The 69,675-nt window shown below is 36.0% G+C and overlaps 1 protein-coding gene across 1 annotated transcript; it reads right to left on the bottom strand.

The window, feature by feature from the left end:
* Positions 1-21,531: 21,531 nt before the first annotated feature.
* Positions 21,532-31,907, bottom strand: LOC132186262 (pleiotropic drug resistance protein 1-like). Its single transcript, XM_059600148.1, has 24 exons — positions 31,603-31,907; positions 30,667-30,787; positions 30,471-30,559; positions 30,186-30,270; positions 29,922-30,081; positions 29,543-29,619; positions 29,137-29,190; positions 28,939-29,029; positions 28,537-28,838; positions 26,305-26,586; positions 25,869-26,185; positions 25,602-25,765; positions 25,319-25,422; positions 25,073-25,229; positions 24,853-24,978; positions 24,633-24,733; positions 24,021-24,353; positions 23,470-23,760; positions 23,231-23,320; positions 23,019-23,149; positions 22,679-22,906; positions 22,428-22,599; positions 21,895-22,149; positions 21,532-21,789 (listed from the first exon to the last, which is right to left on the bottom strand). The coding sequence occupies exons 1-24, from the start codon at positions 31,905-31,907 to the stop codon at positions 21,532-21,534; spliced, it is 4,293 nt and encodes a 1,430-aa protein (XP_059456131.1).
* Between the last annotated feature and the right edge of the window lie 37,768 nt (positions 31,908-69,675).

The following is a 69,675-nucleotide window of genomic DNA, read 5'->3' as shown; positions in this document are numbered from 1 at the left end:
GTTTAGCATTTTGAACACAGCATGTCAGTAGGAATCTGAGTCTTTTGACCCATTGTTGGATTAGAGAGATTTCACATGTTCGAGTCTATCACCACGAGCACACTAGCACCAAATCGGTGAGGTATAAGATTTGACTTGATTAGGGTGTATTTTGAGATAGGTAGGATGAAGTGTGATGAAACCTTGGCTTGAAAAAAAATATATATATAATAAATAAATAAATCAAATCAGTTTGAGCTTCTCATTGAGTAACCGGACCTCATGCCTCACAAAGCATTGAGTGTTCGTGTAAAAAGATGAGAAACCTAACCTGGTTGATTGTATGGCTAGTTTGGCTTCGTAGCCTAGTTGACTTGAGTAATTAAGCCCTTAAGGATGTTTCTACATCTAGTGCCCTAAAACCATTTGGTTTGGGAGTCTCTGGCCCAACACTCGTTACATGGGTCAATTAGAAAGCTTAAGGAAGCTAAGCATTGCACAGCCTATACAAAAAAAAAAATAAAAATTAAGCCTTGGTTGTTTCATCTGAGCAAATTCCTATCACATCTAAAGTACACCCAAGTTTGAGAATAAATTGAAGCCTCCGGATTTTATGTTAGTCTCACATTGCACTTATTGGAACATGTGTTGTCTCAAATTTCCATCTTTGAGTTGAATGATTTGTGGTTGTTTTGATGATGTGATTGTAGTGTTCATTGTGATAAACTTGCTCATGATGTTAAAAACCATGTGTTTGTGTGGAACCCCTTGGTTGTCAAATAACATAATGCATAAATGTTTGTGGGTATCATTACTGTTAAACCCTCACGAGACTTCACTCGTCCTCTAGGGATGCCTAGAAGTTTAAAAGGCTTGTTGCAAATGCTAAATGCAATCGTTTCTCTCACGACAGCGGACTTATGTTTCTTGTTTTCGTTTTGTTTTGCTAAGGGACTAGCAAAATGTAAGTTTGGGGGTATTTGATGAGTGCCAAATATTGTATATTTGGGCCCCTTTACTTATGTTTGTTAAGCTCTTAGCTGTGTTAATTTCTGATGTTTTTTGTTAGTTTTGGTGTTTTGGTGTGTTATAGGTCATTAAGAGAAAACTGCGGTTTGAGGGTGGAAATAAGCAAAATAATTGGAGATTTCTAGAAGTGTGATCGAGCGCACAGAGAGACGATCGAGTGCAACTACGCTCGAGCGCAAGAACCGCACGCTCGAGCGCACGACCATGTCAGCCCTAGCATGCATCGTTTAATTGCTGCGCTACAGGAACCTTGAAAAAAACCCGAGTGCGATCGAGCGCACTGACGCTGATCTGGCAGCGCTGAACCCTAGTTTTTATTATTTATATACAATGTTTTTTTCTTGTAAACACATATTGGGAGGCACCGTTTTAAGCTAAAATACGACGTTTTGTCGTGCGGAAGCTTGTGCTTCGTTTTTCATTGTAAGTTTTATTTTTCTCATGATGTCAATTCAATTTTTTGTTGTTTTTGTTATCATGAGAGGCTAAAACCTTCAACTAAGGATGAAGATGAAGCCTCGTCATTGATAAACATACATGTCTTGTCGTTTTATATATACAATGTGATTATATCATGAAAGTGTGGTTCAAAAGCCAATTCAACAGTTTAATTAAGTTTAATTGATTAAATGTTGGTAATATAGTGTTGTTCAAAAGCCAATTCAATAGTTTAATTAAGTTTAATTGATTAAATGTTGGTAGTATACTCATGTTCAATTTAATATTCGTTGTGTTTCGTCCGGGGGTACATCGAATGATTGGATTGAGACTAATATCCATTGTGATCTAAGGATACAGTGGATGATTTGATCTCAATTAAATATTCGTTGTGATTCTTTGAACGGATGGATTCATCGAATGATTTAATTTGCATGTTTACAACTTTTGAACAGTATATTTGGATTGAATATTGTATGCATAAAATGCAAGATATGTTGTTTGATTTGACGAGGGGGATTCGGAAACCTTAGTAATTTACCATTACTTATTTTTAATTTGTTTAGTTTTAGTTTATGATTTTGCACGACACAGTTACAAAAATTGGAACTAGGTTAAGATAAAATTAGGTTAAACTAGAAAATTGATTCTTGCAAACACGTCTCCCTGTGGATTCGACCTCGCACTTGCACACACTTTACTACACACAACTCGTGCGCTTGCGAGTACAATTAAATTTGTACATCAACTACAGTTGTTGAATCAGATTCTGTAAAAAGGAAGAGGTCAAGTGACCCTGTTTCTGCTCCTTCCTCTTCCACTTCTATTCCTCCTCTCCCTCCCTCCTTTCCTTCGGAGGCATTTGGTTGTCTTTCGAAAATGATTGTGGAGACAAAGGATATGGTCAAGGAACAACATCAGGATGTTGCTGTGATAAGTGCTAAAATATTCATATTTTCAACCCTTATCTTGCATGTTTTAATCCTTTAGTTTTGGTTAATTAGGCCATTTTACTTCCTTTTTGTGTTTTTCATGATTTTACAGGCTTCTGGAGGAAAATGAAGAAAAACTAGGAGATTTGGGTTCAAAAAGGAGAAGATGGAAATTTGAAACTCCCTGGTACTGCGATCAATCGCAGAGTACCTGCGATCGAGCGCACCTGTGTGCAGGAGACATCCCAAGTGGCGGCTACAATGTCCCTATTTCCATATTAGGGTTTTTCCAACTCCAAATTGTAATAGGATTGAAACCCTACGAAATCCCTAGGGTTTACTACTTTTCCAGGGACTTCTAAAGCCTATAAATCGACTCGTAAGCCTTTAGAATAGGGAGGCATTGAGGAAGAGAAGGGTAGGAGCTCTCAAGTTCAAGTCTCGGGTTTATTCTTTTCCTTGTTTTTATTTTATTAAGATGTTTAACATCAATTATATGTGTAGCTAATTTACTTAGTAGGGCTAGATTGAAGCCCTAGTTATGTTAAATTAATATTTCAATATTGGTGCCATGTGATGATCATGTTGTGCTATTTAACTTGATTAATACCTGTTTACATGAATTCCTCATATGTGTATGCCTGATCAACATGTGCATGTAGTATGGACTTGTTAGTTAGATCAATTTGGATGACCGAGTCCTGGGTTTAACATAAGTAACAAGAGATATCCACACCAGATTCTTGGGTTAATCAATATAGGGAACCGGGAGTGTGTATCCATGCCCTAGGCCTTGTGTGTTTGTCGATTTCCATAGAACATATGCTTTTCTAAAGAACAACTTAGTATAGACCATGCATGCTAAATCCTTTAGGAAAGAAAAGAGTTAGAGCATGGACCAAGTGCCTAATTTGTTGCTTAGGGAAATCAATAGCTTAAGGAGTTAGGGTTTAACCCTTAGGTTGGCAAACATTAAATATGCATAACTTGATCAAAGCATTGGCATATTGATATACTAGTTTAACATAATTAGTGGTGGATATTAAAGCCCTACCCTTTATTATCATCTCATCAACAATCAATTTTAGTTTGCTTTTGCTTAAGGAATTTATTTTTAAACATAAATTCAGCAATCCTCGTGGGAATGATCCTGTACTTGCACCCTATACTACCATGTTGACCTTGTGCACTTGCAGGTAAAACGTACAATTATTTACCTATTAATTTAGGTATATTTTTGCACAACAAGTTTTTGTCACCGTTGCCAAGGATTGTGGTGAATTTTGTTTAAATTTATCTTCCTTTAGTTTTGATAGTTTAATTTTCAATTTTTAATATAGTATTAGAAAAAAAAAAAAAAATCAAAAAGAATTTTTGTTTCCCTTCGCTTTTCTGTTTCTGTTGCAGGTTGCGGATTGGCATTCTGTGATTCCGATCAGTTGTCAGCCAAGTTCGATCGAGCGCATTGCGATCGAACGCACCAACCTGCGATCGAGCGCAGTTCTAGAGAGCATCCAGACCAGGCAGTGCTGAAGCTGCCAAGTTCATGCAAGGTCGTCGATCTCAAGCCTCAACCGTTTTTCCCCTCGATCCTGAAATTGAGCGGACAATTCGACAACGACCTAGAGACAAAGAAGGAGAAGAAGAAGTTGAAATGGAAGACATGCAAGAAAATCCAATTGGGCCAAGACCCCTAGAAGCAAATCCACCACGAGTGAGGAGACCAATGAAGCAAGCGTACGTGCCAACAAACCTCCATCAACCCTCATGCATAGCATATCAACCGGAGGTGGATGGCAGTTATTATATTTCTCCCCAAATTCTCAATGCATTAACTCATTTCAGAGGCACAGCTACTGAGGATCCCAACTTGCATCTTAAGGAATTCTTTGACTTATGCAAGTTGCAGAATGTTCAAGGCCTAACTCCAGAGAGACTCAGGTTAGTTCTCTTTCCTTTTTCCTTGAAAAGATGTGCTAAACTGTGGTACAATTCCTTGCCTGCAGAATCCATTCATACTTGGGAAGAATTGACCACCAAATTTCTGAAGAGGTTCTTCCCAGCCCAGAAGACAAAGCAACTTAAAAGGGAACTTCAAATGTTCCAACAACGAGACGGAGATTTGTTCTTTGAAGCTTGGGATCACTTCAATTCCTTACTCCTAAAATGTCCACATCACAACATCCCTCAAGATGAGCAAGTGCAAATCTTCTATGAAGGATTAGATGATACTAATAAAGGGATGGTTGACTCAGCTTGCGGAGGAACACTTACGGAAAAAAGTAGTGAGGAAGCTGTGGAACTTTTTGAAACATTAAGTGAGCATTCACAACAATTCTGTTCAAGAGGAAGGAGAGGAGTTAAGAGCAAGGGCATGTATGAAGTGAATCTCAGTGGAGGATCAACTAATCAGTTGGCTACAATAGAAAAGAAATTGGATATGCTTGTCAAGGCCATGACTGTTCAGAAAACTTCATCTTTGCAACAAGACACACAATTCCAGGTATGTGCTATTTGTTCCCATCTAGATCACACCATTGAGAAGTGTCCTTTTGCAGAACAAGAAGAGGTAAACTTTGTGGGACAGAACAACTACCCCCACAAGAACAACCCATACTCCAATACTTACAATCCAGGATTGCGTAACAATCCCAATTTTTCTTGGAGTAATAATCAAGGACAGCAGAAAGGGCCCCAACATGCAAGTCAACCAGCTCAAGAACCAAAGATGAACCAACTGGAGAATATAATACATAACCTGGTGACTTCACAACAACAATTCATGGCTGATCAAAAACATGTCAATACAAAGACTGAGCAAGCCATACAAAAGCTGGAAGTGCAAATGGGTCAGATGGCAAAGGAGCTGAGTGAGAGGAAGCAAGGGGAATTCCCAGCTCAAACAGTACCTAACCCAAGCAATCACCAGCAGCTGAAGGTAGTCACAGTTCAAAGAGGTCCCACTCCTACAAGAGCACTAGAGCCTAAATCTGAAGAGCTCAAGTGCAGCTCTTCACACTAGGAGTCCTACAGTCACCAGTAGATGCGTTGAGCAGGCAAGACCCTCAAACGCATCTACCCACATTAGTGGTACTGATGCCACTAAAAGGACGGTAACATTTTCTCTCTTGTTTTTTTTTTTCTCTACTTTCTTTCCTTCACATATGTCTCGATTTTCTCTGATGTTTTGACCTTTCACTTTTCTTTTGTTTCTTTTTAACAAAAAAAAAATTGACATTCTGGTACTACGATCGATCGTAGAGTACCTGCGATCGAGCGCAGTAACTGAGAGGGGCTAAATACTTTCTGTTAGTATGATCGAACGCACCTCAAGTGCGATCGAGCGCACTATGCCCAGACATGCGCGCCTTTGGCCGAATGCGATCAATCGCACAAGATGTGCGATCGAGCGCACTTGGATAGTAAGGCCTGCGAACTATTTAGGCCACTTTTTCCCCATGGCTCACAACCTCTCTCCCGGCGTCGTACAGTCCCGTTTCACATCTCTACCTCCGGCACTCATTCTTCTCCCATTCTTTCACCCAACTTTCACCAAAATCACTCCATCACCACCATCTAAGACCTTTTCCGGCTACCATATCACCATCTTTCACCAAAACAACGCTTCACACATCCCATTCTCACTCCAACCCTCAAACTCCGAACACTCATCCAACCCCAATTTCTCTTTAATTTTTCTTGCAATTGTGGGTGGTTCTCCACCCACATTGTTTCTGTGTTGGGATTTTGTGTATTTGCAGGGAGTTTAAGGCATATTTGGCCGGAGTTGTCTTTGAAGTCATCGGAAGTGCACAGCACCTGTTTGACGAAAGTTCCTACCCAACTTCCAAATGCCTAGAACACATGCTTCATCTTCTAGAGGGTTAGGAGCTCATGCTGTTTCTCCCCTACCAGCCTTTGAAGAGCGGGAGTTACTATTTGAAACCACCTTCGCCATCAGAGACGATTTCCAAAACAACGAAGCAACTCAATGGGCGGTTGCCGAGTTTAGGCGAAGGGGTCTTAAGAAGCTGTTCAAACCGGTCACCTCTACCGTCTACCGAAAGCTGGTCGTAGAATTCTACGCCAAGCTCTCTCATGACTGTGACAACTCGGCTGCTATCTCTTCTAAAGTTTGAGGGCAAATAGTTCGTGTGACGAGAGCCGACATAGCTGCCGCCTTGCAATGTAATGATGAGCATCCTCTCGAAACTGCAAATGTTGCCGAGCAACAGGCCCGATATTATGTGACAGAAATCATCGAAGACATGTGTCAAGGGCTCTATGCGGATGCACACCACAATGCTGGCAGCTGGTCCAAGTTGCCGCAAAGGCTATGGCTCGTGCATTCGGTACTTCACCGAAATGCTTTCCCCTTGGGACACAAAACTCAAAGGCGTGATCAATTCCTCCAAACTCTCTACGCCTTCCACAAGGATGCATGGTACTCCATCCCCGACATCATATGGAACCAAATCTACAAATTTTGGAATGGAGTGCATGTTGGGGGAGCAGAGTTCACTCATTCATGGGGGTTGCCCTTCCCTTACTTAATCACACATATCCTTCGAAAAAAGGGTATCAAGGGCACTGAAGCTGACAAGCCAGTCACGACAACTCCAATATTTGGCATTCGCCAATGGAATAAGAGCTGCTCCCATATGCCCCAGGCACTCCCAGAAGCTGGGGAAGAGATGGATGAGGCCGAACCAATGGCTGAAGATGAACTAGCATCTGAGCCGGAAACGGATGATGAGGGCGAAGCTGCAATTCATATTCGAGCCATCCAGTACCGAGCCCTTTGTGAAAAAAATGGAAGGACTTCAAAGAGAGCTCGCCGATCAACGAAGGGAGGCCCGGGAAGATAAGGTCCACATGAATCAACGCTTGACTGCCATGGAAGCAGCCATGCGGTCCATCCTGAGCCGATTACCCCCTCCACCATCTGGAGCATCCACTTCTGGACCACATTGAGAGAGGACCAAAGTCTGGCTGAAGACGTTAAACTTAGCGCTCATAGGAGGCACCCCATAGCATATCCTTTTCTTTTTATTGTTAAATTATATTTTGTTTCATGGTGTTTAGCATTTTTGGCGTTTTTAGTTTTATGTTTTCCATTCTGTTACTGGGATCGATCGCACCACACATGCGATCGAGTGCAGGTCTCCATCTGTGAGGCTACCGCACTCTGTTAGTGCGATTGAACGCACAACACATGCGATCGAGCGAACTTGGCAGCATCTCCTAGTTATTTTTATTATTCTCTTCATGTTCTATTTTTATTTTAGTTTGTTTCATTTTACTTGTTTATGTGTTTTAGTATTTTGCAGGGACAAGTGTGCTTAAATTCAAGTTTGGAGGCGTGCTATGAGCCATGCTTTTCAAGCTACTGTCGACCATCTTCCGGGTACACTCTTTCCTTTACTTACACACATTGGGGACAACGTGTCATTTAAGTTTGGGGGTATGGGAGACACCTTACACACACTTTGTCCCAACTTCATGTTATTTGTTTTGTGTGTTTGTTAAAATATATATATATATATATGCATGTTCATGTTTGTCTTAAAATTTTGGTTAATCTTAAAAATTGTGATTTGATTTTATTAGTGAGCTTAAAATTTTGAACACATGATCTAATAATTGAGTTTCTCAGTTTGGTTACTTGCTTAGGACAGTTGAGAATTCACATGTTTGATCTAATCTTACACAAGCACATTAGCACATAATTTGTGGGGTATGACATGAAAGTTTAATGTGTGTGTTTCTATGTCTTAAGTGAAACTGAATGATTTATTAGATGAATACCTTGGCATATATATATGTGAAAAAAAAGAAAAATATGATCATTGATAAGCTTTTCACTGAGTAACTGGACCTCTTGTCTCAAAGCATTGAGTGTTCACGTCAAAAGGTGAAGAATTTTGATTTGGTTAATGTCATGGTTAGTTTGGTTTCATAGCCTTTTTGACTCGAGTTAGTAAGTCCTAGGGGTGTCTCTACATCTAATGCCCTAAAACCATCTGGTTTGGGAGTCATTGACTTAACACTCGTTACATGGGTTAATTAGAAAGCTTAAGGGAATCAAGCATTGCACAAGCTGACAAAGAAAGAAGAAGAAAAAGAAAAATATGCCATTGTTGTCCATTCTAATAGGGATTTCAGTGAACGTTGAGATATTGAGACATTGCACATTAGAAACAATTGGAAGCTTCATATTTATATGCTAGTTCACTTTACCCTATTTTCAAACTTGTGATGTCTTAGCATGTCTTTTGTGAGTAATTAAATTTTTAAAATTTCAATTCATTGTGAAGATGGAGTTTATCTTTTTAAGCTTGCTAATGAATGAGAATCATGGTTTTGAGTGATTCCTTAAGTTTGGGATGACATGAACTCTTGCATGATGTTTGTGGGTAACATTGCTGGAAAACCCTCACGAGACTTCACTCGTCCACTAGGGAACTCCCAGTGGTTTAAAAGGCTTGTTGCATATGCTAAATGCAATCGTACATCCCATGAAAGATGGATTTATCTTTTGTTTTTTGTTTTCCATTCCTATTTTTAGTTTTGTATTGCTAAGGAACTAGCAATATGTAAGTTTGGGGGTGTGATAAGTGCTAAAATATTAATATTTTCAACCCTTATCTTGCATGTTTTAATCCTTTGGTTTTGGTTAATTAGACTATTTTACTTCCTTTTTGTGTTTTTCATGATTTTACAGGCTTTTGGAAGAAAATGAAGAAAAACTAGGAGATTTGGGTTCGAAAAGGAGAAGATGGAAATTTGAAACTCCCTGGTACTGCAATCAATCGCAGAGTACCTGCGATCGAGCGCACCCGTGCACAGGAGACATCCCAAGTGGCGATTACAAATGTCCCACGAATTCTCAAGCCTTAGTATTTTATCTCTTAGTTTATTTTGATTGAAATATTGAATATGGTCCAGGAATGCCTCTTGTGTGAAATGTTTCAAAATCATGGCAATGTGTGGTCTTGATACTTTATTTCTTGTGAAGTGTTCCATGATTTAGCACTTTGGTTGGGTTGGTTTGCACTGTGTTTATTTGGTTGTTTGTTTGTGTAAAATTTTAAATTTTGTGTTTAGGGTTTTTCTCATTGAATGGCCAAAGGGGGAGATTGTTAGGTTTTAGTTTGGCCTAATTCAATGATATTTCTTATAATTCTTTTGTTGTTTACAACTTAAGGGAATAGCAGTTAGGTTTTAATGGGTTTAGGAAGTTTTCCCTGTTTTCCTGTCAGAAGTCTTGTCAGGAAGGGCTCGTGACGGCACTTAACCAAGTGCTGTCGATTTTCCTGTCACAAACCCCGTTAGGACGGGACATGTAACGAGACTAAACTTAGAACCTACTATTTCCTCGTTAGGAGTTCTGTTAGGACGGGACATGTAATGGGAAGTTACTGTTTCCTCGGCAAGAGTTACTTCAGGATAGGATCGTAATGAGATTGAAGCTAAAGCTATTGTTTCCTCATCAAGAACCTCGTCAAGACTGGACATGTAACGTGACCAATGTTGGACTCCCTGTTTTCTCGTCAGATGGAGCGTTAGGACGGGACATGTGACGTGGATGAGACATTTGTTCTTCTTGTCATGACAACACTCCTTTCCCATTAAGACATGAATTTTCTAGATCTAGAGTTTTGTTCATCCCATCTTAACGAGAAATGAGTCATGTTAGAACGTGAAGAGTAAAATGTCTTTCCTATAAAAGGATTTTACTATGACTGTTCACTGCAAACTTTTTGGGAAGATTTGTCTCTTTGCAGTCTCAATTGTTCTCTTCGAGCACTGCGTCTCGGGAATTTGTTTTGTTCAAGAGAGGACGTGATAAAGCTTCGGGTTGCCTTTGTTCTTCATTGGCCTTTTTGCTTGTTCTTTCAACTACACAAAGATCGTTGGTTTGTTTATTTGAGAAAGAAGTCTACCGAAGGGTCGGTGAGGAAATGCACTCCATGAAGATGGTCAGGATGGAGACAAGCTGGGAAGCATGTTATTCTTACTAAGTCTAAAGGTCCTCCAGGTTGTGAGTATCGTCTACTCTGTAACTCTGAATCTTCATTTAGTGATTTTTAGGGTTTGGCTGCCCTGGAGTGGTTTTTACCTTTGATTGGTTCAAAGGGTTTTCCACTTCGTAAACAAACTTTGTGTTGTTTTTGTGACGTTGTTTAATTCCACTGTGCATGGTTTACTTTATTATGGCTTAGTTCCATGTTTTGATTATTTGGTAATTAGAGGTAGAACACGATCCTATTACATTTTTAGTGTGTATAGCCAGTGCTTCCAAAAACTCACAAATGAGAAATGATAAGTGCCAAAATATTCATATTTTAGCCCTTAACTTATATTTGTTCATCCCTTAGTTTTGTTAGTTTGTGCTATTTTATTTTTCTTTTTGTGTTTTCTATGTTTTGGTAGGTAATGGAAGAAAAGAAAGCAGTTCCGGAAAAGTTCCAAGCTTAAAGGGCAAATTGGGAAGACCTAGAAGATATGGTTAACCTTAACCAATCATAATAGATGAACTATATGATATGGTTAAGTTTAATCAAATAAAGGAAATGATTAAATCGGATTTGATTCAAATTTGGATTCTGCACATGTCTCGGTATTTTGACCATAACTTTCCGTTCAAATATCCGATTAAGGTGATTGAAGCAGTGTTAGAAAGCTAGCTCAAAATTTTACAAATCATTGTGAAATAGAATTGTCCTAATTCGGACATACGCTATGTCAAAATCATCCCGCAAGATAAGAATGCAAATCTGGACAAATCCTATTCCGATTTGGACTTACGTTATCTTTATCCTAATTGGACTAGGAGATAAACCTCCGAATTTCCTACGATTACTAGGGCTTCTAGGACAATCCTAAGACCTATAAATAGACCTCTAAGCCTCACAATACAATAGACAATTTCAAGGATACTAAGCTTTGGTAGAGGAATTGGAGGCTACTTCAAGGAGCTGTTTTTGGGTTCTTTCTTTCCCTTTTCTTTTTAGTTTTCTTTTAATTATGTATAACTAACTCCTTAGTAGAGCTATATTGAAGTCCTAATTATGTTTATTTAATATTTCAATATTAATGCCTTTGTGATAATCATATTGTGATGCTTAATTTGATTAATTTATGTTTCATTGAATTCCTCATATGTGTGTGATTGGCCATTTTATGCATGTGGTATGTATAAGTTATTTAAGTCAATTTGGATGATCGAGTCCTGGGCTTAATAAAGTAACAAAAACACCTCACCACGGGTTCTTGGGTTAATCAACATGGGGAACCGGGAGTATACACCTATGCCCTAGGCCTCATGTGTTTGTCGATTTCCATATATTTATGCTTTCTTAAAGAACAACTTAGTAGACATACATGCTAAATCCTTTAAGAAAAAAAAAATTAGAGTAGACACTCATGCCTGATTCGTTGCTTAGGGAGATCAATAGCTTAAGGAGTAGACACCCATATCCTTAGGTTGGCAAACATTTAGTATTCATAATATGATTAGAGTATTGGCATATTGTTATATTATTTGAGCATGATTAGTGATAGATATCAAAGTCCTACCTTTTATTTATCTTTATTTATTTTCAATAAATCAATATCAATTTCATGACAACTTTGATATTTTAATTAATTTTAAATAATATCAACAATTTCCGTGGGAACGATCTCGTACTTGCACCTTATACTACTGTTTTGATCTTGTGCACTTGCTAGTTAAAATATATCAATTATTATCTATTAATTTAGGTAGTATTTGACACATCAAGTGTTTGGGAATCGTTTATTTCCACTTCGTAAACAAACTTTGTGTTGTTTTTGTGATGCTGTTTAATTCTGCTGTGCATGGTTTACTTTATTAAATGGCTTAGTTCCATGTTTTGATTATTTGGTAATTAAAGGTAGAACACGATCCTATTAGATTTTCAATGTGTATAGCCAATGCTTCCAAAAACTCACAAATGAGAAACACCTGGCATTCTTCCGCTCTATGCTTCTTGTGGTGTTTTGTTCCATAGGCTTTTTGTAGGACACCGATTTGATAAATACATAGCACAATCAACAGCTTTCTCCAAAAACTCTTTAGGCATTCTTTTTGTCTTCAACATGCTTCGAGCCATATTGAGAACTGTTCTATTCTTCCTTTCAACAACACCATTTTGTTTTGGTGAGCTCGGAACCGCTAAAGGACAATGAATTCTGTTTGCTTCACAAAATTCTTTAAATTCATTAGATGTGAATTCGTCTCTTCTACCAAATCATAAGGATTTAATACAATTGCCACTTTGTTTTTTCACAAAGGCTTTGATTTTTTGAATACTTCAAATACTTGATATTTTTCCTTTAAAAAATAGTCCCAAGTCTTTAGACTAAAATCATAAATGAAAAGAAGGAAATGTCGATATTTACTGACTAAAGATGGCTTCATTAGACCCCAAACATCCGCATGAACAAGTTAAAGCGGTTCATTTGCTCTTGTAGTAGATTCTTTTGGAAAGCTTTTCCGAAATTGTTTGCCGACAAGACATCCTTCGCAAAATTGATCCAATTGATTGATAGAAGGCAAGCCATTCACCATCTTCTTTTGTGCCAACAATTTTAATCCGCCAAAATTTACATGCCCAAATCTCAAATGCCAAAGCCAAGATGAATCTTTCAAGCAAGTCTTAAGACATTTAGCCACATCCGTTTGAATATTTAATAAGAACATTCTATTGCTATTCATGGGAACTTTCGCTATCAAATTCTTCTTGTCATCTCTTAGTAAAAGACTATAATTTTTCATATGAAGTTCATAGTCTTTTTCCAAGAGTTGTCCCAAGCTCAAAATATTACTTTTCATACTTGGAACAAAATAAACATTTGTAATAAATTGATGTCCTCCATTTTTCAAGTGAATTGCGATTGTACATTTCCCTTTTATTGGAACTTTTGGCAAGTCTCCAAAAGAAACACTCCAGCTCACCGATTCATCAAGCTCGACAAACTTGTTTTGTCTCCACATATATGGTCGCTTGCCGTGTTGTCAAGATACCACGAGTTCTTCTCTCATCTTTCTTCTCCATTATAAGCTAGCAACAAAGTGGGCTCCGCTTCCTCGTTTAATTGGCTTCCTCTTCAACATTGTTATCATCGCTTCTACAGTCCCAAGCATAATGACCATATTTTTGGCAATTATAACATTTAACTTGAGATTTATCATACCTTCTTCCATATTGCTTCCAATTATTTCCTCTTTCTCGTCCTCTTGATAGTTGACCTTTCTCTTCGTAATTGTTCCAATTACACACGCCTCTTCCTCTTCCTCTACCATGGCCACGACCACGTCCTCGTCCTTGTCCTCTTTGACTCATTTCTTGCTCTTCTTCCTTCCCTTTGAAAAAGAGTTTTGTAGCAAGAATTTACTCCAATGGCTCTTCCTTCTTCTTGAGCCTTTCTTCATGGGCTCGAAGAGATCCCATGAGTTGATCAATACTCATGGTTTCTAAATCTTTTGACTCTTAAATAGCTACCACACTATAGTCAAATTTTTGTTGCAAGGAACGGAGGATCTTCTCAATGACTCGAACATCTTCCAATTTTTCTCCATATCTCGTCATTTGATTTACTATGGCCAACACCCTTGAAAAATAATCCGCAATCAACTCGGATTCTTTCATTTGCAAAACTTCAAATTCGCGTCTTAATGTTTGAAGGTGAACATTCTTCACTTTATCAACTCCTTGATAGGAGTTTAGGAGAATCTCCCATGCTTGCTTGGAGGTGGTTGCATTTGCCACCTTCTCAAACATAGCTTCGTCCAAACATTGATGAATAAGAGTGAGAGCTTGTTGATCCTTCTTTCGAAGTCTTTGAAAAGCCTTTCTTTGATTAGGACTTGATGCAGCGCGACTTAGTGGGCTACAACGAAGAATAACAATAAAGTAGCGGATATGTAATTCTAGATCTTGAGTCTATCAATGACCTCAGAGTTCTTCTCAAAATATAGAGTCTATCTATGATTTTAAGGGAAAATATGAAGAAAACTCACCTATAAGTAATTATTATTCAACAAAATCAATAATAAACAACAATTGTTTTCTTTGGAGGCTATGATGTACAAATTTAATTGTACTCGCAAGCGCACGAGTCGTGTGCAATATAGTGTGTGTGCAAGTGCGAGGTCGATCCACAGGGAATTGTGTTTGTGAAATTTAATTTATATCTAAATCAATTATATCTTAACCTAGTTCCGAATGATTTTGATTTTGAAAATAAACTAACATAAACTAAATAAAATAAAAATAATCAAAAGATAAACAACTAAGGTTTTAGAATTCACCTCACCAAATCAAAGCATACATTCTTATGTTTTCATTCATGCATCCGACAAACAATTAAACCCTATATATGTTCTATTGTTTTTTTATAAACCAATTGAATCATTCGATGAATCCATCTCTATTACAAATCACAACGAATATTCAATTGAGATCAAATCATCCATTGTATCCGTAAATCACAATGGATATAAGTCTCAATCAAATCATTCGATGTATCCGTTGGATGAAACACAACGAATATCCAACGTTTTCACGATTTATAAACAACAATCAATCACAATTTTGTCACACAATTGAATTGAAACGAACATACATTACATTAAACGACGGATTTGTACGAACAAAACATAAAAATATAAAACTAATCAATGGCGAGGCTTCATCTTCAACCTTAGTTGAAGATTTAGCCTCTCATGACAAATGAAATCATAAAGAAGCTAAATTAATTCATTAAAATTAAAAACTTACAAAAGAATTCGAGTTCCAAGCTACAAAAACCCAGAAAACATGAAAAACGACCAAGAACGGCGCCCCCGGCGCGTCTCCGTCTGATCCCCCTCAATTGTGAGGCTTAGAGGCCTATTTATAGGGCTTAGGAGATTCCTAGAAGCCCTAGTAATCCTAGGAATTTCTGAGATTTAAGTCCAAGCCCAATTAGGTTAAAGAAAACCTAAGCCCAAATCGGAATAGGATTCGCCCAGAATTGCGGTCCTATCTTGCGGCATGATTTTGGCCTTGCGGCACTCCGAATTGGGAAAATTCTATTTCAGAATGAATTGTATAAGTTTGAGTTATCTTTCCAATGCCGCTTGAATCACCTCAATCGAATATCTGAACTGAAAGTTATGGCCAAAATACCGAGACGTATTCAGAATCCAATTTTGCATCCAATCCGATTTGACTTCAAATTGAGAAATTCCGAATTAATCCTTTCCTTTATTTGATTAAACTTTAACCATGATTGGTTAAGCTTAACCATATCTTCTAGATCTTCCCAATTTGCCCTTTAAGCTTGGAATTTTTCCAGAAACGCTTTATTTTCTTCCAAAAGCCTATAAAACAAAGAAAATACAAAAAGAAGTAAAATGGCCTAATTAACCAAAACTAAAGGATTAAAACATGCAAGTTAAGGGTGAAAATATGAATATTCTAGCACTTATCACACCCCCCAAACTTACATATTGCTAGTCCCTTAGCAATACAAAACTAAAAACAAGAATGGAAAAACAGAAAACAAAAGATAAATCCATCTTTCGTGGGATGTACGATTGCATTTAGCGTATGCAACAAGCCTTTTAAACCCCTAGGCATCCCTAGAGGACGAGTGAAGTCTCGTGAGGGTTTAATAGAAATGATACCCACAAACATTTTTAGCACTATGTCATTGACAAACACAATTTTCATACAAACATATGGTTCTCATATCATGAGCAGGTTTAACAAAGTAAACACCACAATCAAATCATCAAGCCAACCACAAATCATTCAACTCAAAGGTGGAAATTTGAGACAACACAAGCTCCAAATGTGCAAAGTGAGACTAACACAGAGTTAAGAGGCTTCAATTTTTCTCAAAGTTTGGTGTACCTCAAAATTCATAGGAATTTACACAAATGAAAACACCAAAGGCTTAGATCAAGACATGCATTTTTGTTTTTGTTTTTTTTGTTTTTATATATATATATATATATTTTATTTTCATTTTTTTTTGTGTAGGCTGTGCAATGTTCGGCTCCCTTAAGCTTTCTAATTGACGTATGTAACGAGTATTGGGCCAGTGACTCCCAAACCAGATGGTTTTAGGGCACTAGATGTAAAACATCCCTAAGGCTTAATTACTCAAGTCAAAAAGGCTACAAAGCCAAACTAGCCATACAGTCAACCAAGTTGAATTTCTCATCTTTTTACGCGAACACTCAATGCTTAGTGAGGCATGAGATCCGGTTACTCAATGAAAAGCTCAAACTGATGATGACAATTTTTTTTTTTTTTTAATTTTTTATCTTCAAGCCAAGGTTTCATCAACACTTCATCCTACAAATCACAAGGCACACCCTAATCAATCCAAATCTCATACCTCACAAACTTTATGCTAGTGTGCTTGTGATAATCAACTCAGACATGTGAAGTCTCTCTAATCCACCGAATGAGTCAAAGGACTCGGATTTCTAATGACATGTAGTGTTCAAAAAGTTAAACACACTAATGACATGCAAACCACAGTTATGATGTAACTCATGACCAATCAACAACATAGCACAATTTTTTTTTTTTTTAAAACAAAACAAACAGATAAAAACAAACAAAAAGACACAAACAAACAAAAAGACAATGTGTTTGTCCACACCCCCAAACTTAAATGACACATTGTCCCCAATGTAGCAAGAGACACAATACCGTAGGATGCGGAAACTCGAGTGTGCAAAGGCCAGGGCGTCCCCCAAACTTGAACACCAAAACACCTGTCAAAATCTAGTAGCAATATTTTCTCATAGAAACAAATATCAAAAGATTAATTGCTGATAGAAATAAAAAGAAAATGACACAAAATGAAATGACAAAAAGGAAAAGAAATCAAAATAAAGTGCTGAAAATAAAAAGAAAGAAAGAATACCACACTTTCCTCGATCATTTGGGTGTCCAACCAATCCCTTCCATCCTTTCTTCTTAAGAATTTGATATCCCTCTGGAAGGATGTTTTGCCGTCTCAGGTAGCCTAGTTGCTTGCTTCGAAGGATCTTCTTATGAACATGGTTCCTAGATTTGTGACCTTGTGTGCATAGATCCTTGAGAATTTCAGCATGAGACGGCTCTTTGAGACATTGAAGAATTGAAGGTTGGGGTTCATGAATTGTCTCAAGAGGGATTTTGATGAAGGAGTGAGCTTCAGTACTCACTCCCTTGTCACTGGACAGATTTGGAGTTGATGGGGGCTCAATGTGATCAACCTGCTCCTCTTTTTCTTTCTCCTCATGGTTACCCACAATGAAAGGCTCAGCTGCTAATGAGGGTGAGTTAGGGAATGATATCTCAGTGGTTTCCCCATTTTCAATTCGCATCTTAGGAGTGGAGTCCAATAAGGCATCAGCTTGCTCAAGTAACTTGTCAAGGTCTAGGTCACATCCAAATTGAGCAAAGCACTTTCCCAATGGGTCCTCTAGACTTGTCTCATCAACAGTCTCCTCAACAATTTTCTCTCTCCTAATTGGGGTGGTGGCTTTGACATGCTCATGATAAGGATTGCTAGAATCATCCTCATCAATCATGTAGTGCCTTTCAGCCATCAACTGACTTTGAAGCTCTTCTTCCTCTATTCTAGTGAGTTCAGCAACTAAATAACCAAGCTGTCCTTCCAACTTTTCAATTGCTTGAGTGTTGGCCATGGCTGCATTCTTCACTTCATTTATGGCTTGGGAGTTGACCATGGTGGCATTTTTAAGCTCTTGCAAGGTTTGGCCATTAGACTGTATGAACTCTTTGAGGGTGTTTTCCAATGATAAATCTTGTGGAGGATAATTGCAGGGTGAAGGGGTAGAGGATTGGTTGTCGAACTGCGGATATTCAGGATGGTGCAGTTCATCAAATTGGGGAGCATAATTTCCCGTAGCATTAGCTTGCCACGAGAAATTAGAATGGTTGCTCCAATCGAGGGTGTAGCAATTGAAATTTGATTCAGACCCCAAACTGGAGAAATTGGTGTTCATCTGCTCATGTGAAAAATTGGAAAATTGTCCCCAAGATGGACAATTACCTGAACTATGATAAGGGTTAGAGCAGTATGAACATGGTCCATGTGGGTGAAAATGATGAGGATGGTTGGAAAAAGCGGGTGTCCTACAACTAAGGGTAGCATTAAAATTACCTAAAGGAAAATTCATGCTTATCCTCACTCTTTAAACAAAGCACACTTCCACATGAAACATTAACCAAAATTTTTTTTGGATTTTTTTGGATTTTTTTTTTTAAAAATAAAATAAACAAAAATACCAAAAATTAAAAACAAAAAATCAAAACAAAAACTCACAAAACGGACCAAACATAAGTTTGGCAAAATTCAAGGTGCTGGCCCGTTTTGGTGTAGTCTGCGAAGGTGCACTCGAGCGCAAGTGATGTGCGATCGAGCGTACATGGGCGCGGGGTGTGCGCTCGCGCGCACCTGCGGAAGTGTCGAGCGCAGGCACGCGGGATGCTTGCTGCGTTAGGCTCGAATGCGCTCGAGTGTAGGTGATGTGCGATCAAGCGCTTTGGCAGGGACTAGTTCCTTCGGCAGAGCTGCAACAAAAACAACAAAAACAAACAACTTTTTCTCTTTTTTATTTTTTTATTTTTATTAGTAACTATAAACAGAAACAAATAAAAAAAATAAAAATAAAAGGCAACAAACTGTAAAAAGAAAATAACTAGTAGAAAAATAAAATCAATTTAAACAAAAATCAATTTTCACAAACAAACAAATCCCCGGCAACGGCGCCAAAATTTGATGTACAAATTTAATTGTACTCGCAAGTGCACGAGTCGTGTGCAATATAGTGTGTGTGCAAGTGCGAGGTCGATCCACAGGGAATTGTGTTTGTGAAATTTAATTTCTATCTAAATCAATTATATCTTAACCTAGTTCCGAATGATTTTGATTTTGAAAATAAACTAACATAAACTAAATAAAATAAAAATAATCAAAAGATAAACGACTAAGGTTTTAGAATTCACCTCACCAAATCAAAGCATACATTCTTATGTTTTCATTCATGCATCCGACAAACAATTAAACCCTATATATGTTCTATTGTTTTTTTATAAACCAATTGAATCATTCGATGAATCCATCTCTATTACAAATCACAACGAATATCCAATTGAGATCAAATCATCCATTGTATCCGTAAATCACAATGGATATAAGTCTCAATCAAATCATTCGATGTATCCGTTGGATGAAACACAACGAATATCCAACGTTTTCACGATTTATAAACAACAATCAATCACAATTTTGTCACACAATTGAATTGAAACGAACATACATTACATTAAACGACGGATTTGTACGAACAAAACATAAAAATATAAAACTAATCAATGGCGAGGCTTCATCTTCAACCTTAGTTGAAGATTTAGCCTCTCATGACAAAAGAAATCATAAAGAAACTAAATTACTTCATTAAAATTAAAAACTTACAAAAGAATTCGAGTTCCAAGCTACAAAAACCCAGAAAACACGGAAAGCGACCAAGAACGGCGCCCCCGGCGCGTCTTCGTCTGATCCCCCTCAATTGTGAGGCTTAGAGGTCTATTTATAGGGCTTAGGAGAGTCCTAGAAGCCCTAGTAATCCTAGGAATTTCGGAGATTTAAGTCCAAGCCCAATTAGGTTAAAGAAAACCTAAGCCCAAATCGGAATAGGATTCGCCCAGAATTGCGGTCCTATCTTGCGGCGTGATTTTGGCCTTGCGGCGCTCCGAATTGGGAAAATGATATTTCACAATGAATTGTATAAGTTTGAGTTATCTTTCCAATGCCGCTTGAATCACCTCAATCGGATATCTGAGCTGAAAGTTATGGCCAAAATACCGAGACGTATTCAGAATCCAATTTTGCATCCAATCCGATTTGACTTCAAATTGAGAAATTCCGAATTAATCCTTTCCTTTATTTGATTAAACTTTAACCATGATTGGTTAAGCTTAACCATATCTTCTAGATCTTCCCAATTTGCCCTTTAAGCTTGGAATTTTTCAGAAACGCTTTATTTTCTTCCAAAAGCCTATAAAACAAAGAAAATACAAAAAGGAAGTAAAATGGCCTAATTAACCAAAACTAAAGGATTAAAACATGCAAGTTAAGGGCTGAAAATATGAATATTCTAGCACTTATCAGGCTATAAGCATATATTTATAGCCTAAAACCCTAAACCTAATAAAATATGACATAAATACCTCAAAACCCTAAACCTAATAAAATAACGAAATAAAGACTCCCAAAACCCTAACCCTAATAAAATAACAACATAAAGTCGGTTCAGAAAATAAAACAAACTGATGGGTATGCAATTTGCATCAGAACTCAAAGAAACTTCATCACTAGGCTCATCGTAGCCTTTTTCTATAATCTCCCAAGCATCTTGCGATCCAAGCAATGCCTTCATAATAATTTACCAATTATCAAAATTGTTTTTGGAATGGTCAGCGAATTGAAATGGGAAGGTTGAATTGGCCATTTCTCTAGGACATATCAACTATGAGGAGTTTGTCAAAGTCATGATGGCCACGTGAGGACCACTCAACGAAATCTAAAATTTGGTTAAGCATACAAATATAAAAGGGTACCGGGTAGATAAGTTTGATGGCATTTCTATTTCCCATTAGGACATCTTTCGCATGTCATTAGCCTTGGTTTGTTGGTAGTCTCTTCCTGTTAGCATTATTTGTGGCACTGTTTTTTAGTATCTACTTGTTTGCTCTGATACCACTTTGTTGAAAATCGGAAATAACACTCACTTAGAGAGAATACAAAATAAGAAGAGGAATGTTCAACTTTATTCAACTTAATAAAATAACTTGCTTACATGGGTATTTATAGGATACAAATGACCTTTCTAACTTCTTCACAATAACTTCATTCATTTACATCTCATATAACTCCCATGTAACTCTTATGTAAAATAACTCTTGAAAAATTAAAAGACACAACCTCTTTAACTCACTTAGTAACATATGAGAATATGAAATGAAAAGACTCAACTAAATATTATTAAAATTAAGTTTATTAGTTAACATTAATATGCTCACCATCCTATTTAAATGATCTAAACAAATTTCTATCGTTTTTGGAAATTGAAGACCTTAATGGACACAGCAAACATAAATGCAAAGAGTAATGTGAACCCAACAACGGCAGCCGCAGCCACCGCCACGAATTCATGTTTGAAACCAAAATATTCTCTAACAAAATCTTCAACTGTTTCACCAGTTTCAAGGATGTTCTTCTTATCTCCAAATTCTGATGCAGTCATCCCATACAAGGTCCAAGCTATTGGACATACCCAAGAGTACCATCTCCACCAAATGGGGATCCTCTGTTGTTAATACCATGTAGGCAAATGAAAGCAGAGGGAAAGAGATTAGTCATATTGAAATTAGGGGATATTGCAATTGAAAGAATTTGAGGTGGAGAAACTTACAGGTCGTGGGATTATGAATCCTGAAAAGAGGTTCCATGTTGTATAAAATGCATAAGCAATTACGTAAGCAATGTGGTCGTTTGGTGTCACGCCAACAACCATCATGCCATAGAAGGTGAAGTACAATAGTGAAAAATACATGAAAAATAGATACCAAAAGAACTTGGGAGCAGTCCATTCAAATCCATTCATTGCATATACTATGACACCATAGGACACAGCTTGTACAAAAACATATGGGAGCTCAATCACAATCTGCAACCAAAGATTAAATCGCATAATATTGATAAAGTTTTAAGTGACATCTAAAAGTTTTTTTTTTTTGATAACGTGGAATCTTTCTAAAGTAGGGCCCTTCAGACCCGTCCCAATATAGAAAAACCAAAATCTCTACTTGAGTCCGGACTCAAACACAAGATCTCGAGGTAGAACACCACTGAGGCTTCCATTCGAGCTGCCCATGCAGGGCAAGTGACATACAAAAATTATTGATCATACTACACATGAACAATAGCCTGAAGAATAGCGTTTACCTGTGCAAAAGCATATGGCAAGGCTGAATACATCCCAGCTGCTCTTTCTCTATAGAAGACTGTTCGTTCAACAGCCACTATTGGCTGCACTGAGTTAGAGTTTTTAAAACCAATAAAGAGAACAGCAGCATACATGGAACCCACAGCATTGAATACGTCTTGTTGCTTTGTCCTGTAATTATCAATGTCAAGAATTAATTAAAAATCTCAAAGACAATTACAAGAATTTTCTCATTTATATCTTAACTTACGTTTTGGAGCCAAGGTTCCAGAACATTGTCCCGAACATCAGGGCTATGATCATCGTGAAGAGAAACCTTACAGCAGTGTATAGTGGGTTGCGCCAATATGACCAGTGTTGTTTCCATAAGCAAGCCATGAATTGGGAGAAATATGACTGTGAATATTGATTAGGGAAGTAGAGGTCCTTTGATCCAAGAATAGGGCTGCTCAATTCTCTAACAAGTGCTTTGTTTCTCCTGGGATATATATATATATATATATATATGCAATTCATGAGTATATTGGCAAAAAAGTACATTACTATGAGAAAGATATTCTAGTACTGTGGGTGCATATGATTAGAGTTACCTGTACAACTCTGAATTTCTGTATTCTTTAGCAAAGTCAATCCCCAAAGCTGATTCACGTGCTGAAGAAGTAACTTCTAGCATCCAAGTAGCTGGATTGTAACCATCTTGAATTCCAGTAACTCCTATTCCCTTTGTAAACACAGAGTAAATGCATCAGCAAACCTTCCAGAAAGATAAAGATCAAAGTATGCATCTGCTGACATTCTGCACAGATACCTCAAAATACTTGATTAAATGACAGGAATGACGACCCAATGGCCCTACATACATCTCTTGCCCCCCTTGCTTCATTAGGAATAGCTGCACAAAAGAGACGATCATAACCTCCAATTTTGAGGTTGCAATGGAAGTTTAAACAAAAATATTTTTCCTTTTTATTTCATAACCAGTTGCAAAATTAGCCGAGGCACACATCACAAATTGTGTTGATTTATTAGTATTAGTCACACCTCATCAAAAGCTTCAAATATGTCGATGCTTGGCTGATGGATGGTGCACACAACCGTTCTTCCTGTGTCGACGGTGTTCCTAACGGTTCTCATGACAATAGCAGCAGCTCTAGCATCCAGCCCTGAAGTTGGCTCATCCATGAAAATTATGGAAGGGTTGGCAACTAGCTCTACTGCAATGGTTAGCCTCTTGCGTTGCTCGGTTGAGAGACCGTTCACACCAGGCAACCCAACTAATGATTGCCTCAGTGGTTTTAGCTCCACAAGCTCCATAACTTCCTCAATGAACATCTGCAAAAACATTTTTCATTTTCAAAAATCAACATAAGTAAACATTCAGGCTGCTTGTGGTTGACTCAAACTTCTTAGGGTAAACTTCATTATTGTTGCAAAACCGCCTATACCGCAGAAAGTAAGTATTAAGTTTTCCAGCTTTTTATCATTCAGAGATCCTTAAGTGGCAAATAAAGCTTCAAAATACAGTTTTAATTGCAAGTAAAGAAATACGTGAAACTCCAAGGCTGAACAAATTTCGAGTTTTAGATGCCAACCTTCCTTGTTTCAAAATCGACATCAGCAGACAGACGGAGCCATGCTGAATAGAGCAAGGACTCATAGACAATAACATGAGGAGAGTGGATGTCGTTTTGCTCACAATATCCAGAAACTCGAGCAAACGTTTCTTGCTTCTTTGGGTACCCAGAAATTGTGATTTTCCCGTCAATATATCCACCAGTTTTTCTATCGGCCAGCACATCCATCAGAGTTGTTTTACCAGCACCACTGACACCCATCAGAGCTGTGAGAACTCCTGGCCTGAAAGCACCACTCACACCCTTTAAGAGCACCAATTTGTCCTCGGTAACACCTTTATTCTTCATTTCCTGCACGGTTTTCTTAAAGTATTAATTAAACGATTACATTATTCCTTCTCATGATCATTAGCTTAAAATTTTGAATAAGTGATTATTTAATACGGTATCCGAGCCAGAACTCTTGAGTTCGAACTCCAATTCTAACATTCAAACCCCATTTCAGTTAAATATTCAACTTGTAGAACATTACCTATTAAATGAGAGTTTCAACCCACACAAGAGTTTGATTAAATTTATTCTTTTATATAGGCTTAAGCTTTAGCATAAGTCGTGATTTAACAAAGCTACCTGTGGCATGTCAATGCAGTACGTAATTTCATCAAAGGTAAGGGTATGCTGCTCAAATGGAAGAACGATTCCTCCTTTCCTGCTAATTTCATTTCCACTCTCTGCAGGCCGAAAACATTCAATTAGATTGAAGTTGAAGAGAAATAACATAAATGAAAAAACAAAGAACACACATCCACACATACAAGAATAATATAACTTTAAGTTGAAGATATATCACCTATGTTGTTGGTTCCGTGACTTGAGTTATTTCCTCGAGGTGGTGATCCAATGGCTTTTCCACATCTGTCATCATATCCATTGCTTTGAGGCTCTTCTGATTTAACAGCCTCTGGCTTCCCCAAAGCTGCACAATCATTTTTACAGTATTACTAGATATAAAACTGTATATATATATATATATATATACATATCAAAGTGGATAGAGTGGCGATACTCACGATTGAAAAAAGTGAGAGCAAGAGTGAAGCCAGCATTGAAAAGTAATACATATCCAACTAATGCTCCTACGCCTATCCAATACCAATATGCATGAGAGAAGAATCCGCGAGACTTCAAAACTTCAACCCCCAGTGGTTCCGTTGAGTTTGGTAGAACCTTTAACAGAGAAAACATTCTCAAATATCAAACAATTATAAGAGACAACCAAAATAAGTTCACATGCAGCAACCAATTCAAGAAATTACTTGTTTCCAACTCTTCCCAAGGAACTCGTTGACTACTAAAGCATTCTGCCCATACATCATGGGTGAAATCCAGTAACCCCATATCCACCATTGCTTTATGTTCTCTGTGGCAGTAAGCAACAAAGCTATAAGCATCAATTACGTAGCAGTCGTATAACTGACATTTTTCACTGCCATGTCTTGTCAGTTATTTAGCAGTCATATAACACTCTAATAAATAGCATTTTTTATGATAGAAAAGCCACGTTTTGTTAGTGTATGAACAAGTTAAATTATATTATACCTCTTGAGAGGACAAAGCCACTCAAAGCGAAAAGCACGACCAATGCTAATGACCCAAATGTGTTGGCAACAATTAGGTTCCCTCTACCAGTTACAGCAATAAAGCGGAATAATGCAGAAGCCATCTGATTTACAAGGAAGAGCACAAGGTGCTGCCTAAACAACCTGCAATATATTATTTATGTTCATATCACATATTCTCGAGCACTTAATAACAAAAGTAATGAGATTTTTAATTTTTTTTTTTTTTTTCGTCTTTATCTTTTACCTTCCAACATTTGGGTCAAAACCAATGACATAGTAGGTGATGAAAACCCAGATAGCAACTTCTAGAGACGACATAGGGATCTTGATGATCCATGTAGGGAGAGAGTAAGCCCATGGAGGATAGAATAGGAGCTTCCTTTGCTTGAAGAAAACTGGAAGCTTTTCAACGGTCATGGAAATCTCAGGTGTGCCACTAAACATGAGAATAACGACACTATAGAACAAAGCACCAGTATAGATTCTTCCATCAGTTTCTGAATCGTGGTGCATCTCAGTTCGTAGAAAAAGTGTCATGGCAATCAGTGCCATTATTGTAAGCTAAAAGCACAAAGCACAAAGATAGTAATATTCAGTCAAATTCATGTACAATGAAATTTAATGTAAATAAATAAATAAATAAGAAACAAGGTGAAAATAGAGGTAAAATATATATTTACTTGGGTGAGCTTGAAAATGTAGACAAACGAATTCCTCTTCATGAGCAAGAATTCTCTTGACAAGCAAGCTTTCAACAGCTCCTCCTTTTTGACACCATATTTTCTAGTTGTCAATGCAGCAGGGTGGCTGTCAGCCTTGTTGAATGGAGTTGCAAGTTCATCTCTAAGCTTCCGCCCCACATGGAATGATTGGAATGCCTTAGCAAATTCCTTAACGGTGACAAAACGGTAAAGCTCATTTTTTTGAGCCCAATACTGCTGCTGATCTTTCCTTGATGTCACCTATCACAAATTAATTGTACATGAATTCCTACATGAGATTCTACACACGTATGCAATGCTATCTTCTTGGAAGATAATAATTGCTAACCAAAACTTTATTTACCCTCCATCTTTCCGGATTGAGATCTCCTATAATTTCTTTTAAATTTTAGATTATCAAATTCATAAATTTCAACAATTTATCTCATCTAAGTGTATAAAATAAGTCATATTTCAGCATTTAATGAGAAAACTACTAAACCTACATTTCCTTGGAACAAGATTCTCTCCAATTCAAATGAACTGCATAATATCCACTTAGTTATAGTAGTGAGGTATTTTTGTTTTTTTACTTTTTAAAAAGACAAAAATACCCATCCACTATAACTGAATATTCTTCGGTTGAAATGAAATAGAGATAATCCTAATAAGAGTTGCTGCTATTCATGTTTTCTGCCTTCCATTCAAATGCTGCCACCTCACCTATTGCATCTTAAGAAAATAAGAACAAAAACACAGGATTAACTCCCACAAAAACCCTCATTTTTCCCCCCTCTCTCCGGCGGCAGCAAAGACCTTACCAGAGCCCAGCTAGAGTTGCCGGAGAATACGCTGGAGCTCAACCCAGACCTCTCCAGTGCTCCCTCTCTCTCAAACACACACACAGAGAAAAAAAAGCTACCCAGTGCTCTCTCCCTCTCTTTCTCACACACACGCAGAGAAAAAAAGTTGCCCAGTGCTCTCTCTCTTTCTCTCTCTCACTCACACACACTAGAAATGGCGATGTGCTGTGCCTGCAGAAGATTACATGGGTTTTGAATTGCCCCAGTATACTTGATAAAGAGACTACCTATTTATTTTTATTTTCCAATTCATTGTTTTTTGTAGGGGAAAATTGGCCAGGAAATGTATAGAGAGAGAGAGCACTTGATCTGGGTTTTACAACCAGAGATTGAAACACAAAATTTGACACAATTTTCTAAAACTAGATTTCAATTATCTAATCTGGCTTTTCGGTGACTCAGAAATTTTTTTGGTTCTCCTGCTACCACCGGTGAGAATGAGAGAGAGAAGGAGCACCAGAAATCAAGAGGAGAACCGGCATACCAAATGTCACCGGAGAAAGAGAGAGAGAACACCGGGGAACAAGAGGGACCGGTAGGCTGGTCTAGCCCGAGACCCGCTTGGGTCTGCTGACCTACGGCGGGTCTAAGGCCGGAAGTCTCTCCTTTCTCTCTCTCCATTGAAGCTCAAAATCTAGTGTTTTTGTTGTACGCAATTTTTGTGAAATTATTATACTTTAGCTGAGATGTCTTTCTTCTATTTGGAGGGCAGAAAACATGAGTTTTTTTGCCACACCAAATAGAAGATATTCCCGATCCTAATTCCGTTTCATTGAGGATATCTTACTCATTAACTGCTGAAATATGGTTTATTTTAGACGCTTAGATAAGATGGATGACTGAGATAATATGGCTTATTTTAGACGCTTAAATAAGATGGATGACTGAGATTTATGAATTTGAGAATCTAAAATTTTAGGAATCTCAATCCCATGTTTCGATACTTTTTGGGTAAAGTCCACTTAACCCCTCAAACTATCACCCAATGATAATCTACCTTCAAACTATCAATTGCCCTCAGTGCTAGTAAAATGACGAAATTACCCCTATATAAATTTCAATAAGACAAAAATACCCTTAAAATTTTGAAAAAAAATTAAATATTAGTATTTTTGTTTTTATTTTAGTTAGGATAATTTTGTCATTTTGTTAAAATTAGGAATACATTGTCATTATTTTGATAGTTTTAGGGTAAATTGTCGCAACTGATAATTTGGGGAATAGATTGTCATTAGGTTAATAATTTAAGGAGGTTAAGTGGACTTTATCAATCATACCTTTAAAGTTTAAAAAATTGTAATATCAAGTTCTTGCGCTTCAAAGTTTAAAGTTCAAAATTCGAACTTACTTCTTGCAGGAAGTCGGCCACTCCTTTCCTCTCAGGACATTTAAAGCCCATAAAATCAAAGAAATCTAGAACTTGTTCCCGAGGACCCTGGTACACAATTTGGCCATCAGAGAGAAGAATAATGTCATCAAAAAGATTGTAAGTCTCAGGTGCCGGCTGGAGGAGGGAGATGACGACAGTTCCGTTGAGAATGTGAACATATTGTTTGATTGAATTCACAATCTGAAAAGTTGTCGAGCTATCCAAACCAGTAGATATTTCGTCCATCAGTAGCACCTTAGATGGCCCGACCAACATCTCACCTATATATGTATATATATATATATATAATTTAATAATGTTGGAATAGAAATTAATAATTATTTAGTTTTTATATGTAGTTTGGAATAGAAATGGAGTTACCTGTTGTAACACGCTTCCTTTGTCCTCCAGATATGCCCCGCAAAATTTGACTCCCTACCAAGGTATCTGCGCAGACATCCAATCCCAAAATCTGCAAAGTTGATTGATGATAAAATCATCAATGGACTGAAATAAACTATCTTGCTATTGATCTTTCTTTTCATAATTATTGCAATTAACAAATTTGTATGATGTTACCTTGATAATATAATCTGTTACCACGCTTGCCTCCTGACCTTCTATTGCTACTGCCTGAATTGACAATTCCAATCATATAAGCATGTTTAGCAAAATAAAATATAATAAAAAACTGATAGTAGAATGAAGAAGAGAGAGATGTTGTTTCTTTCATAATTAATAAGTACTTTTAGTGCTATAAAATCTCTTAATGAAATCTCAAGGGGTTGATTCGAGTGGTAAGTTATTTGGTTTGGATAAATTTAAGGTTTGACCCCTTTGAGTGCAAATATTTCTTTGGAACCAGCCACATAGTGGAGGGGCACTTTGCATAATGTACTCTAGATCTAATCGGGGCAAAACCCAATATATTTGGGTTAAAAAAAAAAACTCCTAATGAAATAAGTGACAATGAATTTTTACTTACCTTCATGAAGATATCAATATCAGGATCTGGCCTAATATTGGCTTCTTTCTCTCTTCTTGCTAACTCTGCTAGCATCTCTTTAGTACCACAACAAGGTGTAAAAAAAAACGGAAAAAAGATCAATCAAAAATGTAGGAAAGATATATATAGAGTAATATTGGGGACTATTTTTTTATCCTCTTAAAGTTGATGTGGTTTTAAAAATCACCATTAGATTAAAATTTAAGTATAATTTATCTAAAATTTAATGGTAATTTTAAAAGTTATATTAACTTTAGGAGGATAAAAAAATGATCTCTATCATTACTCTCATATATATATATATATATATATATATATATATAAGAGGAGAAAAAGGAAGGGAATGTTGTAAACTAACCATAACGTGATCCGACCCCTTGACATCTTGCAGAAAAATCCAAGGTTTCCCTCACAGTCATTTCAGCAATATGGAAGTCATGTTGACTAACATAGGCTGCAGTTCTCTGGGGAACAAACTCTTGCATTTTATAGCCATTATAACTCACATTCCCAGAGAACTGGACAAGAATTTTGACTTCCATGTATTAGAAATAAAGCCAGAAAGTAGAATATTATTCAAAACTACAAAGTTGGAAAACATCGTCTACTCTTATGTATATACCTTTAGGTCGGGATCAAGCTCTCCAGCCAAAGCCAACAAGAGTGTGGTCTTTCCCGAACTTGGAGGACCCAAAAGCAATGTCATTCTATGTAAAACATGTCAACCAGGTCAGAAATTAATAATAGAAGTACTAATTAGACAAAGATTGTTGGAGCAGAGGTAATAATTTCGTACCCGGCTCTACAATTCACCTTTCATTTCAATTAAATATTTAACGTACAATTCTTATTAACATAAGTTTTTATGATAAGTTATAATTTAACAAAACAAATACTGCTTTTTCACCTGCTGGGCTTGATAACTCCACTAACATCTTGAAGGATAGACAATTGTTTCTTGCTACTTGGAAGAATATGAAGATAATTCAAGAAATCCTTAAAAATCAAACGACAAAGTAAGTTGTTTAAAATTGAATAAAATGAAAAATATCGAAGTATTTGTATAATATGAACAAATGTTGTACGTATCTACATATTCTTACCAACAGTATGTTAACAGAGAAATTTAAGAATGTAGACAAAGCCCTGCTTCCAACAAGAACCTCTGCCACAACATTTAAATGCTCGAACCGGACTTCAATTGTAGGAATAGTAATTCCAACTCTAAGAAGTTCAAAGAAAAAAAAATTACTCAAAATTCATAGTAAACAAGCGTCCATAAAAATATGGGAAAATTACAGTTTACCCCCTCAAGTTGACAACGTTTTTCAATTTGAACACCCAAGTTTTAATTTTTGCAATCCACCCCCCCAAAGTTTCAAATTTTTTCAATTTGACCAATTGTATCCAAAACTTCTCATATTGCTCCTAATTTTTATTTTTTTTATTTTTTATAAAAAAAATTTAAAAAAATTCGGGATGGCTAATCTGGTCATTTTTACACCCCCCAAATTTGTTTTCGTTTTCATAAAAAATAAAAAAATAAAAATAAAAATCATGGGCAATATGGGATTTTGGGATGATATTGGTCGAATTGAAAAAAATTGGAACTTTGTGGGGGTGCATTGCAAAAATTGAAACTTTGATGTTCGAATTGAAAAACGCTGTCAACTTTTGGGAGGTAAACTATAATTTTTCCTAAAAATATTAAAAGAAAAATGGATGAATAAAATTGGCATTCTGCAATGCATCTAATGGGGTAAAGTTATTAGAATATAAATTAAATAATTAAAAAGTTACATCTTTTTATAAGCTTAACCTTTTGAAATAAGAGGTAATTTACGAGTCTTAGAACAAAGATCCTGAATTCAAACATTTTTTCCGACAATTAATATTTTACGTATTGGGTCTCTTTTATCAAGAGAAAGTTTGAACTCGCACGTAAGTGATAGTATTATAATATAAATTAAATGATTAATACATATTTTTCTATAAACAAATTAAGTTTTTGAAATAAATCGTAATCTAACAAAGGTTACCTGTCGACGCGGTCCTTGAGCTTCAACAAGAATTTCTCATGATCCTCCTGGGGGTCCTTCACCAACCTCTCCATCAAACATTTTCTTTCCTTAAGCCCAAGATGATGCACATCTACCTCAGTGGCATCTCTCTGCGGCGTACTGTAAGTAGCAAGCTTCTCAAGCGCAGCCCATTTGAGAGCTTCTTGGTCGTCTTCTTCCCGTGAAGATCTCGAGAAGACTTCCATGGCATTGTTCCTCCATGCCGACCGCGAACTGCTTAGTCGGAAACTACTGCCAGCCTTATATATATCACCACTCTCCATTGTACCAAAGATTGTTCCCTGTGTTGAACAACTTTGCTGTTGTGTGCGTATTTATAGAGAGGCTGAAGTGCCATGCACGCATGTGGGTGGCTTTCGTTTTTGTGACTGTCCAGGTTCTTTGCATCCTAAAATTTGGTAGTATTTTCTCAAATTAAAAAAAATAAAAAATAAAAATCTCTGGGCAGACATATATTATTGTTTTTAGGAACTTTGGAGGAAGTTCACTTGTCAAATTTTGGAAAAAAACAATAAACAGACTTTGTAAACGACGAAAATGTTTTGATGTTCAAAAGTTCTTTCTCTGCACGTGTGTTAAAGACGGACAAAACTGTGTTAATGGAATACTTAAGGCGGCCATCAGGTCATATATAATACTTTACCTTACCAACCACTCTTTTTACCAAACTCAAACCAAACGCATCAAACAAGACACTCAGCAGCAGTGGAGACAAACACTGGAACACCCCATCCCAATGACACAATATTGTCTGTTTTTTGCTCTCCCAAACTAGACTTTCCAGGAGGTCATCCATCGTGGTACTACTCTCACAAAAGCATGCTTAACTGCAGAATTCTAATAAGATCATGATCATCACGGCTTTAAAATGCATTGTTGTCATTAAGGGTATAAATATACATTTAAGTATATCCGCATCTCTATATCCAAGCGATATGGGATGCCACAATCACCCCCTCTTAGGGCCCAGTGTCCCCGCTGACGACTCTTATGGAATTAACCCATTCTTGGCGTCCCAACGAGTGTCCGCTAGCGACCTTCATGTATTTGTGCACACTACCCTATCTCAAGGGGTAATGGCTCTGATACCATTTGTAACACTCCACCCCAATGACACGTGGCAGATGAAAAATGTTAACTTTGATTGTAAAGTGATAGATTGATGTGGAATTGGACAAGCATTTCAACAAAAAGAATGTGCCAATTGTTTGAAAAAAGAAAAAAAGGTTGAGAATTATCAAAACAACAACAGTTTGGGGAACTGCCGATGAGTTTCACCCTCTTGGAATGGTCTCGTGCTCGTTCAGGCCAGTGTATCGAAGTATATTGGGCAAGTCCACTTAAATTGTTGACGTTCGAGGAGTTATTAAAAACTTAAAAGGCGGTATATTTCGACGTGAGTAGCGCCATTACACGAGGCGTTGGCGGATAATGTTTTTATTTTAGGTTCCGATTATTTAGGTGTTTCCACCAAAAAGGTTTTGTTAAAAAATATTTTCAAGAATTTTAGCTGAAAATATTTTTTGAGGTTTGGATTGTATGAAAATGTTTTCAATTTGACCATACTTTTTTTCAGTCGTAACGAACACTGAAAAATAAGAAAAATAAGAAAAATGTTTTCCATAAAACATTTTACTCATCCCCCTACAAATAGATGAGAGAAACAAAAAGATAGAGAGAGGGAGAGGGTAAGCTTGAGATGAGGAGAAATATAAGAAAACGACCAATCAAGAGCTCACCAGAAGTAAAAATCTCTTACACTTTTATAGAGGTCCGCCCTCAAAAAGGGGAGGCCACTCACAAAAGGAGAGGGGTGAATGGAGGCTACCCTTCACAAAGAGGAGTGGCCACTCATAGAGAGGGGTGACCACCCTTGGTGAGGAGATGTTGCCCCTTACAAGAAAAGTAATGCTAAAAATGATACTTTTATCTTATCACTATTCTATTTTCTTGGCGTGACAATGCCAATCAGCTTTTGAATTATTATTATTATTTTAGCAATGTTAAATATTACACACTCATCCCACCTATTGGGTTGATGAAGTAATCTCCAGCAACCACCTGATTTTTTTTTTTTTTTTAAGAAAAAAAAAATTGGGAAAACTTTGCTTTAGCCCCCTAAACTTTTAGACCTCTCAATCTCTCATTCCCTTAAAAATTATGTGGAGGTGGTCTCTCAAACTAAAAAATCAATTTCCATACACTAAATATTATGAGGAACCATGCACCCCATATAGGCTTTGGAAAATAGAGAATGGAAGGTAATATACAACATTACTCCACAAGTAGTCATGTGACTCATGACCAAAATCTTTCCAAAATACTTCAGTTTGGACCCTCAAAATACCAAATTATCAAAATTCCTAAAAGTTACTTAAAAATTAGGAGAAAGTCCACGTACTCTTCTCAAACTATCACTCAATTGACAATGTTGCTCCTAAACTTTCAATTATGATAATGTTCCTCTTAATAAACAAAAAAATACTAAAACTAATATATATATATCCTTCTGAGTAAAAAAATATCCTTCTTATAATAAAAAAAAAAATTAAAAATTTTGATTTTTTTTATTTTTTTTTTTATAAAAATTGAAATTTTTCGTTTTCTTTTTTTAAAAAATTTTGTTTTATAATTTTTTTAATAAAAATTTCTATTTTAAAAAAATTTTAAATTTTCATTTTAAAGAATTAAAATTTCAAAAACTCTATATTTTTTTAAATAAAAATTTCCGTTAAAAAAATCGTTTAAGAAAATTAAAATTGAAAAAAGTACTTTTTTATTTTTTATTTTTTCGAATTTATAGGGTATTTTTTGATCTTATTGATAAATCTATATGGGTATTTTTATTTTTTTACTAGCCTTCGGGGAGGGGGGACATTGACACAATTGAAAGCTCAAAAGGGACATTGTCAATTGGATTGTAGTTTCATGTACGTATATGAATTTTGACCTAAAAATACATAGGCCAAGAAAACAAAAAATGGTTGCCGAACCACTACCCTTTTTAATATTTTAGAGGGTGGCTGAATAATAGTTCTACTACCACAGTGAAAATCTTCATGTTTGATTAAGTCTTATTGATGTTCTAATGGGGTTGTGTTAACTTATAGCTCAACTGGGCTTGACAGAATGCCTAGTGTTGGCAAAACGGTTTGGCGGGTTGGTTTGGGCCGACCCACTTAACCTATAAACCCAATAAGGTTAAACCCAAACACGATCCGTTAGTTAAATAGAATATGAATATATAATAGTATTCAACTATATATATATATATATATATATATATATATTTACTAAAAGTAAGAATAACAATTTCAAAATCCAAAACCATCATTACATCATATGTGGATGGATAATAACTGAATTTATTAGTCGCAATAACTAGGCGTATAATAAGTTTACCTTGTAAATTTTGGACTTCTGTATCTTTTTGAGTTTTCCTATAATTTAAGGATGTCTAGAAGTAACTAAATTATGTAATACACTTAAAACCTAAATATGACCCGCGAGTGATCCGACATGACATACTTGACTTGTTTAATAAACGGGTCACAAATAGGTTAACCTATTTTACTCATTTAGACCCAAATGCGAAATGTTTAACCCATTTGATCTAACTCAACATGTCCAGTTTGACCAATTACAACTCAAACAAGACACAATTGACACGTTTGACCCGTTTTAACATATATTTATTAGATAACAAATATATATAATTTCATAAGCAGGTTTAGTGCGTCAACCCATTTATGATCCGAACCTATATATTTATGTCAAACTATAATCTTCTAATTTCATGTTAAGTTCATGTGTCGTGTAAAAAATTAACAACCCTATCTAGATTTCCTTTGTCACTAGTACCCAACAAGCATGTGCTTTGTACTATGATAACACCTAAATAAAATATATATTCTCATCGCCCTTCTTACCTTTTTTTAATAGGTAAAAAAACCTCTAACATGATATAATATTAAACACATATATCAGTGAGAATGCATATTCTCTCTTATTTGGTGAGGTCATCGATGACTGCATATTCACTTCTCTCTGAAGTTGTCACTTTTTGACACTTTTGTCTCCTGAATGATGATATCATGGACGACACTTGTGGTAAGAGTGAAAAACATCCAACGGCAGAGAAGTGACTGCATATTCACTTCTCTATGAAGTTGTCACTTTTCGACACTTTTGTCTCCTGAATGATGATATCATGGATGACACTTGTGGTAAGAGTGAAAAACATCCAACGGCAGAGGATGGTAATGATACAACATTTAATAATAAAAAATTATTTTATTAGAATGAAGATTAATTTGGGCTTTTAATCATCTTGTCCTATCTCTCGCTAATGTTTTTGTTTGACTTCTCCACCTATGTAAATTTTAGGTAATGAAAGCCAAATTTGTATTCTTTTCTTTTGGCAAGCAAAATGTGATACTAGAATGATCGACCAGCACTCTGTCGTTACATACTAAAACTTCAGTATTTGCAAATTACGTGCGGACTGTCTTGCTAAGTGGGTTGCAACCAACTTTGTATTTGAAAATATTTCTAATTTAATCCTCCTTTTCTATTTTATTAAAATTAATAGTGAGAAAGATACTATTTGTAATCCTTCCCTTATGTTTGTATTTGCTCAAATATATATATATCGACTAAGGAGATTGGATACTTCGTCCCCATGCATTAACATGACCTTCCATGAAGTTGGAAAGTCTTGAAAAGCAATTATATCTAAATCAATTAAATCTTAACTTAGTTCCGAAAAAGATTTGATTTTTGATTTTGAAAATAAAACAAAACCTAAGTTAAAATAAATCAAAAGGAAGCACTAAGGTTTTGGAATCTACATTCACTGAATCATAACAACATATTCGATGTTCATCAATATTATCCGAAGTTCTCACAATAAAAATCTTATGTAAGTTTTACTATGCTTCAAAGAGTTAATCAAAATCATGTATCTATTCTTTGCACAAATTACAAAAGAAATCCAATTTAAATCAAATAATCAAGTGTATCCGTAAATCACAAAAGATATCCAATTTAAATCAAAACATCAATTGTATACGTAGAGTAAATCACAAGGGATATCCAATTTTTTTTTACAAAGAAAACTAAGCAATCAATTACATGAAATTATTTCAAATTATCAGATGTATCCTTGAATCACAAAAGATATCCAAGAATCATTCAACAAATTGAGTTGAAGTAAAACAATTGAAACATTAAAACCCATAAATCGGATAAAATTAACTTACATGAAAGTATTGTTGTCCTTCATTGGTGAGGCTTCATACTCAACTTTAGTTGAGAATTTAGCTATGCAAGATTATGAAAAATAAAACCTAAACCTAAAAGAAAAACTAAGCTAAAAGGGAGAAAAGTTGTGGAATTTCCGACTATACAGCCCCTGTAGCCCCCTCTTACTTACGAAATTCCATACCCTTTTTATAATGATTTTATTAGGGTTTCTTTGGGCCAAAACGGTGCTTGCTAGAAGCTATGGAAATTGTCAATCTGATGTGTCCGTCTGGACGGGAATTTTTACCGTTGGGCCGGGACCCGTGTGCGCTCGAGCGTGTGATTAGTGCGCTCAAGTGCACAACTGTCCGGACGAGAGATTCCACCGTCCGGATGGGTGCTGCTTTTCCCTTGATAAACTTTTCTTCCAAACTCTGCATTTCTTACCTTAAATCAACAATTTTCCTTAACAACCTACAAAACACTAAAATCACAAAACTAACACAAAACATTAGATTGGGACACATCTAAAGGATTAATAAATGTAAATTAGGAGGCTCAAATATGTAATATTTGGCATTCATCAAGCACCTCCAAACTTACATATTGCTAGTCCCTTAGCAATACAAAACTAAAAATAAAATGAAAGCATGAAACATAAATCATCTTTCGTGGGAGAGACGATTGCATTTAGATATGCAACAAGCCTTTTAAACCCCTAGGCATCCCTAGTGGACGAGTGCAGTCTCATGAGGGTTTAACATAAATGATACTCACAAACATTTTCAGCATTATGTTACTGAAAAGAATGAAGTTTCACACAAACAATGATTCTTACTCATGAGCAAGCTTAAAAAGATGAACTCCATATTCAAAATCTTTAGGACAACCAAAATCAAATCACTCATAAATGGACAATTGAGACATCATATGTTCTGATTGTTCAAAGTGAAATTAGCATACAATCATGAGGATTCAATTTAATCTCAAGACAAATGATTCAGAACCTCAAAATTTGTAGGAATCCCTATCAGATGAAATAACCAAGGTAAGATGCATATTTTTCTTCTTTCTCTCTCACTCTTTTTTTTTTTTTTTTTTTTTTTTTAGCCTGTGTAATGCTTAGCTTCCTTAAGCTTTCTAATTGACTCATGTAACAAGTGTTAGGCCAGTGACTCCCAAGCTAGATGGCTTTAGGGCACTAGATGTAGAAACATTTCTAAGGGCTTATTAACTCAAGTCAAAAAGGCTACGAAGCCAAACTAGGCATACCACCAATCAACCTGAACTTCACACCTTTTTATTCGAACACTCAATCCTGAATAGGGCAAGAGGTCCAGTTACTCAATGAAAAACTCAAAATGATATCTCTTTTCTCTTTTTTTTTTTTTTTTACAAGCCAAGGTTATTCGTCCATAAGTCATCCAACAAATTTCAAGATAAACATTATTAAGCTCAAATTTCATACCTCACGGACTATATGCTAATGTGCTCATGATAATTCAACTCAAAACAAGTGAAGTCCCTTTTGCCCAAAAATAAGTCACAAGACTCAAATTCCTAATGACATGATAATGTGTTCAACACTTAAAACAAGCCAATGAAGTACAAACCATAGTTACAGTTTAACTCAAACTTGACAGCAACATAGAATTTTTTATTTTTTATTTTTTTAGAACAAACAGAGAGATAAATTAAAACAAACAAACAGACAGTGTGTCTTTCCATATCTCCAAACTTGAATTACATATTGTCCTCAACGTGTAGTATAGAAATACATTATCAGAAGTAAGGAAACATCTGAGTGTGCAAAAGGCAAGGCGTCCCCCACACTTAAACACCAGAACACCTGTCAACAACTTACAGCAATATTGTCTCATGGAGACAAGCATCAAAAGATTAATTGTTGTTAAAAAAATAAAATAAAATGACAAGAAATAAAAGGAAAAAGGAAAAAGAAATCATGACTTGAAGTGCAGAAAATAAAATGGAAAAGAAAAGTTACAGTGCTTTCCTCGATCATTCGGATGTCCAGCCAATCTCTTCCACCCTTTCTTCTTTAAAACTTCATAGCATTCTGGAATGATGTTTTGCCATCTTAGGTAGCCCACTTGCTTGCTTAGACTGATTTTCTTAGGAAGACGATTCCTAGATTTGAGCGCGTGTGTGCATAAGTCCTTGAAGATTCTGGCATAAGATGACTTTTTGAGACATTGAGGAGCTGAAGCTTTGGGTTCATGATGTGTCTCAAGATGGAAAGTGATGCAAGCAGGAGCTTTAGTACTTTCTTCCTTGTCATTGTACAGATTAGGATCTGCTGGGGGCTTGACTTGCGCCTCTTTTTCTTCCTTCTCATGATTATCAACAATTTCCTCACTCCTAAGTGTGGTGGTGGCTTGGACATGCTCATGATAAGAATTACTAGAATCATCCTTATCAATCATGTAGTGCCTTTCAGGCATCAATTGACTTTGAAGATCCTCTTCCTCTATTATGTTGAGTTCACCAAATAGATAACTGACATGTCCTTTCAACTTTGCAACTGCTTGAGTGTTGACCATTGTGGCATCTTTGATTTCTTGCAAGGACTGACTTGTTAACTGTATGGTCTGATCGGTTGATTGCATGAAACAATCACTCGATTGTATGAAAGCCTTTAGAGTGTCGTCCAAGGACAATTGTTGTGGAGGATAATTGTAGGATGAAGGATGGGAGCATTGGTTATCGAACTGCGGATAGTCTGGATGGTGCAATTCATGAAATTGGGGAGCATAAGTTCTTATAGCCTGAGCTTGCCACGAGAAATCAGAATGGTAGCTCCATTCTGGGTTATAAAAATTGGAATTTAATTCAAACCCCAGGCTGGAGAAAATGGTGTTCATTTGTTCACAATAAAAATTAGAAAATTGTCCAAATGATGGACAATTGCTAACATGATGATAAGGATTGAAACAATATGAACATGGTTCATGTGGGTAGAAATTGTGAGGGTAGTTGGTAGGAGCAGATGCCCTACAACTAGGAGAAGCATGTTATTCCGAAAAATTATTTAAATCATCAAACGGAAAATCCATGCTTCACTCTCACTCTTTAGCATGCAAATATCCCACATAAAGCATTAACCATTTTTTTAAAATAATAATAATAATAATAAAAACAAACTAACTAACTAAAACTTAAAAACTCACAAAAAAGGCCAAAAATAAATTTGGCAAAGTTTTTAGCCACTGCTAGTCTGTTGGTGCTCCCCTTTGAATTGGTACGCTCAAGCTCAGGGTGGATAGGATCGAGCGTAGGCGCGCTGATCCGTTAGTGGTGCTGCATTGAGTGCTGGTGCACTCGAGCTGATGAGGGAACCGGTCGTGCGCAGCTGCGCTGATCCATCTTGCTATCTTGGGCACGAGTGCGCTCGAGCATACTATTGTGCACTCGAGGTGTTGCTGCAGGGATGGTGCAGCAGAAACTGCAAAAATAGAACAACAACAAACAAAAAAGGAAAATCTTATATATATATATTAGCGACAAGAATAATAAAAAAACAAATTTAAAAATTTAAAATCCTAGCTATAACTAGTAGAAAGATAAAATCAATTTTGATATAAATTGTTTTCAAAAATAAATCAATTCCCCGGCAACAACGCCAAAAGTGTGGCAAAACCTTCTTCAACCTGTTGGCTAAGACCTTGGCAATGAGTTTGTAAATGAAATTACACAAGCTTATAGGTCTATACTCTGTAATGCGGGTAGGGTTCTTAACTTTCAGAATTAAAATAATGAAAGTGTCATTTATAGACGGATCAAAAACCTTATTCTTCAAAAAATCAAGCACAGCCAGACATACCTCATTGTGCACAGTCACCCATGAATGTTGATAAAAGCAGGCTAACATACCACCCAGCCCCGACGACTTCAAAGGATGCATTTGTTTAAGAGCCACGTACACCTTAGCCTGAAATTGCGATTCATCTCCTCGGTTACTCTAGCCTCCAAGCTCGAAAGACATCCTTCCCCTCCTTCCACCCCTTCTGCCGTGAACAGGTTTTGGTAGAAGAGGATGGAAGCTTTGCTAATATCTTCAGGCTTTCTCCATTCTGCCCCATCATCATCCATAATCGTTCGAATTTGATTGATTCTTCTATGATGGCTTGCCCAAGCATGGAAAAAAGGAGTCTTTCTATCCCCATTTTGGTACCATTTCTGTTTTGCCCGCTGTTTCCAGCTCATATCCTCTTGCTCTATGAGGAAATCGATATCCCCTTGCAGTTTTTTAATCTCCTCAAAATTCCAAGGGCCTTCATTTTGATGTGCTAGTTCCAATTCTTTTGTTTTTCCTTTAATGGCTTTTTCGACATTTCAATGTTTCTGCCAACTCCACTTGCGCAGATCACACTAGCACAAGGAAAGTTTGTGCTGAACTTTCTACATGGATGTACCGCCATAATCATCTGCTTGCCATGCAGATGTGATAATCTGGTTTGACTCCACATCCTGTAACCACCTTGCTTTAAATTTGCTCCCTCTTTGGTTTTACGAATGGCCCAACTCCTCACCTGTAAATTCAACTAGTAGAGGTTTATGGTCCGAAGAACGCACCGCCAAAACCTTGTGTTATGTGCTAAAATATTCATATTTTAGCCCCTTAATTTACACTTGTTAATTTCTTAGTTTGTTATTTTGTGCTATTTTATTTTCTTTTTGTGTTTTTTATATTTTTGTAGGTCATGGAAGAAAAGGAAGCATCTCCAAAAAGTTCAAGCATAAAGGAAAAAATTGGGAAAAAGCTAGAAGTCTTGAAACAAGAGGAAGCAATATTATTATGATTTTATGGGTTTTTAAAGTTTCAATTGTTTTACTTTAATTCAATTATTTTAATTACTTTTGGATATCTATTATGATTCCAGGATACATGTGATGTTTTAGGAGAATTTCATATAATTGTTTGCTTGGATCTTGATTAAAATAAAATTGGATATCTATTTATTTTTTGTTTGATGGATACAATTGATGATTTGGTTAAATCCGGATATCTTTTGTGATTTTGAACAATGGATGGATACGTTAGATATTTTGATTGATTTGTGAAGCATAGCAAGACATACATAGGTTTGTATTTGTGAGAATTTAAGATTTTATTGATGAACATGAATGTGTTGTTCCGACTTGGTGGGTGTGGATTCCACAACTTTAGTATTTTTATCTTCTGATTATTTTTATTTTATTTAGCTTATGTTTGTTTATTTACAAAATCAAAAACAATTTGGAACTAGGTTAAGATAGAATTGATTTAGATATGAATTAAATTTCACGACACAATTCTCTGTGGATTCAACCTCGCACGTGCATAAATTATATTGCAAACGACTCGTGCACTTGCGAGTACTTTAAAACTCACAACAAGTTTTTGGCGTCGTTGCCGAGGAATTGTTTTTGTTCGTGAAAATTAATTTTTGTCTCAATTGATTTTATTTTTCTATTAGTTATTTTCTTCCTACAATTTTATTTTGTTTCTTTTGCAAAACTAATAAAAAAAAAGAAAAAAAAAAAGAAAGATTTTGTTTATGCTAGAGTGCAAGTCACTTACACTCGAGCGCACTAGCGCAATAGACAGCATCAGCGAGGATCCCGCACACCTGCGCTCAATCACTTCCTACACAAGCTTGAGATCACACACGCAGCAGGCGGCATCACTGGAGGATCAGCGCAACTGCGCTCGACGCTTGAGCGCACCTCCGCATACTGCACCAAAAAGGACACTAGTACCTGAAATTTTGCCAAACTTATGTTTGGGGTCCATTTTGTGAGTTTTTGTTTTTAATTTTTGGTATTTTTGTCCATTTTATTTTCCAAAAAAAAACAAAACAAAAACAAAAAATTTTTGGTTACTGTTTCATGTGGAGGTGTGTTTTGTTTTAAAGAGTGAGGGTGAAGCATAAATTTTCCGTTTGGTAATTTTAATGCATCACCTAGTTGTAGGACACCAACTCCTACTAACTACTCTCACATTTTTAAACCACATGAACCATGTTCATATTGCTCCAATCCTCACCATCAGATTGGAAATTGTCCATCATATTGGCAATTTTCCAATTTTTCTTATGAGCAAATAAACACTTATTTCTCCAGTTCGGGGTTTGAATCAAATTTCAATTTTTACAGCTCGGACCCACGCAACCATTCTAGTTTCTCATGGCAAGCTTATGCTACAGGAAATTATTCTCCCCAATGTCATGAACTGCACCATCATGAATATCTGCAGTTCAATAACCATTCTTCCATGCCTTAACCTTGCAATTACCCTCCTCAAGAGTCATTAGTGCAACATTTTTCAACTGCACATGTTGATGACTTAGAGGAGAGAGTGAACCAACTCATGGCAGCTAGGCGTGCCCATACCTAGCCTCCTCACACTCACACACCTCATATGTCATGTTCACATTCTTTTCATCCTTCTTACAAGATAGATGATTGCTTATTCATTAACCATTACATGATTGATCAGGATGATGCTAGCAAGTCTTCAAATAAGCATGTTCAAACCAGCACCATACTTGGGAGTGAGGAAAAAGTTGTCAATAAGGTGGAAGAAAAAGAGGAGCAAAGAGCCCCCACCATCTCCAAATTTGTCCAATGACAAGGAAGTGAGTACTGAAGCTCATTCCTTCGTCACAATCCCTCTTGAGACACTTCATGGACCCCAAGCTTCAATTCTTCAATGTTACAAAGAGCCATCTCATTCTAAACCTCTCAAGGATCTATGCACACAAGGTCACAAATCTAGGAACCATGTTCCTAAGAAGATCCTTCGAAGCAAGCAATTAGGCTACCTGAGACGGCGAAACATCCTTCCAGAGTACTATTAAATTCTTAAGAAGAAAGGGTGGAAGGGATTGGTTGGACACACGAATGATCGGGGAAGACACGGTGAATTTTCTTTTCCATTTTATCTTCCGCATTTCATTTCTTAATTCCTTTCCTTTTTCATTTTATTTCACATTATTTAATTTTCTCTTTTAACAGCAATTGATCTGAGGATGCTTGTTCTGTGAGAAAGTTTGCTGTTAGTTTTTTTTTTTTTTTTTTTTTTTTTTTTTTTTTTTTTTTTTTTTTTTTTTTTTTTTTTGTGACAACTGTCATGGCGTTCAAGTTTGGGGGACACCCTAGCCTTTGCACACTCCGGTTCCTCATCCCACGGTATTGTATCTATTGCCACATTGGGGACAATGTGTCATTTAAGTTTGGGGGTGTGGAAAAAAAACAGTATGTTTGTTTGTTTTGTTTAAAAAAAAATAAATAAATAAATATATATATTTGCTATGTTGTTGATTATGCATGAATTACACTATGACTGTGGTTTGCATTTCATGGTCTTGTTTAACATCTCAAACACATCATGTCATTAGACATCTGATTCTTTTGACTCATTTTTGGTTTAGAGAGACTTCACATGTTTGAGTTGATCATCACAAGCACATTAGCATAGGATTCGTGAGGTATGAGATCTGAATTGGATAGTGTGTATTTTGAGATTTGTATGATGAATTTTTGATGAAACCTTGGCTTGAAAGTAGATAATAATAAAAAAAAAAGAAAAAAAAAATCATTTTGAGCTTCCCATTGAGTAACCAGACCTTTTGCCTCATTAAGCATTGAGTGTTCACGTAAAAAGATGTGAAATTCAAGTTGGTTGTTTGTATGGCTAGTTTGGCTTCATAGCCTTTTTGGCTTGAGTCATTAAGCCATTAGGGATATTTTTACATCTAGTACCCTAAAACCATCTGGTTTGAGAGTCATTGGCCCAACACTTGTTACGTAAGTCAATTATAAAGCTTTAAGGAGCCGAGCATTGAACAGCCAACACAAAAATAAAAATAAATAAATAAATAAATAATATATATATAAGCCTTATGGTTGTATGTTAATCTCACTTTACACTTATTGGATCATGTGTTGTCTCAAATTTCCATCTATGAGTGAAGTGATTTTGGATGTCCTGATGATTTGATTGTGGTGTTCAGTTTGTTAAACTTGCTTACGAGGTAAAAACCATGTGTTTGTGTGGAAGTTTATGTTTGTCAATAACGTAGTGCTTAAAAAAAAATGTTTCTAAGTATCATTGCTGTTAAACCCTCACGAGACTTCAATCATCCACTGGGATGTCTAAGGGTTTATAAGGCTCATTGCATATGCTAAATGCAATCATCTCTCCCACGACAGAGGATTTATGTTTCTTGCTTTTATTCTGTTTTTCGTTTTGTTTTGCTAAGGGACTAGTAAAATGTAAGTTTGGGAGTATTTGATGTGTGCCAAGTATTGCACATTTGGACCCCTTAATTTACATTAGTTAATCCTTTAGCTATGTTGTAATCTAATGCTTTGTGTTAGTTTTATGTTTTTAGTGTTTTTAGGTTGTTGAAGGAAAACTGCACATTTAAAGTGAAAAAATACAAAAATTTGGAAGAAAGCCGCCAAGGAGCAGCATCGCATGAGCACAAATGAGCAACAAAGGGTTCTACATGCGTTGGTGTGCTTGAGCGCACTGGCCATGCGATCAAGCCCACTCACGGCCAAGACTCGCACCAGCACGCGAGCACACATGCGCTGCAGGAGAAAACTCACACTCGAGTGCACCTAGTGTGTGATCGAGGGCAATGACTTGGCAGAAACTCGTTTAAGCGCCGTATTTAGGGTTTTAAACCCTATAAATACAATGTTAAGCTTCAAGAATAGGAGGCTGGTGACAAAGTCCGATTTTTTACAGTTTTTCTCTCTTTAGTTTAGTTTTCCTTAGGTTTAGATTTATTTTCAATAATCACGTGGGGCTAAATTCTCAACTAAGGTTGAGGATGAAGCCCTAGTGATGAAGAACAACAACACTTTTGTAAGTCAATATTATTATGATTTTATGGGTTTTTAAAGTTTCAATTGTTTTGCTTTAATTCAATTATTTAAATTACTTTTGGATATCTATTGTGATTCCCGGATACATGTGAAGTTTTAGGAGAATTTCATATAATTGTTTGCTTGGATCATGATTAAAATAAAATTGGATATTTATTTGTTTTTGGTCCGACGGATACAATTGATGATTTGGTTAAATCCGGATATCTTTTGTGATTTTGTACAATGGATGGATGCATTAGATCTTTTGATTGATTTGTAAAGCATAGCTAGACATACATAGGTTTGTATTTGTGAGAACTTAAGATTTTATTGATGAACATGAATGTGTTGTTCCGACTTGGTGGGTGTGGATTCCACAACTTTAGTATTTTTATCTTGTGATTATTTTTATTTATTTTTTTTTTTTTATTGATTTATTTTTTTGACATGTCCACCTAAGGGAAGGGGGAGGGGGGATTCGAACTAGTGACCTCCGTTTCATTAGGCATGGTCCACAGCCGATTGAGCAACCCCTTGGGGAGATTTTATTTAGTTTATGTTTGTTTATTTTCAAAATAAAAAACAATTTGAAACTAGGTTAAGATAGAATTGATTTAAATAGGAATTAAATTTCACGACACAATTTCCTATGGATTCGACCTCACACTTACATAAACTATATTGCAAACGACTCGTGCATTTGCAAGTACTTTAAAACTCATGACAGAAGAAATGTTATGAACCTTTCCAAATTAGGAATAATCTCTGTGATTTACCTCTGCCACGTTAAGTAGTACAAATCAAATCTTGTTAAATTATGCATATATTTTCATAAGAGTCTTGATTGATGACTCAACCCTACTTTTTGTGGGGACACTGTTATAGTTTGCCTATTAAAGGTTGTTATGCTATCAAATAAAGAGAGAATTATTAAGTAAAAATCAATGAACGTTGTAAGGTTTAGGTTCCCTTTAAAAACCTAATTTATCTCATTACGAACTAAGGTTTGTAACATAGATCTCCAACGTGTATACCCCAACCCAACTCCACGGACATGCCTAGGGTATTCAGGGCCCATGACTTGCTTATGCATCGTTTATTGACCATTGTATTGCCCCTTGCATACATACTCCAGATGTTGGAGGCTCTTGCGACATTAGTTCCTCCCTCTTGTCTAGTAATTTAGTTGAAACTTATGTACTTTTATATCATTTATATGAAACAAAATAATGGTAAAAAATTATTAAAAAAAAAAATTGAAATTCGGTAAAGACGATAAGAAATCCTAATATAACATTTAGGACTTACCAATTTTTCATTATCCTTTTGATTGACGGGGGTGCCATCTATTTTTATTCGAGTCTTTCTATATAGTTTGCTCCTTGTGGGATTATACCCTGACCTACTCTCTTACAATAATAGAAATTATAGACAAAACAACCTATCAAACAATTTATCTTTAAACACCCAAAATGCCGACCATCTCATCAAGAATTGGTGCCTAGCTTTTTGTTAAGGATATAAATCATTTACGATAAATTTTGATTTTGTATTCCTTAAATCATAGGATTTAGATGATATTTATTAATCCTAATTTAAGGAATATGTTTGTATTTTATTCTATTTCCTTTATCTCTGTCATTATTATTATTTCGCTTATTGCATTATTAGTTTTTATATGGTATCAGAGCCATTTACGCTAGCGGTAGTGTTGATACAGTGGATTTTTCCTTCTTTTAATTTATGTCATTGTTTTGCAGATCTCCTCACCCTAGATCTTGCATCATATTTGACTCAACAAAAAAAATCAGTATCTTCTTTTTCGGATTGATTTCAATCCTGGTCATGTACTTGATTTCTTTTTTAGACTGTAAAAAAAAAAATTAATGTTTTTTTTTTTTTTTTGACGTATAAGCAAATTCATTAATACTTAAAACCAAAACACCAAGTATCACCAATTTACAAGCCCTGCAAAGAGCTAAAACCAAAGCCTCACAGGGGCTTATCCAACTAAACTAAACAAGGATAGAACTGCAGAACAAACCTGCAGAAAAACAACCAACAACAAACTCCCAAAGCAAAGCAAACCTAACAGAAAACAAAACTAAACAACAAACAAAACGACAAAATCACATCCTGCAGAAACATCTTACATCAACAAATCTGCAGGCAGGTTCCATGAAGACACTAAGAGAAGATTCTCTTTAGTCTTAGGAAAGTTTCCCTTCCCAGTTATCCTAGCACTTACTTCCCAAAGGATTCTCGTCAACAGCTGATCTTCAGTAAGAGGATGTCCAGAATGCTTAATTTCATTCCTGGTGCGCCAAAGGTGATAGACAACAGAACCTAACACCAGTCGGCATAGGAGACCTTTTAGACATTTGTTCCCCCAATGGCTGATTCCCATCTAAATAATCTCATCCCATTTTACAGAGGAGCTGTTCACACTGCATCTGCACATAAAGAACTTCCAGATTCGATAACTAAAGCTGCATTCAAAGAAAAGATGCTCCATACTTTCAGTATGATTATGGCAGAAAAAACACTTACCATCTCCTTTATATCCCATTTTAAGCAAATGATCCCCTGTTAAGAGCCTGTCCTACATAGCAAGCCATAAAATGAATGCTTGTTTAGGTATGGCTAAAGGGAACCATACCAGTTTCCACCAAGCAATCTCCACCTTCTTCTTTCCAAGAACCTGCCAAGTTTTTGAACTAACATAGCAGCCTTTCTTAGAAGCAGTACATATAGCATGATCATGCAAGCCTAAACTTACTTTAGGGAGCCTAGACTGAATCTCAACTAAGGCCTCAGACTTGGCTGGTTTCCAAAATCAGTCTCCATTAAGAATGATAGTGGAAAGCTTGGCCTCCACACTGCTTTATGCATCATAGACAGAAAAACCAATAAGACTCCAAATCACACTCGATTTGATGATCACCGAGTGTTCAAACAATCTTGTGCGGAAATAAACAATCATTCACAAACACAGAGATTTGTTTACGAAGAGGAAACCATTCAGAGAACTCTCTAAATGTAAAACCTCTCCTGGGCAGCCAAACCCAGGAAATCAACTAAATCAGTACAATAACAAGAAATATCTAAATGTTGAAGACTTACATAACCTATGCACTTGACATTCAAGTATACCAAACAAGCGACCCACTTATCCGCTACCGTAGTAGTTCTTCCAGAACATCTGGATTGTTCCTTCTACGTGATCTCCCTTCACCGGAACTCCAGTTGACTTCAATTTCTTCAGCTACTTTCTTAGCCCAAAATATATTAAACCCTAATCAGAAATCGTAACTATGCCTATATGTATAGTTTCATATATATAGACCATGGACTCCTAGTCCAACTACAATACAAATCCTATTGCTAACAAACTTATTTGCTATAAGGCGTCCGGACGATTAGTAAGCTTGTTCGGACGAGAACTAGTTTTTACGTAGAATTTACATGCAACACACTAGACATCCGGACAACACGAATGAATGTTCGGACAGAGCTAGGTTAAAATCACTAACTCTAGTTCTCTGAAGCGGCGTGTCCGGACGATAATGCAGACGAGAATTCAGACAAAGTTCTCTGTTTTCTTTCATATCTATTGCGTCCGGATGGTAAAGCAGACGAAACTGTAGACGAAGCTCTTCGGTTTTCATGTATAGCTATCTCGTTCGGACGGTAGTGTAGACGAGACTTCTGACAAAGCTCTCGGGTTTTATGCATAGCTATCTCATTTGAACGACTTGTAGACGAGGCTTTAGACGAAGCTCTCTGGAAAAGTTTCATTCTTCTCGTCTGTACGTAGTGCAGCCGAGCCTTTAGATGAAGCATTGTGTGATTCATCTATTTAACTTATTTTTGCTATCTCGCACATTGCACATTCAAACAAGCAAATTAAGCACAAGTATTTTGTTCACACGAATCCAGCCAATTCAAAACTATGAACTAACAAACTCCCCCTTTGGCTATTCGTTGACAAAATATTAATTCAATTTATGAAACAAACTTTAATTAAATATTTTAACATAGTTTATCATGTTTGTAAAAATTGAAACCATAAGAGCTACAAAATAAGTTGAAGTTCGAAAACACAAAAAAAAAAACTTCGCTTCACTCCCCTTTTTTGTCACGAAAAACAAAGGGACTAAGCTTGAGCAGGTGGATCACTCAGAAATTGCTCCTTAACATGATCGTCTCCAACTGTGCTGTCTGCTTCAGATGATCCCATGAACTTGTTCTTCAATTCGTGGACATCTTTCTGCAGTTGAGAGAAGATTGATGAAAATCCTATCATTTGAGATGCCATGGCATTCAGCTTTGTCATTACATCATCTAGAGACACAGCTGAAGATGTAGTAGAAACTCTCGAGGGTCCAGCAATTGCTGCAGGAACATCATGGTCATCATCAAAATCCATAGTACCTCGCAATCGCATCTGACCTTTGGATCGACTCACTGTGGCTTTGCAAAAGGGACCAAGATGCTTGATCGTTGGTTCAGAGGCAGTTATTTGAATAAATTTGGCTATGATGCGTGATATCAAACTTCCAAACGACAGTGAAACTGAACTCTCAATGAACATAGCCTTCATGAGTCTAATAGCATGGGATGCGAAATCAATCTTGGCATCCGTGAGAAGTGCATAGATGAAACTACCTCGTGCCACACCAAGATCCGAATGATGATCTATTGGAAACACATTGTTCATGACAATTCTAGCTAATAATTTCACATGATGAAAGAGATTTCCAAGGGAAATCACATTCATATTGTCTCGCCAAAAATTGTATGAGTCTGGTGGAATAAATAATTTTGGCATGGCAGCTTTGGAGGGAAAATCATCTTGCGAAAATGGAAACCCAGAATCCTCAATGAGTAGAACTTCTGTAACTTCAGCTATTACTTCACGAGTTACAACAATGTGGACACCCCGAATAAATGTGACAATCTATAGATATTCTTCGGCGTCTTCATCAGTGTCTGGTTGGATATCCATGTTGGCATAAAATTCCCGAACCAAATTTATAAATGGACGAACAGGGGTGATATGAAGTAGTTCCATTGCCTTTGAGTAAAAATCTGAGAGATGATTTTGAACGGATCCTCCTAAAGATCTAACAGATTTATTGGTCTTTCTAAAATAATAGTGCGGTCATTAAACCTATCCTGAAAGGCTTTCTTGGTAGACTTGTTCCGAAACCGAAACCCAATATCAGGCCCTGGAGTGGGGACTGGAGCAGTATCCTCCATTGTCTTTCTCTTTTGGACCTTAGTCTTTAAGCTGATGGGTAATTTTCTTGAAGTAGAAGCTCCACTAGCCATAGCCTACACACATGAACACATATAGCATAATACCAACACAATAACAACCAAATAATGAGAGCATGAGATTTCAAAACACATAAAAACATCAAATCTTAGGATATAAACAAGCAAAACATGTTGTGAAACAAAAAAAAAAAAAAAATGTCATTCAGACATTTCGTCAAACACTTGGTGGGTAGGCAAAAGTTTAGATGAAAAATATTGGTTCCCCAAGTGCATCACCATCCTAAATACATGTGAATTCAAACCATTTTCCAGTTCTTCCAATAACATTACCCCACTTAAACCAGAGATATGCAGAAATCAATCAACATAAGCACACAATTCAAACCCTAATTTCGTAAATTGGGATAAAAAGAAAAGAACACGATATAATGAAATAAATTACCTGTGCAGAAGAATGCAAAAGAGAAGATCACAACCAATGTAGGAGTTGTGGGATGTAGATATCCACATGAGTGCAACGAGGAAGAGGAGTGAAAAAAAAAAAAGGAGAAGTGAACAAGCCAAATTTTCAAAATGAGAAAAAAAGACCTGTTCGCGGCTTAAAAATTGTGTCTGTCACGATCTCGTCCGGACGAGTTCATTTAGCGTCCGGACGAGGCTCATGAATTGGCAGTTCCATCACTTACCAAACCACACTCTTTCTCCCCCAGAATGCACAAATCTAATACCCAGTGCACAGATCATTTGTGACAAAAGAACATGTAATGTGCATGATTTCATTCAAAAATGGAACCACTCGTGCATGTAGAAACCATCTGAGCTAACACATAAATGATCCAAGACTTTATGAACATTAGCTAGCCAATGGGACCAAAATACTCATGCTGACAAGTGAAGTGTGTGAGAGTCCAGTCAAATTTCAAGACATATGAAAAAGTTTAAAAAAAAAAATCTCAGTTAAAGGTAAAGCTTATGATGTTGGCCTAGAATCCCTCATCCAATACATCCTTTTATAAAACACTCATTATTTTACCATAAATCCTTTAGCAACCATATTTTTCCGTAATGATTTGGTCACTGACTATTTTTATAGGGATTCTTACAACAGTAATGACATAGAACCTTGAAGTTCAGATATGCTCTTTTAGAGCCATGCTATATAATTTTGTGCAAAAAAAAAATGCAGGAGTTTTTAGGATATAGGTTCAACTAGTGAATTGATCAATTTTAACCAAGCCTATGAACCATACATCACCTACATTGTGACCTTTAACCCCTTTTCACATTACTCAAAATTTAGACAGACTCTAAATCGTGCATGATCAACATAAAGAAGAAAAAAAATCCCACATGAAAAGCTATACAACACTCATCATGGTCATGCAATAAATAGAAGCTCAAATAATGCCTTATGCAAAAATAGAACCGTTCGCAAATGACATGACTTCACATGAGATTTTGAAAGGTTATGATCATGAGCTCCAAGAACCAATACAAAGCATTCAAAAAGGACAAAAATGAGGTAAGGTAGAAAAAAAAACTCAAAGTTTTTATTTATTTTTTTATATAGATAAAAAAAATTGACACACAAATCAACAAGTTAAAAACAAAAACAAACAAATAACATAAGTAACTTTGGCACTAGGACAAAAAATTTTCAACATAAAACTATCCTAGCCGTGCAAAGTTATAGATTATGCCATAATACACACACCAATTGCATTCTTGAGATACTCAAACCTAGATGCATCTAGAGGTTTGGTAAATAGATCAGCCAATTGGTTTTCAGTAGACACATAAGCAAGAGATACCACCCGATTTTCTACCAAGTCACGGATAAAGTGATGACGAATATCTATTTGCTTGGTCTGAGAATGTTGAACTTGATTCTTTGATATGTTGATGGCGCTTGTGTTGTCACAATAGACACTCATCATTCCTTGAGTAAATCCATAATCATCTAGGAGTTGTTTCATCCAGATCAACTATGTGCAGCAGCTCCCGGCAGCTATGTATTCTGCCTCGGCAGTGGATAAAGATATGGAGTTTTGTTTCTTACTCATCCATGCCACCATATACGTGCCTACATAAAAGCATCCTCCAGAGGTGCTTTTGTGATCATCCGCATTTCTAGCCCAGTCAGCGTCGAAGTATCCTGCAAGTTCTATATTTGTATCTCTAGGAAAACACACACCAAAGTTAGCAGTTGCATTTACATACCTAAGTATACGTTTGACTGCTGTCATTTGAGATTCCTTTGGATTTGCTTGAAAATCTTGCACACACCCCCACACTGAAAGATATATCTGGTTTGCTAGCTGTGCGATCATGCTTCGATACATTGTTTGATCAATGGAGTTTCCAGCCATATCGGTACTTATCTTGACACTTGTACTCATAGGAGTGCGAGCATGACTTTTGCCGTCCATGCTAAATCTTTTGACCAGATCTTTACCATACTTGGTTTGTGAGACATATATACTTTTGCTAGATTGCTTGATCTGAAACCCTAGAAAGTAAGTCAACTCCCCAATCAAACTCATTTCGAACTCTTTCTTCATTTCCTCAGAGCATGTGTGTGCCTGAGCGTCGATCGTGGCATCAAAAATGATGTCATCTACATAGATCAGCGCAATTAGCTTTTGCTCACCTTTTCTACAGATGAATAGAGTCCGATATACCTGTCCTCGGATGAAACCTTGATTGAGAAGATATGTAGTGAGCCGTTCATACCATGTTCCCCGGGCTTGCTTGAGGCCACAAAGAGCTTCTTGAGTTTATAGACATGATTAGGAAATTGATGATCTTGAAAACCTTTAGGTTGCTCTACATATACTTCTTCTTGGAGAATTCCATTCAACAATGCACTTTTAACTCCATCTGATACAGTTTAATCTTGAGATGGCATGATATACTCAACAGAATTCTAATGGATTCCAGCCTTGCTACAAGAGCAAAGGTTTCATCAAAATCAACTCCTTCAACTTGAGTATATCCCTGAGCTACTAATCAAGCCTTGTTGGGCACCACAGTACCATGCTCATCAGATTTGTTCTTGAAAATCCATTTTGTGCCTATGTCATTGTGATCGTTTGGCCTTGGCACCAGAATCCATACATCATTTTGGGTGAATTGGTTTAGCTCGTCATGCATGGCAGTTACCCAGCTTTCATCCTCTAGTGCTTTAGTAACTTTCTTTGGTTCCAGTTGAGATAAGTAGCAGGAATATGACACTTGATTAACTACCCTGTTTCTTAGTCATTTACCTTCATCGACAGCGCCCAACAAATTTTCTGGAGGATGATTTAGCTTAACCCGAGAGGAGGGTTCTTTGGCTATGATATCCAGATTTGGTGACTGAGTTATGTCTCTGACTTCTTCAACTTGAGGTGAGTGCCTAATGTTTTCAGAGGTGTATGATCCAGTGGTGTCATTAATATCAAGAATGGCTTCAGAGATGCCATTTTGTTGATTATTAATTTTAGCTTGCTCCCCCTCATTTTGATTAGTGATAGATTCATCATCAATTACGACATTAATCGATTCCATAACTACTTTTGTCCTTGTATTGTATACTCGACTAGCTTGACTAGTGGTTGAATGTCCAAGAAAAATCCCCACATCACTCTTTGCTTTAAACTTCCCCAGATTTTCACTATCACGAAGAATATAGCACTTGCTTCCAAACACTCGGAAGTACTTCACTGTTGGCTTCTTTCCTCTCCAAATTTCATATGGATTTTTGTCTGTTGTGGGTCGGAGAAACACACGATTTATAATATGACATGTTGTGTGAACTACTTCTCCCCAAATATGTTGAGTTAATTGTTTAGAATGTATCATGACTCGAGCCATTTCTTGAATCACTCAATTTTCCGCTCAACGATTCCATTCTGTTGAGGAGTAATAGGAGAGGAAAACTCCTGTTTGATTCCAAATTTGCTGCAGAATTCTTCAAAGCTAGAATTTTCAAAGTCTCTGCCATGATCGCTTCGAATTCTCTATATAGAACAGTCATGTTCAACTTGTATCCTTTTAAACAACATAGTGGCTTGATCAAATGCTTATGATTTCTCTTTAAGTAAACTGATCCAGGTGTACCGTGAGTAGTCATCCACAACCACTAGAATGTATATCTTACCTCCCAAGCTCGCTGTCCGTGTAGGACCCATAAGATCCATGTGAAGAAGCTCCAAATTTCTGGATGTACAAGTACCCGAGGTCTTCTTATGTGGATTTCTTGTTTGCTTACCAAGCTGATATGGTCCGCACTTTCCTTTCTCCAGATAGTTGATTTTGGGTAAATCATTAATAGCTTCTTTCTCAGCTATCTTGACTAGATCATGATAATTCAAATGCCCCAACCGCTAATGCCACAGTTCTCCAATGTCTAGAGATACTATGTGACATTTAGGCTGCGTGGTCGGAGAGATGCCATAGCAGTTATCAGATGTCCGGTCTCCTCCCATTAACCATTTTCCTTGAGCATCGAATATGCTACATTTTTTCTTTGAGAACTGTACCACAAGATCATTGTCGCAGAATTGACTGATACTCAGAAGATTTGCTTTGAGCCCTTCCACATATAGTATGTCTTAGGGAGTAGGTACACCAGGAATTTCCACAATCCCTTGACCTATTACATTAGATTTACTGCCATCCCCATAGGTGATGTTTCCACTTCTGCCTTCTTTGAGCTCCTTGAACAGTGTCTTGTCACCTGTCATATGTCTAGAACATGAACTATCCAAATATCATAGACATGAATTAAGCACACTTAATGCAACATGAACAACCAGACATAAATTATCTTTCTTTTTAACCCAAACTTGATCGTTCTTAACTTTATCAGTTAAGAGAGGAAAATGTTGCAATTCAGAACAGTTTGATAAAGTAGCTAATTTTTCACTGATAAGTTTTACTTGAGCAGTTAACACCAGCAATTGTTTTCCAATCCCAGGTTCATCTTTCCTGGGAGCATTTTGTGTAGATCATGGTTGTCTTGCTCTAATATGAAAGCAGTTTGGATGAGTTTGTCCCATGATCCCACAGTAATGACAGGTGGGAATGAACTTAGATTCTGACACTTTCTTTTGTGGAATTTTGAACTTTGACTTAACTTTTCTATTCCTATCTAGAGGCACATCTTTAGGTAAACACATAGATTCAGCTTCTACTTCTTTCATCTTAGTTTTAACAAACATAATTTTTGAAGTATAAGCAACATTTGATTTTGAAGACACAAGCTTCTCAAAACCTAATCCAGACCTATCATTTGAAGATTTTTGATCATGTAACATCTTATCAAGTTTAACACTTGAAAATTTGTTATGGTGACTTTTTGACTCGTTCAACTCTTTCTCTAGGAACCTAATTTTTTCAATTAAGTTTTCATTCTCTATCTCTACTTCTTTTAGTCTCTTCAAATTCTTTTTATTTGGCTGACTCTGATTATTAAACTCTTGAAACATTTGATTATAAGCAGTTTGTAAATCATACTCATTATTAGATTCATTTTCAGAAACATCTTGCACACCTGAGGTATATGACTGATTAGCATAAGAAGCAGTAAAGGCTAAGTAATTAACATTTTCTTCTTCATCTTCTTCATAATCATCATTATCTGACTCATCACTTTAAGTCACATTAAATGCCTTACCTTTTAACTTTTTCAAACTTCCACAATCAGCACGGATATGACCAATACCTCCACATTCATGACACTTACGACCACGAGGAACTTTATCTTTCTGATCAAAGGCATTCCTGTCTTGGGGGTTTTCTCTAGCATCATGTCTAGAATTTACAAGATTTTTATGATCCCTACTTTAAAAATTCTCAGATCTAGGTTTGAATTTTTTTTTGAAACTTCCTAACAATCATCGCAATTTTTTCATCATCTCCTGAATCCTCACCTGATGAATCTCCAGATTTTTCCTTAGCAGTTTTGATCTTAAGAGCAACATTTTTTGAGGTTTTTGACTAGGGTAACAAGAGCTCAAATGTTTGCATTGAACCTACAAGTTCCTCTACTCTCATTTTTTCTAGATCTTTGCTCTATTATATGGCAGCAATTTGAGGAATAAACTTAGCAGGTAGAGATCTCAAAATTTTCTTGATTATTTTAGCATCAGACATTTTCTTTCCTAAATTTACAGTATTGTTTCTATTGATGCTAAGCTTAGAATAAAATTCATCAAATGTATCATCCTCTTGCATCCTAATCTCTTCAAATTTTGAAACCAACATTTGAAGTTTTGAAGCTTTAACAACTTGAGTTCCTTCATGAGTAATTTTCTACTATTTCCCATGCTTCTTTAGCTATCACACATCGAGAAATTCTTGAGAATTCTTCGATGGAGATAGATGTGAAGATGGAATTTAAAGCTTTGTCATTTGCAGAAGAGTCACTCTTTTCATTCGTTGTCCATTCAGCAATTGCTTTAACTGGAGGAGTCCATCCAGTTTCAACAATATGCCAAACATCTACGGATTTGAGATATGCTCTCATACGAATTTTTCAAAAAGAATAATTTGATCCGTCAAAGATAGGAAGAGAATTTGGTGCAACAATATGAGACATTTTAAGCGGAGTCTAGGATCACACTTAGGAAATAAATCCAAACAAGTGAACCCGCTTTGATACCAATTGAAAAACTAATAGGACTCCAAATCACACCCGATTTGTGATCACTGAGTGTTCAAACAATCATGTGCAGAAATAAACAATCAATCATAAACACAGAGATTTGTTTACAAAAAGAAAACCATTCAGGGAACTCTCTAAATGTAAAACCTCTCCGGGGCAGCCAAACCCAGGAAATCAACTAAATTAGTAGAATAACAAGAAATATCTTAATGTCGAAGACTCACATAACCTATGCACTTGGCATTCAAGTATACTAGACAAGTGATCCATTTATCCGCTACCGCAGTAGTTCTTCCAGAACATCTAGATTGTTCGTTCTACGTGATCTCCGTTCACCGGAACTCCGGTTGACTTCAATTTCTTCAGCTACATTCTTAGCCCAAAATATATTAAACCCTAATCAGAAATCGTAACTATACCTCTATGTATAGTTTCATATATATAGACCATGGACTCCTAGTCCAACTACAATACAAATTATGTTGCTAACAAACTTATTTGCTATAAGGCGTCCGGACGATTAGTAAGCTCATCCAGATGAGAACTAGTTTCTACATAGAATTTACATGCAACACGTTAGACATCCGGACGACACGAATGACCATTCGGACGGAGCTAGGTTAAAATCGCTAACTCTAGTTCTTTGGAGCGGTGCGTCCGGACGGTAATACAGACGAAGCTCTCGGTTTTCTTTCATATCTATTGCGTCCAGATGGTAAAGCAGACGAGACTGCAGACGAAGCTCATGGGTTTTCTTGCATAGCTATCTCGTCCGAACGACTTGCAGACGAAGTTCTCTGGAAAAGTTTCATTCTTCTCGTCCGGACGTAGTGTAGGCGAGCCTTCAGACAAAGCACTGTGTGATTCATCTATTTAACTTATTTTTGCTATCTTGCACGCTACACATTCAAAGAAGCAAATTAAGCACAAGTATTTTGTTCACACGAATCCAGCCAATTCAAAACTATGAACTAACATAGACCACCCTCTAACCAAAAGTCTCCAAAAGAATACTAGAAGGGTGCCAAGAGTCCAACCACATATGAATATTCTCCCCATTTCCTACCTCAAACCTTAAAAATTTCTTAGCAACATCTCTCAGCTTTAAGATTTTTCTCCAACTCCAAGAGCAGGATTGTGGGATACTAACACTCCAAAAGCACTTTCTTTACAGAAGGTTTTCCCTCACCCAAGCTACCCAAATAGAACCAGACCTAGCACAAAGGCTCCAAACGTGTCTAAGCATAGAGGTCTGATTCCAAACTTCTAAACTCTTTAACCCCAAGCCTCCTTCCCTCATAGGATAGCACACATCCTTCCAAGAGACCTTTGCCTTGGCAAAACCATCTTACTTTCCATTCCAGAGGAACCTATTAAATTTAAGCTCCAATAGACCTGCAAACTATATAGAACATATGACAGCATTTGAAAAAAAAAAAAAAAAATGTCTTCCCTAGGTAGAAAGGGCGTTTAAAGAAGACTTCAACGTAAAAAAAAAAAAAAAAAAAGGTTTTTTAATGTTGGAAGGGCATTGCCGATGGTCAAAGTAGAAGACTTCTCTAGGTAGAAAGAAGTCTTCCTGGTGTTTGAAAAGGAAAAAAAAAAAAAAAAAAATCGGTTGGAATAAAAAGGCCCAAAGAGACTTGGCCCATATTGGCTTATTGTAGCCATATTAGCCAGTGTCTAAACTTCGGCAAAAAATTGCCGATGTCAAAATTTCGGTCAGAGTAACCAATGCCGGCCAAAAAGTTGCCGTGTTTAAGTCTCGGTCATAGTAGCCGAAGTTCAAGTTTAAGAGCAACTGTTTCAAATCAGGCACCATAAACTTCAAACACTCAATATTCAAGATCAACAATCACTAATGACCGTTCATCTTGCGAAGGCATGTTAAGGATATAAATATTTTATGATAAATGTTTATTTTGTATTCCCTAAAGCAATAGATTTAGATGATATTTGTTTGTATTTGAAATAAGAAACTAATTTTGTTGGAATAAACAATATATAAAACAATAATTAATGTTGCTGGAATTTTAACGTAGTGTCCTGATCGGATCTTAGTGGGGTCCAATTCGGATCCCGACGATGGCCTGGTAAAGTCCTAATGGGGTCCTGATGACGTCCTAGCTCGGTCTATCAATTTGAGAATGAAATACGCAAACTCTAAAAATGGTTTAGGGTTTTCAAAAGAGGAAACCATTTTATGGAAATTGAAGAGGTTTTTTCAATTAAACAAAAAATATTTTCCCTTTACTATTAATTTCTATCGCACTAAACACTCGAAAATATGAAAAATATTTACCAGAAATTATTTTACGCCGAAACAAACAGAGCCTATGATAATGTCTTGGAGTGGTGTTGAACAGGTGTCAGGGAGTCCTGACCGAGTTGCAACGAGTCCCGATTGGGTCGCAATTGTTTCTTGATTGTGTTTGTGCTGGGTCTCGGTGAAGTTTAGGCAGTGGCCCGGCTAATTTCTAGCAAGTCTCGATTGGGTCCTGACTGTTTCCTAACGATGGCTCGATGAAGTCCTGATGGGTTTCGGGAACGTCCCAATTAGGTCCGTTGATTTGAGAATGCGAAGCTCAAACTTGAAAAATAGTTTATAATTTTTAAAAATATATTGAAATCATTTTATGGAAATTAAAGAAGCTTCTTTGGTCAAACCGAAAAATGTTTTTCATTTACTATTATTTTCCGTCACACCAAACATTGATAAATACAAAAAATATTTTCCAGACCAGAAATCAATTTAGGTGAAACTTAAAATCCATCTAATTAATTCACGTTAAATATTTGAAATGGTTGCAAGTCATCAGTCATGGGTACAACATGTAAACTACCATGGACTCCTCGTAACCCAAGGGCTGGATTCTCATTGTCATATTGGGCCCAGTCGGGCTGATACTTGATATATCAAACAACAACAATAAATCATGTGAAAATGTTCCAATTATCAAATTCTCATTGTAGCGAATAAAAATTAAATAACGCAGGCATCGTCGTTTAAAATATCCTAAATTTATAAAAATAAATAAAAATAGTAGCTAAATAAGGGAAAACTTCATTTACTCTTTGCACTACCAAACAATTTTTAATGAGTAATGCTATAAGTATTTTTAGAGTCCTCCAAGAGTCATCTCAAATGTGATGTGTCTTTTAAAATCACCAATAAATCAAAAGTTAATAAATCACATCTCAAATTCAACGGTGATTTTAAAAGTCACATCACATTTGAGATGACTTTAGGAAGACTTATAGCATTACTAATTTTTAATGCCTCTTTTAAACTTTAGAAATTTACAAAATGGGTTCTAATCTTTTACCCCTGTTCAATTACCCTTTTCCTTAAAATTTTATGGTAAAATTCCTAACGACGGAAGGAAAATGACTAAATTACCCTTTTTATAAAGAGAAAAAGTGAAAAAAATAACCCACTGCGTGTACCCACGGATCTTTTTCAATCCTTTGTATTTTTTTTTTCTTGGATTCTTCTACATTTTTTTTTTTTTTTTTATATTAGATTTTTTTTAAAAAAAAATTTAAAGGCATAGCTGCATTTTTATAATTTTCGGAGTTATAATAGACATTTTAAGCAATTTCAGTTAACAAAACATTTAAAGGATAAGGTAATTACTTGAAAGGGGCTGATTAAAGATTAGAACTTTACATTGAAATTTTTTAAAGTTTAGAAAGAGGTTGAAAATTGCTTAAAATTTGGAAATAAGTGAAATATCCTTAAATATAAACAAGATAAAGAAGAGATAAAATAGAAGATTTAAAAGGTTAGGTGACCTGTCTATGCTCCATGGATGAATGGACCAGATGTTGCTTTCATGTTTCTTTATCCAAAACTTGATCTTTCTTCAAAAAAGTTGAATAGACTCTATGCAAAACACCATACAATAATATATATATATATATATATATATATATAAACAATAATTAACTTAATTTGTTCATATAAGTACTATTGGTCCTGCCATGTCATGTCCACAACTTGTTTTATATATATGTAGTTTCATTCAGTTTTTAACTTTTCTTTTTGTTAAGGAATAGAACTTTAAATTAATTGACTTGTTCATAAACAAACTCGTATAAATCATCTCGAGTTTAATATTTATTTATTAAGTAAATTAAGTTTGCAAAAATATTTAGACTCTTTATTAAGTTCACTAAGAAGAGCGTTATTCTTTAGTGAAATAGAAAGAAAAACGTGATCAAAAAACACCAAAAATGTATGATTTCTTTTGCTTTATTAGCTGGTAATCGAGGTCCATAGTGTGTTCAGAATGCTATCAATGGGAGAAATAACAATATTTGGATAGAATCTAAGCCGAAAGAGGTTGAGTCATTACAGCAAAAATAAAACTCAGAAGTTGGTAAAATTGTTTAAGACGAAGAGGGATATAGGTTGGGTGCAAATGGGTTTGTAAGAAGATAGAATTGGTTGGGAAAGCTTTGTGGTGAACTTGATTGGTAGAGAAGCGTGATATAATCAGTACTAAACTATGTCATATGCTTACTTGAACTTCAATGGTACTTGTAGATTGTGATTATTCTTGGGTTTTGAAAGAGACGTCATGAAGAAATTTACGTTGGTAATTTAATGGAATTAAAGTTAAAGTAAAAAATTGAGGGGTGACATGATTTTTATCAGGTGAAGTCACATGTACATGGCAACAATAGTTTTAATTCTCATATGTTTTGGTTTACATACTCTTAGCCGAATCATTTCTTCTCCAAGTAGCAGAAATTGACTGCCTTTCTATAATATAAAAAGGATTTAGTCTTTCACTTTGAGAGTAATTAAGAGAGAGCAAAAGATAGCCAGCCGCACCAAGATTTCTCATTCCTTTAGCCGTGCGACAAAAGAGAGAGAGAGACAAGGAGTATTGTTCTAGTGTTGTTTTCCCTGCTATGAGATATTCTTCTTTCATTTCTTCCTGGATATCAATTATTTGTGTGACAGAGAGATTTGAGTATATTAAAATTCTAGGTTTGGAGTAATTTTTTGTTTGCTATTTTTTTACTCCATTTATGGTTAGTAAATTTGTTTGTACCTCACGAGAAGCATGTAAATTCTGATATTCTTGTATGCGATTATTCTAGATCGTAATCTATTGCATATTAAAAAAAGATACTTACGTACAAGGAAATATATGTTGCTCATTTGCTTGTGTATCATATACAATAAACATTTTAAAATTAAACTTACGCTATTTTTGGTGCTAATTGTTTTAGTTATTGGCGTATCTTTGATGAATCTCTTGTCCTAAGTGGCATGCACGCATTGCACGGGGTTAAGAGATAATGAAGTTGTAGAAAAGAGAAATAACATGTTAAAAGGCAGTCCTTTTTTTCTTTTTCTTTTTTAACAAATGAGTCATCTTCATTAATATAAAATGGATCTGGAGCAAAATGCTCTCACCATATAATGCCAAAGATACAAGTTGAAAACTTTACAGCTCCAGTACTATCTATGACATACCCAATAGCCGTGGTCCGCTAGGGCTATTACAAAACAACACCTTAAAAATGTCATTATCATAATCAGTATATAGATCTAGGGCATTAACTGATGAATCATGTCTCTGGTCGCTGTCTCTTTCATCAATGACAATTCTTCCATAAACTTGATAACTTCTCGGTCATCAATCAATAGTTTGCTCCCATAAAAGAATTAGAAGAAAACAAAAGACATATCGGAAACTATTTCGTTATTTTTAAGCAAAACCTAAGAAAACAACAAATCCAAGACCTGATACAACCAAAGCAACTGCAGAATTGTCTTGTTCAGAAGCAAAAACAAAAATACAAAATAAAACAAAAAAAAAAAAAAAAAAAAAGAAAAAAGTAAAAAACACCAAACTCCTAGTGACGACGTCGCTGACAAAATGATGTATGAAGGCTGGCGGCTGGAAGAAGGGATGGTTGGTGAGCACAATGAACGGTAACATGGATGAACAGAAGCGATAGAGAAAGCCAATTTGACTTTGAAGAAAATAGATTTATAGACCCCATTTGATTCGGTGGGATGACGGTGCGTAAAATGTGACAGGCCTGTAAAGAGTCTAGATGGCAGATCTATGCAAAGGAAGAAAGAAGAGATGGCAAGAGAATGAAAGAGGAGGAGAAGGAAGTTTTCCTCATCTCTAATGGTTAATTTCTAAGACATGATGTAATAAATATGGAGAAAATATTAAAGTGGTAGTCGTATATAGTGGTCCTAGTAGTCAAGAAGTATGCTGATCATGCATGACTTAATATATATATATATAATCTAGATCGTACAACATTATTCACGAGTCTTGATTTTATTTTAATGAAATATTATTGAACGCCCATTGAATCAATCACAATGATGTAATGGAACATTTATCGAAATGTTTGGACTTTTGTTGCTGAGGGAGGGACAACATGAATGACATAATCAGATTCTTCTTTTTTTCCTTCATTTTTTTTTTCTTATGCCGTACATCGTGATTTCATGGATGACATGCTAATTAAAATATGATGTTTATTTTAGTAATGGAACCAAAATAGACCATGAAAAATTGACAATTTAATATTGTTTTGTAGGATGAATGAAAATATGTGAAAAGTATAGTAAAAGGACATTTTGTTTGGATGAATTTTATATTCCTAATTTTAGTAAGTATTCATATATATAACTATAATATTTCCACAGTAATATGTGTCTTTCAATCACTTGCAACAAAATATTATATAGACTATGTATTTATATACGTATATATATACTATGTATACATAGACTTTGCACAAAATACCAAAACACTTCACTTATATGGGGATTCCTACCGCTGGGAACCCCTTGTAATTACTTTCTAATTGAATAATTAATGCATGAGATTAATACAAAAATTTACATTTAAATTAAATGTCTTGTAATTATTGATATGGTTTTGAAGTTGTATTGATATCATATTTGCCAAAATCAAAGCATAATGATTTGCTGCCCAATATTGTCAATAGTAGGGGAATGAGGAATTCAACTTTAGAGATGTGGAATTAAAATAATGAAAATATAAGGATAGTATAATTTTTTTATTCTCTTTATATATATATATGCATAAAATAAATACAAATGACTGTTGAAAAAAAATTAAGGCTTTAAAATAGTAACAAGTAAATAAATACTCACTAATTAGGCCTCAAATTAATAATTGTACAATAATGAAAATATAAGGGTAAAATTTTAATAAATAATCTCTAAGGCCCCAAATTATGGTAAAAAAATTTCAACGCCAATAAATTCTTGGAAAGTCTCACTTGTTTACTTTTTTTTTAAAAGTCTCATTGTTAAATCTTACATTCATGAAAGTCCAATATTGTACATACCATTTTCTTGATCACATCTTTCACACATCTCTGTATAGTAAATAAGTGAATTCACTATTAAACTTCTATGATACTCACATGAGTTTATAAATCTAGTGATAAATCCATTGAATTTGCAAAAAGAAATAATCGAAAGATAATTGAGAGAATGATGTATAACATGCATATTGATCAACTAAATGCTTAGAAGAAGACGGAAAGTCTTAATCTCCAATGTACACAATTTTTTCTTCAACGTCCATTTGAATTAAATGCTTAGAGCATTTAGAAAGTCTTCAAAGTGCATAAATTCACATGGTTTGCATTGTGCGTAATAGGTAGAATTATACCCGAAAGTGAGTCTTCAACTTCTAACTTTTTTTTCTTTTTTTTTTTTGCATCATATATTCCATTACAAATCAATATTTATCTTGTTCTGCTTTTCTCTTCATTTTTTCTTTACGTCTTATTATTTCAAGTCCTTGAATCAATTGATAATTAAGTAATTCTATATCTAATAAGTTAATAAAAAAAATGTTAAAATAAATTTTACAAATAGAAGAAAGTACTTCGATTGACATATTATATTATATAAGAAGATTTAATTCTTTTCTAAATGCATGTATCACTTATAAATTTGTTTTTCATAATACATGTTACAATTGCTTATGCAGAAAGAATTTTTTTTTAAAAAAAATTAAAATTGAAAAAATCCTACTTATGATTCGCAATGTCATAAGAAACATTAAATGAATTAACCATGAAGGGAATATGAGATAAGTCAACGACTTGGTAATTTCGTTCGCCATTGTAATACTTTTTCAATGTTTATTGGTTACCATATATCGGCCAACGAAATCTAGAGCAAGCGTTTTAGGACTGTACAAAGTCTAATTTAAGAGGTAAGGAATGTTACAACCCCTTCTAAATTAGGAATAATCTCCCTCATTTACCTTTGCCACGTTAAGTAGTATAAGTCTGTTGGAATTGGTGGCTCATTTTAATACTAGTGGAAGGCCAAGTAGACGGGAGCGGAGTGAACGTCACGTATTTTGGGAATTTCTTTAATAAGTCTGTACAAGTAGGGTTTAGGGTTTTTTCTCTATATATGTATGATGTAACCCTGAATCATTAAGAGTGAAAATACAGCCGCCTCTCTGTAGACGTTGGCAAATTGCCGAGCCACGTAAATCTTTGTGTCGACTCTCTCTTTTCAATTACATATTGTTGATCAATTATTGTGCACGGTAACAAAAATTGGTATCAGAGCCTAATCTACGATGGCTGGGGTTGCTACATCTTCTGCGAAGTTCGACGTGATGAAGTTCGATGGATTCGGTAATTTCGGATTATGGCAGAGACGTATCAAGGATTTGTTGGTGCAACAAGGGATGGTGAAGGCGTTATAGGGGACGAAACTAGAAGGGATGGCGGACATAGATTGGAAGGAACTTGAGGCTATTCAGCTTTGTCTAGGAGATGAGGTGATGTATCATGTCATGGACGAAGATTCTCTGGCGGCAGTTTGGTTGAAACTGGAAAGCCGATATATGTCAACGTCATTAACGAACAAGCTCTATCTAAAGCAGTAGTTGTACGGCTTGAAGATGGCGGAGGGCTCGGATCTGAGCCAACACATCAACGTGTTCAATTAGATAATCGGAGATCTGAAGAGGGTTGATGTGAAGTTCGAAGACGAAGACAAGGCGTTGATGCTATTGAATTCACTCTCAACTTCTCTTACGTATGAGAATCTGGTTACAACCCTAACATGGGGAAAAGAGTCCTTGGAGTTAGAGGACGTTACAGGCTAGGAGCCCTATTGGCGTTTCATCAAAGGAAGAAAAACATTGATGATAACTCTCAAGGGGAAGGGCTAGTTGTAAAGGGTAACTATGAGCGTGGAAGAAGTAGTAACGAGGGTGATTCGAAAGGCAAGAATTCTCTGTCAAAGTCAGGAGGAGGAATGACATCATCTGTTATAAGTGCGGAAAGAAAGGGCACATAAAGCAAGACTGTCCGGATTGGAAGAAAAATAAGGACGATGAGAAACAAGGCTCCTCAAAATCTGCGAACGTACTGGAAGACAATTCAGACGATGCTGATGGTGATATGCTTTCTGTTGCATCTAATTCAGAGCATCCTGTGGATTCTTGGATTCTGGACTCAACATGTTCGTTTCACAGGGACGTCCAACAGAGATTGGTTTGACACTTACATGTCAATTAATTATGGTATAGTTATTATGGGTAATGGTGCACATTGCAAAATTACTACATTGGTAATATTAGAATTGATAAGTGCTTAACTTGCATGTTTTAATCCTTTGGTTTTGGTTAATTAGGTCATTTTAATTCTTTTTTGTGTTTTTCATACTTTTGTAGGCTTTTGGAAGAAAATGAAGTAAATCTAGATGATTTGGGCTCAAAGAGAGAAGATGGAAAAAATGGGAGCTCCCTAACACTGCGATCGATCATACGGTACCTGCGATCGAGCGTAGTACCCGAGAAGATCAAACACAAATCAGGCCAGGAGCGATCGAGCGCATGACAGAAGAAGGATCGATCGCGAACCTGCGATCGAGCGCACACGGGTTGCGATCAATCTCACCCGTGCGCATGAGACACATCAAGTGGCGGCCAGAATGTCTTTCTTTCCATATTAGGGTTTTTCAACTCCCAATTGTAATAGGTTTTGAAACCCTATGAAATCCCTAGGTTTACTACTTTGTCAAGGACTTTTAAAGCCTATAAATAGACCCTTAAGCCTCTAGAATAGATATACTTTGTAAGGAGTAGAATAGGAGCTCTTCAAGTTCAAGTCTCGGGTTTATTCTTTTCCTTTCTTTTCTTTTCATTATGAAGATGTTCAACATCAATTTTATGTGTAGCTAATTTAATTAGAAGGGCTTGATTGAAGCCCTAGTTATGTTTAGTTAATATTTCAATATTGGCGCCCTTGTAATGATCTTGTTGTGCTATTTAACTTGATTAACACCTACGTGTATGAATTTCTCATATGTGTGTGCCTGATCAACATATGCATGTTGCATGGACTAGTTAGTTAAATCAATTTGGATGGCCGAGTCTTGGGTTTAATAGAAGTAACAAAAGAATCCACACTGAGATTCTTGGGTTAATCAACATGGGGAACCGGGAGTATATGCTGATAAGTGCTAAAATATTCATATTTTCAGCCCTTAACTTGCATGTTTTAATCCTTTGGTTTTGGTTAATTAGGCCATTTTACTTCCTTTTTGTATTTTCTTTGTTTTTTAGGCTTTTGGAAGAAAAGAAAGCGTTTCTGGAAGAATTACAAGCTTAAAGGGAAAATTGGGAAGACCTAGAAGATATGGTTGAGCTTAGCCAATCATGGTTAAGTTTAATCAAATAGAGGAAAGGATCAATTCGGAATTTCTCACATTGAAGTCAAATCGGATTGGATGAAAAATTGGATTCTGAACATGTCTGGGTATTTTGACCATAACTTTCAGATCATATATCCGATTGAGGTGATTCATGCGGCATTGGAAGGATAACTCAAGGGCTAAAAATCATTATGAAATAGAATTTTCCCAATTCAGAGCGGCTCAAGGCCAAAATCACGCCGCAAGTCAAGAACGCAATTTTGGGCGAATCCTATTCCGATTTGGACTTAGGTTTTCTTTATCCTAATTGGACTTGGACTTAAAACTTCGAATTTTCTATGTTTACTTGTGTAACAAGGACTTTTAAAGCCTATAAATAAACCTCTTAGTTTCTAGGCATAGGTGTGGAGAAAAGAGGCACAAGCTCTGGAAATGATTAATACCTGCTTGCATGAATTCTTCATATGTGTGTGCCTGATCAACATGTGCATGTGGTATGGACTAGTTAGTTAGATCAATTTGGATGACCAAGTCCTGGGTGTAACTTAAGTAACAAAAGAATCCACACCGCTATTCTTGGGTTAATCAACATGGGAAACCGGGAGTATATACCCATGCCCTAGGCCTCATGTGTTTGTCGATTTTCATAAAACATATGCTTTTCTAAAGAACAACTTAGTATATACCATGCTAAATCCTTTAGGAAAGGAAAGAGTTAGAGTATACACCCATGCCTAACTCGTTGCTTAGGAAAATCTATGCTTAAGGAGTATACACCCATGCCCTTAGGTTGGCAAACATTAGATATTCATAACATGATCAAAACATTGACATATTGTTATATTAGCTAAATATAATTAGTGGTGGATAACAAAACCCTAATCCTTTTTAGTTTTTGTTTATCTTTTTATTTTATTGAATTCAATCGTGACAATTGAATTTTATCTTTTAATTAAATAGGAATCTACTTCTAAACATAATTTACCAATCCTCGTGGGAATGATCTCGTATTTGCCTACTATACTATTGTTTTGATCTTGTGCACTTGCGAGTTAAAACGTACAATTATCTACCTATTAATTTAGGTAGATTTTTGTACAACATATGCCATGCCCTAGGCCTCATGTGTTTGTCGATTTCCATAGAATATATGCTTTCCTAAGGAACAACTTAGTAGACATCATGCTAAATCTCTTAGAAAAGAAAATAGTTAGAGTATACGCCATGCCTAACTCTTTGCTTAGGAAAATCTATAGCCTAAGGAGTA

The sequence above is a fragment of the Corylus avellana genome, chromosome ca7, assembly GCF_901000735.1.
Source record: "Corylus avellana chromosome ca7, CavTom2PMs-1.0".
NCBI lineage: Eukaryota > Viridiplantae > Streptophyta > Magnoliopsida > Fagales > Betulaceae > Corylus > Corylus avellana.
This window is presented reverse-complemented; position numbering and strand designations above follow the sequence as displayed.

Excerpts from the sequence above, each read along its gene's own strand:
- LOC132186262 (XM_059600148.1), bottom strand. The coding sequence starts at position 31,907 with ATGGAGAGTGGTGATATATATAAGGCTGGCAGTAGTTTCCGACTAAGC. Across the intron at positions 30,271-30,470 it reads GGAGTTATCAAGCCCAGCAG|AATGACATTGCTTTTGGGTC; the intron begins GTGAAAAAGCAG and ends TGTTTTACATAG. Across the intron at positions 23,761-24,020 it reads TCGATTTTGAAACAAGGAAG|ATGTTCATTGAGGAAGTTAT; the intron begins GTTGGCATCTAA and ends ATGTTTTTGCAG.